We start from the raw sequence: 72,089 nt of genomic DNA, 5'->3' as shown, positions 1-72,089 counted from the left end.
AGATAGCTGAGTAGCCCTGTGTGGAAGAAAATAGGTGGAAGGAGGCTCTTTTATTGTGCCAATGAGTCAGTGGACAAGAAATCAACCCTGCCTCCCCACTCAGAGTGTCATGGTCTCCATGACGGAGCCCACTGCAGCTCCTGTACTGTTTTGGGCTTGTGCTGAATCTGAGCAGTGTCTTTGGAGAGGCAACACAAAGCAGAGCTGTACTGGCAGAGTGAGTCCTGAAAAGAAAGCAGTAGGAAGGGCCCTCAGCTCAGACCACCAAAGACAAGAGTTGCTCTGGGGCCTTCCTTACTTGCAAGACTGTCTCAGTCTTTGCTTTGAAGCTTTTCCTATAATGCCACCTACTCTGTTGTTTGTATCCCCTGCCCTTCCACTGAGCTCTTTTATTTCAGAACAGTCCTCTGACAATGGTGATGAGGGCAGATCTGGTTTCTTTTTTTTTGTTTTGTTTTATTAACCAGGATGGGTAAATGTGCAGACTCAGCTTTCAAAGGATCTATTGGCAAATCTGTTAAGAACTAATTTAGGATGCTTATTGCTAGCTTTGTAAATCCCCTAATCTCTTTGGGTGCACAAAGGAGTAAATATAAGTGTTGTTCCAGTGCAGAGGCAGGATAGAGACAGACTCAAGGATTACAGCTGGTCAACAGTGAGCAGCTAAGTCAACACTTTTTTTTTTTTTCCACAGAAGACTGAGTTATATGAACATTTTTCTCTGAAAATATCTAACTTCCATGGAGAATTTCAGGTTTTCCATAGTAAGACAATAATCTTTTTTGAGCAAAAAAAGTCTGGTTTGGGTTATTCCTCTTCTGGGTATGTGAAAAGTACAAATATTCTGCAGTTAAAAGGGAAAATAATAGATTTTCCATTCAGCACTAGAAAAGATGACTGGTTCAGGAGAGATCCTTACATCTGAGCATAAAACACACCAGGTCAGTGGTGCCTCTTCGGAGCAGGAGGAGTACCCTGTGCAGTTGGCCCTGCTACTTAAGGTGGTTTAAGCATTATTTTAAAGACTTGACAGCCACAAACTGCTGGAAGATCTGTGGTACTTAAAAAAGGCACAGATTTGCCCTTTGATGGGATCTGGGTTTGTTATTAAAGGTTGAATATCAGCTGTTCCTTTCCATTTGTACACTGTGAGCTGCAAGGCTGTGACCTGCTTTCATCCCATGTATGGGCCACAGAGAGCCACGGTTACTGTGGTTGTTCAGAAATCATGTATAGGTTACACAACCTCTCTGCATCTAGGCTCTCAAAATGACTGGAGAGGTTTCTACCCCTCCTCCATATCACTCCTTTGCGCAGCAAGAGATTTCCTGGCTGAGGAACTATAACCATTTTGATTTATTAATTCAAACTACAGCAAATCTTGTCCATAATTTGGAAGGTCCAGATATTGAAATAGACTATTTTTAATGGAATCCCTAAAGTTCCTCCAGTTCCTCCTAGCTGCACAAAAATATTTGACAAACCCCTCATGGATCAGAAATAGAATAATCTGCCAGATTGTACACTACACCAGGAAGAACAGTCAAAATAGCTGACAACCCAGTTTGCAGTGTGAATATCCATGAGCAAAAACACTCACACAATACAGACATTGAAGAAGTTTGCATATAACCAGGCTTACAGGTAGAATATTTCCAAGCCAAAAAAAGTAAAAGTTGATGCGTCCAAACACTAGCCAGTCAGCTCCAGCCATCATAGGGGCTCTTTTTGTTCATTGTCTTGGTCTCATTTTGACAGAAGATTGATATGCATTACGGGAGGTATTGCAGTGATTTCCCTATCAAATAACATGTGTGGAGAAAAATGCCTGTAGAATGTGGTGGTAAAGGCTCAGTCTGACAAGGACCTCTAAGGCAGTAAGCGTATTATCTTTGTCGTCTGGCCAAGTTTTCATGGAACAGCAATTCACTTCTCCCAGTAGTTTTTGTCTAAAGCCATGTGTGAGCACCAGTTGTGAGCTGGCTTTAGAGAAAATGAGATATGCATGAAAAGGGCTGTCTGCTATATTTAGCAGTATGTTTCAATAACAGCTTAAGTTTTCAGCATCTTAACACCTACTCCTTTTAAGCCTCAGGAAATAAAATTATGGAGGTATACATACACCAAAATCTTAGGTGGCAGCACTGCCATCTTTGGAAAACTCTGAAAACAGAATTAAAATTTCTTAGCTTCTCCTTGAATCAGTGTCAAGGAGTATCAGGAACATTCCTGTGTAGAGCAAATATTTCAGGTCCATCTCAGCCACATAACATATCTCGTGACTTAGCACTGAAATAAAGGTTATGTTGTCCTATGAATACTTGGAGTAACATCCATCACTGAGTTAAATATACTTGCAGGATATGTGCAAATATTTAATTCTCTTTCTAGACATCACCTTAAAACACATAACTATAAAATCCTGATTGCTATTTTCACCCAGTAGGATTAAGCTACAAACATCCACTACCACAGAGATACTGCATGTTGGTGTGGGTGTGTATGCCGGGTCGCGAACCGTCTGCATCACTGACAATGTAAAAGTGTCATCAGCATTCAAGTTAGAAGATTAACGATGTCTAAATTAATGATGCACTTGTGTTAGAAGATTAACGGCGTCTGGATTAATGTCGGCTAAAAAGTATTTTTGCTCATTAGGGAAGAAACAAATAAGAAAGGAATCTTTAGAATAACAAAGCAAAAATTTATCTACCGGTTGTGCACGCTTAGTAGTGCTTGTTGAAAGTGCTGAGAGGAACGAGTTTTTGAAATGAGCATGCGCCAGAGCAACACATGGATTTGCTGTCACAAGAATATATAAGGACTTGTTTTTCTAATAAACGGGGGAGCTTGACTGTTAACCATATTGGTGTGTGTCTTGTCTCACAGCCTCATCCTGCAACTAAGGGGGTTCCTGCTACATGTCGGTACTATTACTATAACCACACCACGAACAATGTCGCTTAATAAATTGCATCCAATAAAACCCATTGCTAAATAAGTGTGTTATTACAATAATATCAGGGTCAGAGCAAGAACTGGCACATATGCCTAGCTGTCTTTTATCCCACATGAAACAGAGGTTCAGAGTGACACAGCATGTAGCTCTTCTGACACAGTTCAGCACATAATTAGTAGGGATTCACTGGATCCCCAATTCTTACCATTACAACTGTATTATCCTGGTATACAGCAGAGCTCACAGGTGATAGTATTCATTGTTGTCATCCCTGAGGCTTTGCCAGAATACAGAGAAGAAGATATAAGGAAGAGATGACGTGGCTCTCTTAGGTTGCTATTTCTTCATGCACAATTCTTTCAAATAGGAGTTTAGCCAGCAGAAGTTCTTTGCCTTTCTGACTACTTCTGCCCATTTGACCATTCTCATTAACAGACCTGATCTTTGTTAGACTACCTGTATATCAGCAAAAACAATACACTAAGTGAACACTGCTGGGTGTATGGCAGTGGTAATTCTGATATATTTGATATATCCAAGAACAGAGTAAGTACGTAAAACAAATTAGGAGGGTATAAACTATGTTTGGCCTCTCTTCCCCTCCTTCCTGCTGCTTCTCGGGTTCTTTTTGTTGAGCATCTCATTCTCTTCATCCCAGAAATTATCTCCATGAATCACTGTAATGCAATGCGACACAACAGCTTTAGTCCCTATCTTTCCCTTCCATGCAACGGAGATGTGTCAGTGCTCCTCACACCTTCTCCAGACTGCATCCATCCCTATAGACCCAGTCCTGAATTTCTTGTTGGAGGAATTATTCCCGGGACACTCAAGTTTTCTGTTGTTTGTTAAATTAAATGCATCAAGTATATTTTTAAAAGAACAAATATAAACAAACAATACATATGTACATCTGTGTTTAGGACACATACCGAGGTTAAAGATGGTTTATGTTAATGCTCAGAAATCAAAGCACTCTAGAGCAGATACACTAGAGTTGGGTAAGGACTTATGGGTGTATTAGTGTATCATTTTAACCCTCTTCTATGCTGGGGAAGTCACTGCACTAGCAGCAGTCGTTCTTCAGTTGGAAAAAGACTCCGTTTCTAAACAAGATCCCCTAGCTAAAAATCTATGGTGGGAGCAAGAAGTTGAATAAATCCCTAGTATAAGCTGTTTTACTTCAAATATGGTTTCTTGAAACAATCATTTTATAACCAAATAATTTGTCCAAAAAACATTACTTGTGGGGTTTTTTTGTTTTACTGTGTAATATGCCAGCAATCAGTTCCATATGGTCTCTATATACTCTATGATTTAAGGTTTCTGGAGTTTACTCTTCCATTTTACTTCCCTGCACACATATAAAAATATATTATAATATACATATTTTTCTATCCCCTAAAATGATGTGTGTGATTACTTTCTACTACTAAGTACCATTGCAAAAAATAGATACTGAACAATTTTTCCACAATTCATTTAAATGTATAATAGAGTAAAAGTAAAAGCTAAATTAAGCTATCTCATGTGCTATAGTACAGATAAAGAAGAGAAAGGAAAAACAGTTCTAATCTGCAATCATGCCTCTTTGTATAACACGGGGAGGTATTTTTAAAGACACCACCCAGAAAGAGAGTCTTTGTGAGAATCTTTCATAGAGCAAAGTCAGTGGGTCTGTTGCTATCTGGGTGCACTGAGTAAATTTTCAAATGAAGAAAGTGGACTATAGTGAGTAGAGAGGTAAGAGAGGAACCTGAGACTTTGCACTACCATTGCCATTAGTTTAGAAAAAAACAAGCACTCCCAGTAGGGAGATTTTGACACTTTCAGAGGGATGTTCATTTCACCCTAAAACTGACCTAAGTGAAGCTTACTGCTGGAAAAGGGGTCATTCCCACCCCACAAGCCCAGAGGAACCCATTTGGGGGTTTACCTATAGAATAATTTGGTGTAAACTAGATGCTTAACTTTTCAGCTGCTGCTGTTTAAAGCAGATTTTAGGGAGCCCATCTTCTGCCTCAGTACCAAATAAAGAACAAAGCAGAGTGCTGGGGCTGGCTGGGATGCCAAGGCAACATCAGCAGGGTGACCCATGATGGTGTCAAACCAGGGTACGACTGCTGCTGCAGCGGTTTCCTCTCTGGGGTGTTCCCCCACATCACAAATGTTTATTCTTTAATTCTTTTCAAGTTGACTCCTTCTTTATTTAAAAAAAGTCTTTGTAATTGCCCAGCTACTGTTTAATCTAGCTGAGATTCATCTTCTTTAGTGTTAGTATATTTGGGCAACCACCCTCTCGGATTTGTGTACTTTATCTACACACACACTGTGTACACTCCCAGACTTAACAAGCACTGTTAATCAGGACATTTGCCAAGGCTAGGCCATGTGAGCCTCCCCTCAGTCACACTCTCCAGCGATCTTCCCAACCTTCCCAATCTTCTCTAGAAAGCTTCTTTAATTAAGAATGTAAGACATGTCCCATTGAGTCAGAACAACAGGCCATCTAGACCAGTGGCAATAGGAGATACTGTTTCAAAGTGAACTATTAATGAGATTTTCCCCATCTTGGATGCTTATGCAATGTTCTCTGAACCTTTTCTGATTTCTTTAAGAAGTTTTAGGCTGCATGTAAGAGACTTGAACATGACTTTCAAGCAATGTTGCATAGCGCCTATGCAAGCTGCTCAGACACACCATTCTCCAAATGTAAGAATCAAGTAATTGTCCTTTAAATCATACTTGTAACAGGTGAATAAGCACATTAAAATACAAAGTTAGGCAGTAGACGTGTCCCAGTGCATTAACTCATAATATGACTGAGGTATTTATGTCTCAATGACACAAAACTGCACTGTCCATGAACATGCTGAGGAAGTGAAGAACTGGTGCTGAATCAATGTAAGTAGTGCTGAATCAGCCTTAGAGGAGTTCAGCACATTGCATCATCCTTTATGATCAAAGAAAGTGAGGGAAGCTAATGAGCAGCCAGGACTGCCATCATCCCACACACATAAACCATGCTGCCACACACCACAGAGCACTACAGAGCTGAGACAGATACTAATCCGTGGGAAACAAGACGATTCTGCTCACCACAAGCAACACTGTGATTAGTGGTAGCATCAGAAGAATCTGTGTCAGTGGATGAACCCTAGTCTATACTCTTTACTAAGTAGATTTCTTAAGTGCCACTTAAATAAAAAACTGCTGTTCTGGGTTAGCCATAAGAGTAAGGGAAAATACTTAAAATACTATGCACACCAGCTCCATTCCAGGGATTGCATTCAAATGCATCCTAACTTTGCTGACCACTATTCTGTTCACCCACATTTAGCCCACTGCCAACCAGAGGTTTTCTGCCCTACAAACTTGACTTCCCAGGTTCTGAGCAAATACCAGCAGCTTGGTGCCATCGTTTTAACTCTGCCACTTTTGTCTAAAATATCTGTTGTGGCAGCAATGCAATAGCAAAATTGGGAAAAGGATTTTCCTTCCAAAGCAAGGCATCATTTTAGGCATCATCATGCCCTGCTAGCTCCTGCTGCCATGGGTAGTGCTTCTGTCCATAGAAAAGGCTGTGGGGCCATAGCAATGGACTGGTAGGAGCTTGAGGAGGCTGGGAAAAGGTAAGAACTTTTCTGGGTGTTGGAAAGAGTAAAATAAGAGAAAGGAGAAGCCAGTGGCTGAAGGGAGAAACAGAGAGTGTGGGTTGTAGTGAACAAGCCAGGAGGGAATTAGAAGAACTGGAAGCAACATTCAAGCTAAACAAGCTCCTCAATTGCTGAATGCAGAAGCTGGTAGGAACTGGTTAATGGAGGTGTGGAAACACAGGAAGCAGAGATATAGATAAAAAATAGCAATCTAGGACATAGTTTTACAAAAGTAATGGCCAAAGACCTCCATTTTCAGAGGACTAAGAAATATTTTTGGTTGTATTGTTCTTTATTCTCTTAGCTGGTTCCCAGAAAAATCTATTTTTCTCATCTCCAGCATGTTCATTGGCACTTGTGTTCCAGTCATTAAGGGAAACTGGGAGTTGCATGTGGTTGCATTATTCTTATCTGATGCCAATGATGCCAAAAGACTAATGCAAGGACAGTCTCCTTTTCCCACAGACTGGACCTAAAGCCTGTGCTGAATAGCATGGGCTTCATATTAAATTCTGTCAATAATCTGAGTGCAGACTTCAATGTCATGCCTCTCTGCTTGAATCCCCCCACAACTACACAATTAACTCAAAGCTCAGTGGTGTTTGAAAACTGGGAATTCATGTGGAAGAAAAGTGAAAACATTGTTTTCTAGGTAACTTACTCTTGGCTCCACCATGATCACTGTCATTCTGAGTTCCAAACACTGAAAACAAGCAAAAACCTTTTCCCTGATGATATATACAAGGTAAATTTTAACTCATGACTGGACACAGACTCCAAGTGCCAAAATTTGAAGCCAGTGCCATAGAACAAAAATGCTGTTCCAAATAGACCTACAATTACCAGATTCTTTGAATAAAAAATAATGTAAGAATAAACTGTCAGATACCAGTTAACAAGCACCTGAACAAACCTTCACTCCCAGACATGTCAGACAGGTGGCTACAGCTATAGCTATGGAAATAGCAAGCAATGCAATAGCAAACCCAGCAAACCTCTAGACATGCAAACACACAGTGAAGATGCTCCCATGAACAAGACAGGCACAAAAAAAAAGCGAGAAAGGGAAATGAAGTTAAGGGTTGAAGCAACTTGCCCAAGAGCCAAGAATAAAATACAGGTGTCTCAAGCCCCAACACAAAGCCTTTTCTGATTTCCACCAGGACCTTGCTGTTTGCTGCTTTTTACAATTCAAAAGACGAGCCTGAAGGTGAATTTCTGAGAAAGGGCTGATTTTTTTTTGCCTGTTACTAGATAGCACCCAAAACAATAGGCAATTCCACTTGAAGTGCAGTATGTCCTATTATCACTCCCTGACCTGAGAATGAGCATTTTTGTTAATGAAAACTGAGACTCCTCAGCCTGGAATAAGAAAATTAATCCACTTAAATATTTTTAAATTCGATACTTGGCAATTCCCTCTTGACAGGGAGGAGTAAAAATAGGAAATATTTCACTTCCCATAACGCATAAATCCTTAAGCATTACTGGATTGTCTCTAATCTCCAGCCATAACGAACATGATTAATTGCAGTGGTAGGAACAGCAGGTCTTCCTCACCAAATCTCCTGCATGCCAACATTTTGTTAGTGTGTGAGAATGCAGTGAAGTACCAGCTGTTGATAAAAGTGACTGTTCTCGTGCACATGTTCCAGCTGTGACCACGCTATAAAACTAAAACATGTAAGAACCCACATTCTTGTCTATTCCCACATATGCTTTGTGTGTAACTTCACTCATTGTCTCTACATATGTATATATAATACCTTTTATCCTTTTTCTCTTCTGCACACAGCTGTATGATTTTAACTAACACCACAAACTGGAGATTACTGTTGGAAGTATTTTTATATACTTACCTTACCTATGACTAGGAATGGAAAAGAGAAAATATTAAAAGGCCTTGTTTAACCGAATGTTTGATTTCAATTGTTCTGGTCATTGAGTTGCCAATGGACAATTTGAGACCAGAGTTCAACTCTCAGCATGGACTTTGTGCACTTCCTGAGAAATCTTCTTATAATCTGTCCTGTTTCAGAACTCTCCCTTCTTCTGTGTCTTAACCCTGCCAAGGAAAGTAGAAATCTGTGACAGATAGCCACCATTGCAGTGAAACATCTGTCTGCTCATGCTAAATGTTCAAAGGACATTTAGAAGCCAGCTACTACTGCCATCATCAAAAATGAGGAGAAGCTGGAAGGCCAAATAGGATCTCAGTTTCTGACAGGCCCAGGCTCCTCCACACCACCTGGGCACCATGAGGTGCAACTCTCTGACTACATCCCACAGGCTCCTGTGGTCCATGAAGCCTCACCACTGTGTCTTCAAATGGAAAGTGTCTGCTCCATGTTATTCTGCTGGCAGCACAATCTCCTCTCAGTGTGGTACATGGTGGTGCTCTCAGAGTGGACAGATGTCATCACCAGAGAGTCCTAATTGTCAAGAGCAGCATTTGCTGTGTCAGTAATGGTGCAGAGAGCCAGGAAAGGCCAAGAATAAGTAAGGAGAGGAGAGGATGTCATCAGTACAATAAAATTCCTTCAACACTTGTGTGTGAAACCCATCCTGGCCTTCTGGCTACATCTACATTGGTAAACTTAGCCAAGATAGGGCACAGTTTTGAGTGCTATGTCATGGCCAACCTTACCATCAACTTCAAATAACGGTTCTGGCCAGAGTGGAGGATTCATCCCAGTAGGAAGCCTTGATCCACCTCATTTCAAGCGAAGAGTTTAGCTGTATGTTTAAGATTCATGCTGTGACAATGGGCCCAGGTCAGAGAACATGGCTGACTCATTGTCTTAGTAGCATAGGTGTAGCCAAGGGGTAAGAACACTGCATTCCTATCCATGTTTCACTCGTAGTATGCATTTAAAATGGAGCAGAAAAATTAGATCACATGCTCTTTCACAGAGCACACCACAAAAACACACTAAGCTCACACAACAAAAATCTGCAAATCTATTCTGGAAGTGTATTTGGGATAAATAACTTGTTTGCAGAAGCACTAGACGGTCAGCTTCAGTTGCTGCACTGGCATCATTCTGCCCTGGAGAGATCCTACACTCCTCACCACATTGCATGTACATCACACACCACATGTATGTCACACAGCATTTCACTACCAGCAACAGCTGGGACAGTCAGATGTTGCAGTCAGAGGTGAACTGAGAAGTTGATAAGGAGATTTTGCCCATTTAAAGAGCCTATTAAATCAGTGCTGAACCCATGAATGCCCTTCTGTATCTCATATGCCTGCATGTGGCTTTCAAAGAGCAGATTTTCTTTTCTGTTTCAGAAATGAAAGCTTCAGTAATCAGCGAGCCATTATTTGAATAAGCACTTGATGAATTCCTGCAGCTGACTTTACGAATCTGTAATTTCCTCCTTGGTGGCTTTCATAAATGATAGTGAGACTGAAAATGGATAGGTACTTTTCCTTGGAGTTATTAAAGTAAATATAGCATTAACTGGATTTGGTCCCAGTGGAAGTGTACTTTGATCTCCAGTCTAGGTAATACTTCTCTTCCTCTCTTCAGATGTACTATATCTGCTCTCCTTAGAAGTGACAATTGCAAGGCTATCACTTATTTGAAAGGTCTGCCATGGCAAGATTTGAAAAGCAGACTCCAATGCAAAAGCTGCTCTTTCTGTGGCTGAAATTACACCACCCCCACAGCCTTTTATTACACTAAGCACTGGAGATTTTCAAGAAAAAATAAGCTAGTCACCTTCAGTCCAAACACCCTTTATCTACTCTTTCCTGGAAAACAAGATTCATGACTCAAAACTAAGCACCAAGAAGAATGAAGCACTGACATGGGATTCAAGGGTCTCAGTTTCAAAGAGAGATCTTGTAATATTGTGTCCTCAAAAATATTTGGTATATGTGAGCTAACCTTCATTAAAGATTGTGTAATTCTCATTAAAGATAAGTAGTGTTCAGTGTTGGGCATGAGGTTGATTGGAAGGTTAGGATTCAGCACCTCCCTACCTCTATTCACAGACCATTCCTTCATGGGCATCATGTTTCCTTCAGGCAGTTTGTCTCATTGAACTTGCTCTCACTACTATCATACCACTTATGAGATAACAGCTTTCAGATCTTTCATAAGTCCGGATGATCTTAAAACCCAGGTTTTCATAATGAATGGAACACAAAATCTCTCAGAAACCCATCATTGTATGCTATGTAAGTCCCCCCCCAAGGCGGCAGTTCTGCCCCACTCCCTAAACATGATGGAAGATCAAATTCACCCCGTTGCATTCATGAAAACCAGCAGGCCAGTGGAAATGGGACAACAACTCAGAGAAAGTCTTCTGCATCTGATGCTAGGCATCTCACATAGGCCAGCTAGAATCAGTGGAGACGTCTTCACAAACGCTGAGTTCAGCAGCTTTCAGAAAATATGTTCCATTCACTGACCCAGCCATTTTTTAACAGTAGCCCTATCTCTGAGTAAACAGGATTACTGCAATCTTTAACTTCTCTCACTGGGTGAAAAATGGTTTCAAGCCACAATTCAGATGCCTATCAGGGAATATGATATGGTGTTCAGCCAAATCACATGACATTGACACTCAGTTCAAGACAGAAGGATGATGCTTTACATGTGCACAGCAAGTAAAGCAACTTTCCCAAAACCTTCAGAGTGAAATTTTGTGAGCAGAGTTTAGAATAATTACATTTTACAATGCTGCATCTCTGGGTGTCTCTGGCTGGCAACAGATGATGTGAATTAAACAGTAGATTATGTCAACACTGACAGATGTTTAACTAGCCACAGTCCCCTCCCTTCGCAGAAAATTTTTTTAATGAAACTGTTGACTTGCTCATTCAGTGATGAATACATAGCCATACTACATATCTTGAGTTAGAAGTCTGAGTTTTCTATTCATCCAGAAGGACTGCAGATGTAAATCAAGAAGAATGTCTGGGGTTTTCCACACTAATAGAAGAATGGTGACTTCCCACAAAGTATCTTGACAACAGCCAGGTTGGGTGATGTGGCAAGGACATTGCAAGTCAAGATGACCAGTTCTGTCTCTGAATTTCCATTTAGTCTCTCCATTTGTTTAGCTGAATCTATTAATTGCCTTAGAATTTAAGTTATTTGATACCTTCTCTGTTTTATTCTCTTTCTGTAGAGCACCTCAGACATGGCTTGGAGGTAGGGGATCTATGTGCTCCTAGGTTCAAATTATTACAGCATTATAGTAGCTAGACATACTTTCTTCAATGTCAGTGGAGTACCAGGAAGAGAGGAGACTTCCTCTCCACACAGATCATGCAGATGATCTGTCTAGTAGGGAAAAAATAGAAACTCAGTCCTCATCAGGTGTAGACCTTCACGACAACACTTACTCCAGTGGCGCTACATGAATTTACCTCATCTGGCCCAGTCTGTGAAGCATAACATATTCTGCAAAGGAGACAGAAAGCTAAATCTGGAAGGCATTTAGACAGCATTACAGAAAGGAGTTCAGCATAACTGAAATGTAACGAGTACTCCAGAAAACCAGCCCAACAGCATTGATTAATTGCACTGAGCCTTTGTTAAATGAGATCTTCAGAAAATCAGATCATCTCCAAATGGAGAGAAAACAACCAGCAAGGAAAAAATCAGCCAAGACAGTAGTAAGCTAACTTCTAAAAACTGTTGGGATTTGAAAGAATTATACATTAACTCTGGTTATTTAAGTGATTATTTTAACTGTGGCTCACCATGGGCCTGATCCAAATCGGATGAAGTCATCATCCAGAAACAAAGGTCTGTGGCTGAATCTGGTGGGCCTTTGTGTAGTGTGCTCTGTTGTGTATGTGCCCCATAAATTACATCTGCATAGTTTTCTTATTAATAATGATGTGAAACATTACCAAGGCTGAAGCTTGGAGGAAGAAAAAAACCTGTTGCTCAAGGCTATTCAAGTGATATAGCAAGGCACAACAGGGTAAAACCTAAGCCAACAAAAATTTAGGCTGCATGTCAGTTAAAAAAATCATACACTAATGTGTATTGGATTGTTAAACATCCTCTGCAGACCAATTAGAAAAATTTCCCTAACTGGAAAATCAGGTACCTCTTCAGGACCAGATTGGACAGAATACTTGCCAATAGGCTGCAGAGAATGCTTCACCTTGTTGAAGTATATGGCTTGAAGAGGCTCTTTACATTGAACTTTGGTGAGCGATAGGGTTCCAGATGGGTTTGAGAGAAACACACACCCTCTCCAAGGACTTATGTCACCTCTAATTTTGGAGGCCAGTTCCAAGAACTTGCCTGCCCTGCACACCAATGTACAGCACAGAGATGGATGACACTCTGCTGCTGCCTCAAGCTACTGCCCCTTTCATGTCACGTAGTGTTGTGAGGTCTGACAAGCTCTGCACTTGCCTTATTACGATGTCCACACATCATTAGCTCATTGGCTTATCTGTCATCACAACGTTTTCCAGTACTACTGGCACGATGCAAGCCAACTTTGGTACCCAAGCAGCAAGCTCCACTTTGCTAGTGTACCGGTTGTGGCTGGAATTTACTTCATAATAGCTGATATGGTACCATGTCTTGGATTTGTGACCAAAACAGAGCTGATGACACACAGGAGATTTAGTTATTGCTGAGCAGTGCTTACACAACATCAATGCCTTTTCCGCTTCTCATATTACCCTGCCAGCGAGTAGGCTGAGGGTGCACAAGAAGTAGGGGTGGGACACAGCTGGGACAGCTGACCCCAACTGACTAAAGGCATATCCCATACCATATGATATTGTGCTCAGCAATAAAAGCTGAGGACGAGGGGATATTTAGAAGGATGGTATTTGTCTTCCAAGTAACTATTACATATGAAGTCCTGTTTTCCTGGAAATGGCTAAACAACTGCCTGGTGATGGAAAGCAGTGAACAAATTCCTTAATTTGCTATGCTTGCATCTGCAGATTTTGCTTACCTGTTAAACTTCTTTACCTCAACCCACAAGTTTTTCTCAATTTTACCCTTCTGATTCTGCCCCATACCCCACTGGGGGAAGAGCTAGTGAGCAGCTGTGTGGGTCTTAGGTGCCTACCAGGATTAAAACTCAACAGCTGATTACTCTGGCCTGACCCAGAAAGGGTATAGTTCCACCCAAAGATCAGAGTCCCCAACAATGTCCCTAAAGAATTTTGTTGGAAGTGAAGGAATATGGAGAAATCTCTTCTCTGAGAGAAAACCAGTTTTAAAATAAAAAGAAGATTGTAAACTTCAAACACGTCAGAAGCTTTGTGAGAACAGGAAAGTTTGGTAATGACCATCAATACTGTGTGTATGAAACTTGTATGTCACGCAGATTACAAAAGAGGCAACGCAACACAATAACACAAAGGGAGCCTTTTGAGGCTACTTCCATGCTTATTAATGTATCATTGAGGCCACATTTCTTGCAATGAACATTAGGTACAGAACTGTTGTGCTTATGTCTATTCTTCTGTAGTTACAGGAAAGAGGCACCTTCAGAAGGAAAGCCATGCAATATGAATCACTGAAGACTACTGTCACTCTCCCTTAACTTATAGGTTGATTTACATTGCTAGACGATATTACAATAGATGTTTCAAGTCAAAAGCAGGCCAGCAGGCCTGGAGGGCTATTGTATACATCTGGGCTAATGAGTTCAAGAGAACGAACTGTCCTCAGACCACTGTCAGGTCCTAGATATCCGTTTCATCAAAGTGAAGAAGCACTCATGACAATTATATTGGGAACCTGTCACCCTGGACTCTCCAAAAATGACCATTTACAGGGGACACAGTGTAGGAACCTCAGCTACAGGATGTGCAAGTGTTTTGGGCTTTGGGCCCATCAAGAAGATATGTATGTTGACAGAGGCCACAAATTCTGCTGCCTTCAGAGCAATGGAGGCTAATCTGGTCTTTCATGTCTTGCCTTCAAACCACGGCAGTGATTACTTCCTCCCATTCCCCATTGGCAGCTCACACAGACCCCTACTTGCTCTGGTTTGGGCAGGTTTGTTAAAACATTGCTCTGTGATTTCCAGCTCATGCTCTGCATTGCATGAGCAGAGTCTACTCTAAAAAAACAGCTATTCTGCTTTTCCTCCTGGGAATCACTCTGTGGGTATATGAGGGTCTTACACAATTTATCATTAAAATGCAGTATCCCATAATCATGCCAGCATTAAGTGAAACTATGATACATAACTGTTGAAAAGACTCAGAGCTCCATCTCACTACATTGTGTGGGAATTAATTCAAAGAATGTAAGCAATCAACATGTGGTATTGTTCTAATAAATACTCAAAATGACAACCATAAGGCCTGGCCAATGCAAGAAAAGCAAAAGTCCATACAAATTTTCTGTGGTAAGCACTCTCAGTGCTTAATATATCCCTAGAGGCTACTGTTGTCATTACTTCGTGTTCCAGTTATTTTGAGTTTTTCCACTTCTATACATTTCTTCACTAAATCCCCGTGAACCCATCTACCCACTGCACAACTTAAAAGGATGTCTAAGGGATAGTTACACTCCACACTATAATATGGGAGCAGCATTGTAGTTTACTCCCATTAGAGAACAGGTATTTTGCAGATGACTCTTCCTGATGTGTAGGATTTGCACCAAGCATTTTTCAGTCTGATTTTTTTTTTTTCTGGCTAATTAATTTATCTGGCTTTGAAAAAGAACTTATCGACCATCTTAAATTTTTACCATCTGTGACAGCAACACTAAGATTTGTAGAAAACTCATAACAAAAGGCCATAGGGATAACTTCTAAACTATTCCCCAAGCTTGGGAACAGCAGCATGTAATACAGTCACACAAAGAAATAAAGGGATATCAGTCATTTAAATATTGAAAATATGAAGCTGTTTTTCAAAGTCACATTCATTAATACTAATCGAAGAGAAAGAATGATAGTCCAGAAGTTTAAACGTTAGTGTGAAACTTGGGAGACTTGGAGGAATATCTGCAAATAGCAAATCTAAGCAGAAGACAGCTCACCTGTAATCAAAGGAGCAAAAATAAAACCTCAGATGGGCCTCTCTCCCAGCTTTCTACAGATATCATATGGGAAGTGAGAATTTCACCAGAAGTCACAAAAAGAGTTATCAAAAAGACAGATACTATGGATCCAACATTCTATCTAATTATACAGGTGTGATTCAAGACACCTCTCCTGAAGTCTCTGCAAGTGCAGTGGTGTTGCAGCAGCAGGAATGAGAACAGATCAAAGGATTGGTTTTTATTCTAAACATGCACGGTTTCAGTTTACCATGATACAGAGCACAAGGGCATATGCAAACTTGTTCCAAGCTTTTTTCACAGAGTGTCTTCTAGAAGATTAGCTATTATCTTTATTTTACAAATCACAAATTAAAGTCTAGATATATGTATTATCAAAGATATATTTGTGCTTAAAGTATCTGATACAGATGCCAGATATAGGATGAGATCCCATGCATAATCAATCTAGCGAGCCCTCATGTTCAGAATAAACTATCCTGTAATCAGACAAAACTTACTATTAGCACAGAGAAAACAGGGCACAGAAATGATACTAAGAACAGCAGTAATAGGAGCAATAACAATTATAGATGTACCTTTCTGTGCCTAGAAATAACTGTAACTTTGCCATAATATTCAAATTTAGAAAAATCAAGGGGAGTCTCAGCAGCCCAGCTCTGAAAGCAGGGTTCTCCTTGGTATCACATATGCCAAATATTTTAGAAAAGCAAAATTATTGTCTTTAGGTGTCTGAACCAAAAACTGTCCTCAATATTTTTCTTTTTGTTTGGATGATCTCCTGGTTCTACCCACACATTGCACTCTTAATCCTGCTGCCCAGTTTAGCTAAGAAGGCCACAGAGTTTGCATTACACAGGGGGAAATGCTGAATATGAAATTCTTTTCCAGTTGTGGGGAAAAGATGGGGACTTTGTCCTACTGGTGTTGTGGCCTTGGACTGTAGAATGAAGTTAGTTATTCTTGGTATGGCACGTTTCCTTTTGTTTATCCCTCACAAGCATTTAAAAATAACTTTCTAAGACTTGCAGAATCTCTCGCTGTTTGCTATTTTAAAACAAATGCTTCTTCACACAGACTTAAGCAAGAGCTGTTTTTTGAGGACACATCATTGTCCTGGACTCTCTCTGTAAATGCATCTGTCTGCCCAAAGGCAGCAATTCGGCCCTCAACACTGTTGATGACTGGGTGTTCGTGGTTAAGCCAGGACAAAGAATTATCCTCCAGATCAGTTGTAAGAGCTTTTCTTTGTCACCATGAACACAACAGCCTGCTTGTGTCTAAGGATTTGCATCACAGATATTTGTAACAAGAAAATATGTTCCAAAAAATGGCTTTCATCTTTTGTCTGTCATGAAGCATACCATATATATCATATATATATTGTTCTGTGCAGTCCTGTGTAAGTGAAACCCTGAAGCAAAGTGTTGATCTGTCATCTCTGGACAGAAGCTGGTCAGGACCTTCCACTTTCTCTTGGCCTGGGCCAATGCAACACCACCATTAGGCACACATGGATCAGCAGATGCTCTGAAAGCCCACTTCACATCATAAAAAGATGGTGTGAGTTTTAGAAATGCTAAACACACCGTAAACAGCCCAGTAGATTAAGTCCAGTAGATAATTAAGAATCTGGTTTAACTACTTCAGCCTCTGAATGTGTGCATACTTGCTAATCTAAGCAAGAACCTAACTGACTTTGATGTTTTCAAATAAACCTTGAGCTTGATGAAGTTCATGCTGGACGACTCAGAGATCAAACTTAGACCATGACTAGCTTAGACCAGACCATGAATGATCGTGTCCATCTTAGACCAGAAAATACCATGACCATGACCAGCTTAGACTTAGACCAGCTCTAAAAAGTAAACAATGAAAGTGTTTCTTTTCTGTGTCCACTGTAGCTAAGGGAAGGAGCAATGGACTTCAAATACACAAGGATATACAACTTATATGTCACAAAATACCTTCTGACTTTAGGGCTCTGGAATAAACTAGGGAGTTAATTATACTCTCCAACAATGCAAGGAAAGTCATGATATTACTGAATCTCCGTAGAAATAAAAACAACAAAAAAAGATTAAACTCCAGTAGCAATTAATCACACTCTGGAATGGTATCTGTCAATATTTCATTTAAATCCAACCCCTGGGCTACCTGAAACCACAGCACCCCACATCTGGTCCTTAATGGAAACACTGAGGCTCTGAATGGTGCAACTGCACCACGATGATAAACACCTGAACGTTTGCAGTAGGCACCCATGCCTTCCCACACTGAGGTTACTGCTGAACAGGTCACTGGAGAAATGGGAAGCAAATAATCTAAACAAACTCAATTTAATTTTATGACTCCCAGTTGATGTGTATATTTGGGGTCCAAGCACATTCTCCTTCCAGGTTTATTCTGTCTCCAGGATCCAATCGAGTCTTTGAAGCAAGTGGAGACCTTACCTTTTCCATGTTTTTCCTTTCCCCTATCCCTGTCTGTTAAGTATTACCCCATGACCTTTCACTGATTGGCTCCAATTAAGGCCGTGGATTTCCTCTTCCTGAACCAAAGTCAGGTTACAGTGCAAGAATAATAAAGGCAAAACGAATCTATTGCAGTCATCCATGTACAGTCCCCAGACATCAACATTTGGAGTAAAAATTTACTTGGGACTCCTACATCTCAAGAGCCTGAAGACACAAATTTGCTGGTAGCTTTTTGAAAACTCCAGTACTTCCCTGCAGAAACATTTCTTGGGTCTGTGTTTCTCCTTTTCTTTTCTTTTCTTTTCTTTTCTTTTCTTTTCTTTTCTTTTCTTTTCTTTTCTTTTCTTTTCTTTTCTTTTCTTTTCTTTTCTTTTCTTTTCTTTTCTTTTCTTTTCTTTTCTTTTCTTTTCTTTTCTTTTCTTTTCTTTCTCTTCTCGCTTCTCTTCTCATGCAGTTTTGGTGGGGGGACTACACAGAAAGACTTATTCTTGTTGGGTTTGCTTAAGCTTGATCAAGACTGGCCACATTTTAGACTTTTTGGTTAATCAGTTTTGCATCATATGCCCTGCACATTGTTAGCATCACAAGAGATTAGCTGGATTTCAGTAGTGCCAAGAAGACCCAGGTGGGATCAGAGGCCTGGATCAGCTGTGAGTTGCTGGAAAAAATAAATCATAATGATTTTCCATTAAAAAATGTTCCTTCAGTGAAAATTATTCTTCACCAAGTCTCATAGTTTTCATGCATTTACTACAGAAATACCTTTCCTTGAAGCAAAAGGTTCCTTATTTGGAAGACGGTGTTTGCTTTGTTCTGGGTTCTGTTCTAATGTGGGGGATGTGTTTTGTTGTTGCTGTTGAGATACCAACTTTTCATTTCAAAATACTTTATTTGTCTTTCTTTTCTATTGTTATTGTAGTTGCATTCTTCCTGGCAGCATGTACTTCATCCTTAATAAGACAAATCTTTGGACCACCAGAAAAAATGCTCATCCACTGAAATGTATGTCAAGACTAAAATTTGATGAGTACATTTAGCTTGTAAAGCTAAAGTTCTCAAAACTAAACCCTGCTCTCTTTTTAGCACCAAAAATCAACTTTTGATCTTCCAAGTACCATGAGATGCACATATATGAACCTGAGTGTCTTTTACAAAGGTTTCCTTCAACAACTCAGAAAACAGCTGCACATAAAGGCTCTCAGTCATTCTTTATTTAAGTGCCACTCTCAGTATGCCTTTAATATGAAGAAGGTAGGTTTACAGCATAAAACATCACCATACAGACTTCCTGCAACACTGAAGGCTGACCCAAGCATCACATTTCAGGGCTGAGGGCTAAAGGGTTTCATTCATTCTCAAAAGACCATTGCTCCTTCTAACTGGAGGGCAGCAAAGTTTATACAACTTTCTCAAGTTGAAAGGCACGAGACATCACAAGCATCAGTCTGCATCTGACAACTACTGACATAACCAAAAGCCCTCGTGAAAGCAAATCAAACAAATGATGGTTATTTGGGAAAGTGATTTAACTTAATCTTGCTCCACTGTAAAAATTGGATTATGTCCAAATTGCTGGGGCTATGGTGGGTTCCACAATCCCTCTTTTATGGGGCACAATCAACTTATCAAAAATGATCCTGACTAATTATTTATAATACTGACTTTCAGATGGTGTTGGTTTCCCCTGTGTTTGAAACCCAGCCAACACCTATATTGCTTCCGTCTACCACCAGGTTTCCTCTGCAGAGGGGATTTCATACACTTTTGAATGGAGAAGATGAAGCAGCTTCTCATGAACTCAGGAAGGCCAGTGTGTTTTTAGATCAGTCTGCTCCACTTTAAACATTTCATCCAAGAAAATTTAAAGTCTGTCATGAAATTTATGATGTCCTGCTAGACAAATATTTTCCTTTACTTCATAAGGCACCAGCTACTGTAATATAACAAAGTGGAAATTGCTTTCCAGGGAAACGTGTAGAGATTTATCAGAGATACCTCATTTAATCACATTCCAGCAAGCCAGGGTTGGTCACTCATCTTTGGCGGGGGGGAGGGTGGGGGTTAAATTATAACTTAATCCATTATGGGCTGTTGTCAAAGACATTTTGACAATGAAGTATCCACATCATACTCCTAACAGAAAATTATGAAAATATTTATATCAGCTCTGTGTGCACCTTATAAGGATCAGAGCAATTGAAACATTCAGTGACAACAAACTGCTGAATAGGTACAAATCTTTCTGGTTCCCAAGGAGCATGCATAACTGGGAACTGCTAAACTTCAGCTGTAAAAATCTTTTTTTCTGTTACACAGTCAGTCCAATGACCCAGCAAATAATCATACAGATTAAGAGATTCGGGGACCCTGTGCACCCTCAAGCGTCAAAGCTTTCTGCACAGTGGAGGAGGTCCTTGCACTGACTCACCAGACGGACAGCTGAAGGACACTTTACACTAACTGGCCAGTCTTTCCACATGCTGGCAGGTTGCAGGATGATCAAATACTGAGATGGCCGTGTTAGCTGAGAGTACACTTCCTACCCCAGGAAGGGCATGGGAAGGAAAGATAGGGGCCATTGCCCTTTAGTGTAAAGGTAGCAGCACTAATTGGGCATGAGGATGGGGAAAGCAGAGAGGGGAATAGTGTTTTGGTAGGGAAGTAGTCAAGCTTGTTATTAAGTTCAAATCTTTAATAGCCCACTAATTCTTTTGAGTCTGCAGCCTGCTTTGTAATTGCTTTCAAAATCTCTATGTTCCTCTGCCTGTTAGAGCAAGACCGACCTGCCAGAGCCTCTTCCTAGCACACAAGCAAGATCAGCGGTTTTATCAGTTCGCTCTGTAACACCAAATTAAAAAAGAGTAAGGCTGGTTCACTGACTCTGAGGACAAGTAGCACAGCACGAGTTGCTTCTACAGTGGGAAACTCTATCCCTTCCTAAGGCAAACCAGCCTCATCCCTAAGGCCTGTTGAGGAGAGCGTCTGGCCCGGGTGCTGCCTGCACCCCTGCCCAGGCACTGCTTGGACAACAATGGCAGGCACAGGCCAAAGCTCTTCTAGGGAGCATGCAAGCAAACAGAAAGGACAGTCTCATACAGAGCCCAAGCCCCGGTTTAGGAGCGGCACACAGACGTACCCCCGGGGCCCGGGATGTACCTGTGCTGCCCGGCGTAGGGAATACGCCGGGGCAGAGCTCCATGCGTCTGCGGCTGAACACTCAGCTCCCGGCCAACCCACTGTGTCTGTGCCAACACAGCGATCGACGCCAGCACCCTTTGGGGTGTGCTGAGGGGGTTCGGCACAGCCCGGGACGTGTGTTCGAGAGTCTGGAGTGCCACCTTCTGGTACGGTGCCCCTGCACGTACCCAGCAGGAGTGTGACTGCAGCCAGACGTGGGGGACAGCTGGGGAACCCCCACCCCCAGCAACATCCCCACCAGGCTCCTGCTTCTGTGCTGGCCCTGTCTGGGTGCAAAGTCATTTTACAGCCCAAGGACCCCCCGCTGCCTGCATGCAGAAATTAAATGGAGAATAAGCCTCAGGCACTCCAGAACACAAAGAAAGTGCTTGCCTTGTCTGCTCAGGTTCACACCCTTGACATAGGTGTCAAAGCAAGCAGCTTTGCACTAAACTGCGGAAATTTTCCCATAAAAGAAAGCCAAACAGGACCCAGACCTCAAAGTTATGTAAAGGAGAGAACAACCATTCAAAATATTCCGGCCTTTCCCTGGATTTCATAGGAAAGTGGCAGAATTCCATCTCTTCTCTGCTTACCTTAAGTGCAAGGCAATAGAAGCTATAGAAGCTCTGTGTGAATAATCCATTTGTGGAAACAAGCCCACAGCTTTGTGCTCTGTGTGAACTCCTCAGCAACATATTATCAGGAACATTGACAGCTACCCACAGTATGTAATCATCTCCCTAATAATACTTCATCAAAGCTACAATCCAGCCAATCTACAGTTAATGTAATGTGAATGGTATGTACCGCACACATTTGTTCCTAAAAGAGGGGGGAAAAAATGTACCACAGAGAAAGCTGAGCAATGATAAACAAAAAGGCAAATCCTCATGGACATTTCCTGGAACACTCCCTTCATCTTCCCACCACTGATCTGAAGAGCAAGCCAGATGCAAAGTTGCACATACAATTTTGGTTGTTTGATCTAAAAAAAAATTATGCCAACACCAAGATCTCTAACATGATAAATTTTGACCTAGTGTAACGATTGGTTTTCTGTGTAGTGATTGGACCCCAAGGCCCTGGACTTCGCTTCCTGACACATTCTGGGAGTTCAGATCTGTGGCAGAACTTGCTAAGGTCCACAGGAACCTGTTATTGGTGCTTCCTACTGCAAGCGATGTACAGAAAGGATGACTAAAACAACAGAGTATGGATGCTGGAGGCTCTAGCTTTGCTCCCAGAAACATTCAGCTCAGCTCTCAACTCTCCCACAACTGCGTTAAAATGGGCAAGTCACCGAGAGTGGCGTTTGTCTCATCTCATGTAGGAGAGTCACGTTCCTTCCTGGTAGGCTCAGTGCTGAAATGGTGACACTCATGGTGAGGTACAAGGTGGACCTGACTCTTCTCACCGACTGGTGGCAGGACCCACACAACCAGGTCATGGTAGGCTACCCCACTTGTGGGTATCTACAAAACAGTGAGGTGAATATCACCTTATGTATCCATTCCCCATCTAGCCTGGTGGAAGAATCATCTCTTCTTTTATCTTTTCTAGTTGATTATAAACTCAGAGGCAGAAGGAGGGTCTACAATCACACACACAGATATAAAGTCATGCACAGAGGTAGAGTGGACACTTCCTACTGTCAGAAAACAAATAACCAAGGCCTTCCTCTTAACTTGCAGACTTTACTCACAGTCATTCATTGCAATTAGTAAGTGTGTAAACTTGCAAGTGCCACATAAGATTTTGGATTTGACAAAGCCTGAGATTTGTATTTGGGGATGTTAACTTGTGGAAACTAAATATGCTCCATTAATTCACAGGAACTGATAAGAACAGCCAGGGACATCTGATAAAACCTGTAAAATATTGTACATCTCAGCTCTCCTTTTCAGAAAACAGGAACGCTGCTACCTCTATCCTGGCAGACTGTCCTCCTTCCAGACCTCCTCTAAAGACATGCTTATAAAAATATTCCAACTTCAGGTCCTCATCTTATCGTGCCTGTGTGAAAACACAGAAACTTTCACTAAAGGCCCAAACCTGTCAAACGCTGAAGGCCCTCACATCTCACTGACAGCAGGTCATACTCTGGGAAATGGCTAAAACTTCCAGTGTTACCATGAATTACTCCCCACTGCCTCTTTTCAACACCTGTATCTTTATGCAGCCTTTGACAACCTTCCACTGCTCCCCGCTCCAGTAGCAATCTCATCTCTCTATCTCTCTCTCAGGTAACCAATTTTCTATGGGCTGTGTCAACCTTTAGGAAACAGCCCTTAAAAATTTCACAGCCAGCTACTGACATGCTTTGGATGGTCCTGTCTGCAAAATGAAGTGTTCCCTCTTTCTTTTGAGCAATTGCATCAGCTTGTCTAATGTCAGATATTGCCTGTCCTTGCTGATGGAGAAGAGAGCTATTCGTCATAAAATAGTATTAATTTTAATAATTGTCTCCACAGTGCTACCTCAGATTTCTTACCTAGTGATAAAAGCTCACAAGATTTTGGCAGCACCTCTATTTACCAGCAATGTAAAGAACAGCTTTCTCTTAGTGGTTCAAGCTATTGCCTCTATGTTTTTATACTGCCAGCAACTATGCAAACACCAGCCCACCCTAGAGAAATTTGGGGAATATGTGAAACCTCATAGCCTTTCACAGCAGTTCAGCACAATACTATTTCACTCAGCCCTTCCTGTAATTTGATACAGGGTAAATATTCAGTGTTCAGTGTCCTCCACACACACATTTCCACCTGTGTGGCAGGCCAATGCTCGCCTGCTGGTTTATAACGTAAAACATGTGGGAATACTGAAAGTCTCAAGAGGTCTGTCTTACACTTCCTGTTCTTTATTTACCTTGCTGTGTTCAGTTTGTTTTTCCATTTATATTTAGCACAGATAAAAGTGGGGCAACCAAGCTCATATGTCTTAGTGAAATAATGGGAAGAGCTGGATGGAAAGCCATCAAAAAGCAGGATGAGGCACCTCCACCCCCTGAACAAAGGACAAAACTTTAAGCCAGCTTTGAACTGTAAGGCGCGTACAATTAAGTGCTTTTTTTCCAAGCCTCCATAAGCAGGTGAAAACCTCTCATGCATTCACTGCTCACAGGTTGAATAGGTTTGTTATTTTCAGTCAAAGTGTTGAGGAATGGCATGATTAGGAAATCGCTTTGATCACACCATGCAAAATCCTGCTCTCGGGGCTGGGCAATTACAGGGTGCCCCTTGCAGAGGAGACAAGGCAAAGCTACCTGCAAGCCCATCATGGGTTCATTCAGAGGCAGGATCAGGACGAGCTCCACTTCGATGTGTCCAAATGAAGTATGACAGGACTATTAAAAGGCCTTTGTTTGTGTTTGCATAATCTGGGTGCTCATTATTTCACAACTCTAACCACATATAAAGCCATGTTGCCTTCCACCATGCTCTGTCTCCTCTGCCCTACAAACACTGTCCCCAGATGGTGAACAGACTTGGGATTAAGATGCCAGAGTTTTTGAAAAGAAGCACAACAGAAGGCTGGACCTGTACGTTCAAAAAGCATGTCAATGAGTTAGCATAGCACCAGGAAAAGTCAGCTCAACACATGCACCAGACTCACTGAATCATTTGTAAATATTGGAAGTATCTAAAACTCAAAAATATGGAGGATAAAATTTAAAAAAAAAAAAAACAAAAAAGAACCCCAAACAAACAAAACAAAACACAACTCCACTAACTCTTTAGAAAAGCTTTAAAAATACTGTAATAACAGTAGAAAATAGAGCAAGGGAGTAAAAGGCAAGACAGTTGCCAATTCAAAAATGCAGTGGTTAGAGATACCACCTTAATGCTCCCAGCCACTGTCCAACAAAAAAACAAGAAGACAATGTTTGATTTATGTCCACTGTTGCAACAATTAAGCTTTGGAACCATATGTTCATCATCCCAAAATAAGCTCAGTGGTCTGGCAGCGCTTCAAGACTGCAACCATAAATGTCAATGTAAACACGTATTTGTGTAAGGATGATAGATAAGAGGCACTTATTTTGGGGACCTAACGTGTGAGTATCCATCAGGAGTTGATACCATCTTGTGACACTGCAGGTCTCTTCCGTGATTGTAAATCACTCTGCAACAGCTCAGCCAACCCATCCAGGGAAAAAGCAAAGCTAGGCTGTCAGTGAGACTCTGCAGATTGGATCAAAGTCTGGGACTGCCACAAGCCCCTGGTTTATGGTACTCTAGCCTAACCATCTCCTGGGCACATGCAGGAGTGGGGTAACCACAAAGGGGATGAATCCAAGATGTCATCATACAGCACAGAAACCACAACAGGGGCTGCTGATCGGAAGCAGGGACAACAGCCCCCACAGCTATGTTTGGTGTACACCATCTTGTGATGTACTTCTACTATGACAAAAATCAACTGTGTTTTTAGAGTGCAGTTTTGTGCATTGGCTGCAGGCCATAATCACCTCATGAACAACTTTTTTGTCTTGTTACTATCTCTTTATATAAGAGCAGGAGTAAGAGACAATAATCAAGAGAGGGACTTTGTTAGACAGGAACAGGGTGAACACACAGTGAAGGACTACTGTAAGAAATATAGCCAAACATGGGACAGTATAGGATGTGACAAACTGAGGAAGCAGTGATGAGGACAGTGAACTAGAATGATAACACACCATGCTCAGAATTAACTATGCACATAGCACAGTGACTTTCCTTCACCTCTCTATCCCTTTCAAAGGAAATTAATACCTTTCAAGAGGATGTTTATTTCTGACAAGAAACTGTGATTTGTCCACAGGCCAGAATTGTCCCCTCAAGAACAAACCATTAACCCCTTCCTGAGACTGTCCAGAATTATTGACCAAAAAATAAAATGTACAAGAATAGGCCCCAAGGAAAATGTTGGCTGAGCTCTGCTAAAACTCGAAATGTCCCCAGGATACAGAGTTGTGCAGATGCAGAGCTTCATGAGAAAACCCTGAGAACCTAAAGAAAACCCTACCACATAGAGAAAGAGGGACTTGGTAACAACAGTTTCACTTTGCCCCACAAGCCCCTGTGGCAGTTGTGGGGGCCTGTACATCCATGTGCAGATTTGTCTGCTAACTTCAGTTTTACTTTGAGCTTTTTTTGTCAAGATATTCGGCACTTCTGCTTTTGGTTGCTGTCATACCCAAAGACACAACCTACCTGCAGTGAATTGGAAGGGTTTTTGGTAAGGTATTTACTCTGAGGTCATTCCTGCTCCAGCTGTTACCAGAGGTAGTTTTATGGTGTTTCACAAATAGTGCAGAACGGGGCTTTTTATAAGGTGTGTGTAGGCTTTCTGCTGAACCCTGATAGTGACATTCTTTTATCAAGGACAGGGGAGAAACATGCTAAACTTTATAAGACTATGGTAAATTATGGATCTGACTATGCCTTCCCTGGAAGGTAAAGTGCAGCTTTTCATGGGGGACAGAGGTCCCACAGCTCTCAGCTCTCCCAGTACTTTTGTCCTCTCCCCCAAGGTGCAGCACATCAGACACGTGCACTGGTGTAGGAAAGCAGGCATTTGGGAGGTTTGATCCCTGATCCTCTCATCTTCTGAGAAAAGGGCCAACTTAGCATCACCCTTTCAGGTCAGCCACATTAGTTCTTGCTGTGCCAAATGAATGTGCAGCAGGTCACATCAAGGAACACGGCCATGCAGAAGGAGTCAATAGAAAATGTGGTGAGGATCGATAGTGCCTACTGCCAATGCACGTGGCAAGACCCATATACACAGGCTCTGATATCTAGGTACTCCAGGAAATCCCGGTCAAGGGACAATCCCATGTTCACAGATTCATTTGGCAGCAACCACTGGTTCCTAAGTGTTTGCTATGAGATGCATTCATGATTGCAGAGGTCACCAGAGAAAAGGTTTTGTATGTCACCAACAGAAATGATTTTCAGGAATGTTGTGTTGTTTCCTACCCATCCTGCCCCAGCATGAACACACAGCAATGAGCAATTCTGCTCATGCTGCAGGTCCCTGCTTGTGAACCGGGGCTGGCACGGAGACTGCTCAGGGGACCTTCATAAAGTGGAGTGGAGGACAGGGTTGTGGGGATTTGCTTTGAACCCATGAGTCACGCTACACTTGGCTCAAGTCAATGACTCACTCCAGTGAATGTTAAAGTCATTCATGATTTCTTTTTCTTAAACAATAAAACTAACATTTTATATGTCCAGAAAGGGTAATAAAAATGTAATGGACACTCTGTGAGCTTAAATCAAAACACAATGAAGGCAATGGAAGCAGCTCTGTGGCTTCCACACACTTTCAATCATGCCTTCTTTACTTCAGTTTTTCTTCAAGAGACCTTTCTATTTAGCAAGGAGGAAAGATCTTTCTTTTTTAGCACTAATCTCCACCTCTGCCATGGTGCTTTTTAGAATGAGAAAAAATAAAAAAAGATTAATTCCTTCTTTTCCTCTTAATGTAAAATGCAGTAATATCTTAAGTCTGGGCATCAAAATACTGGACAAACATCACTAAGAGATTTCAGGAAAAAAAATCAGATCCAAACCTGTGGGAGGTAAGGATTACCCCAGGCCTGGAGGGAAGAGGAAAATTCTTTATCTTAATGACAAAAGGCTCTTCTAATCAGTAATGTTTACATGATATTAAACTTGGGATATTTTTACCTTCTTTTGGAATGTCACATACAAAAAAATCCCACAGAATTAAGAAAAACAGAACATTAAAGGCTCATGACTACAGTCAGGTCTGACTGAGTCATCCAGGTAATTGATATTTATACCATTTGTTAAGGCTGTTGGTAAGTGCTTCAGGCCAAGGCCTCCTTTACTGCAAAGAGGAAAGTATTGCAGTGGTCTGAGATGCCCCTGACTAATACATACGTGCCAGATATGCCTCAGCCAAGCTCCTTGCATACATAACTGTAACTTTACAGCCAACCTATCCATTAAAAAAAAAAAAAAAAGAAGCAAATCTCTTTTGGTGAACACCACTGAATATTTTACTGTTTATTTCTAGAAGGAATAAGGTACATAAATGTCTGAGAAAAAATACAGCTCTGAGGCTTATGCCCTTCAATTTGGAGTGGAGCTGCTAAACTCATAATTGAGCAGTAATGGATGTTACCAACACACTTCTCTATTCAAACTCATCTTGCTATGACCCAGGTATTTTCAAGCAGGTCTGGAATTTCACAGAGATTTCTGCAAGGGTGTGAAGCAGTCATTAATATTTAACAAATAGTAATGAGGGGGAGGTGCCTGCAGTCTGCTTCAGAAGAGCTTCTTGACCAACAGGACAGAGTAAGGGATCCACTTCCAAAATGTGGCTTTGTCAGAACAATGGTTGTTTACACACCTACTGCAGAATTTCTCTTATGCACAAGTTGTGCACAGGTTACACCTTTCCCCTTTGGCTCTGAAAGAACATAGTGTTGGTTAGTTATTCTTAACTTCTCATTAACTATTCTTTGTACTATATTCCTTATTCATCTAGGTCAAGGCAATCTTGGGTTAACAAGTTTATAATTAAAATGTAACATTAATATACATAATTAACATCAAACCAAGCATCTGACCCGACCTTGAATACATGACTCTGGTTGACAGCCTTCAAAAGGATTATTCCCTTTTCTTCAGGAGATGTCTCTCTTTTTTTGTTGTTCTTTAAAGCTGGGTTTTAGCAGGGCAGTTTTCCAGTCTGTGTGGCTTCCCTTCCAGACTTTTTTCAAAACAGCCCTTTAGTCCCTTGCTCTGTGGTTTCTTTCACATTCGAGACAAGTGCTGTTCTAAAACCCGCATGTTAGAATTTGGGATTAAAAATAGCCACTGCAGACTGGTTAGCATGAAGCAGCCATTCATAGTGCACAATAGCCACTGCCACAGCCCGCGCCAAGTTCTCATCCTGAGCAGAGCAGCACAGCCCCACCGATGGGCACGGTGATGTGCCAGTGCCTTTCCCAGACAGTCTCAGTCCTTTTGTCTCTTCCCATCCGACAGCCCTGCGAAGCTTGCGGAGTATGTCTGCTCTTCCAGAGGAATGCCACAGAACTCTCAGAAACCTCACCAAGGCTTGTGTTCAATAACCACTAGCAAATTTCTAGGTTAAGCTCCCCAAGCCAGCATTAAACACTGACTTACAACAGGCATAATCCGATACCACAGCGTATTTCATAAGATCCCTGTGAAGCTCTGCAACATACCATTACATATGAATGGTTCCAGCAAATTTAGAGAAACATCTATAATTACTAAGAGCTAATATGTAAAAGAACAAAAGTTCTTCTTCCAGATTGGCCATAAATATTAGTTTGAGGCTGCAAAGCCTTTAACATACTTTAAACCCTTCCATTTTTCTCACAGGATTGTTTCAGAGTAACAGTTTTTCTATTTATGCCCCATGCACATCCCACCTCTTTATAGCTATGCCTCATCTGTATACTTCTTACCCCTTCCCCTGGCCAAGGGTCACTCCCTTCACCTCATTACCTCTCCTACCTTACCCTGCCTCTTCTCCCAAATTCAAAAATCATTAACTCTTCAGTACATCCCAGTCCTCCAATCTGACGTTCTGTTGCTACGATTTGCAGAGTTTAAAACAGGAATATCACTCTGCCCAACTACAATAAAATTATTTTAGAGTCATTTTACACATGAGCCAAATCAATAGCAAAAAAGTCCAGCTGGGCTAAAAATTGAAGCTGGAAAACCACCAGTCCTTCAACTGGTAGGGCCTTGCTACTGGCTTCAGTAACTGCAAAATCAAATCCCAGGTCCTAAACAGGTCCCTAATCCAGCTTTCCCTTCAAAGCACAGCTATCGCTAAGGCTAGGTCAGGTGTGCTACAACTTCAAAATCTCCAAAGATGATGGTTCCCTGGGTCTGAGCTCCACTGTTGCAGTGCCTTCCTGATGAAGTTTTTGCTCATACCCAATCTGAACTTCCCCGAAGGCAGTTTTGGGCACTGCCCACCGTTATTCCTTCTGCTGTATCAGGGAGCAGTTTGGCTCTGTCAGTACTGTAACTCCTCGTTGAGCAGCTGTGAGCTGCTAGCTGATCACCCTGAAGCTACCTCTTCACCACAGCAAAAAAGCTTCTCTCTCACAGGTCACAGCCTCTCCTCAAAGCCTCTGACCACCTTGAGAGCTCTGCTCTAGAGCCTTTCCAGTTCATCCACATCCACATCCCTCTTGAACTGGGGAGCCTGCAGCTGGGTGTCCAGTGCTAAGCAAAGGGGAGCATAGATTCCACTTGATCTGCTGGCCACGTTATAACTGATGGAGGTCAGTGGGCAGTTTGCTTTGTTTCCTGTATAAGTGCGTTTTTGGCTAATGTATTCAGCCTACTGTCCATCACAGCCCTGGATCCTTTTTTGCAGGGTGGCTTTTCAGCCAGTCACCTGGTGCCAGCTGGTGCAGGGGATTATCCTGCTCCATATGCAGAGCCTTGAATCCCTCTGGTGACCTTTGTGAGGTTTCTGTCAAGTCAAACCTGAAATCCTTCACATGCCTTTAGAATAAAATCTTTTCCATTTAGCATATCAATCCCTCCCTCTAGTTTAATGTTAACTCCATAATTTCTAAGAGTGCACTCCATCTCCTCATGCAGAGCTGAAAACATGACCAGTGTCAGGGTCCTTATGAATCTGCAAGCTACCTGTGTCAGCCCCTTCTTATTCACCAAATGGAGTTCAAGCCTGGTGGCCCACGTTATTTTTGATCCACCTACCAGTTCTTTTTTCCGGCTGGAAACAGGTAGACTCTGTTTTCCCTTAGCCTCATTCTCTCTGCAGATCTTCTTCCAGGCAGAGCAAAAGATGGTTTTTTCAGTAATATGATGTTATGCATTTTAAACAAAATTACTAGTTTCCATAATCCTGGAATTGAAGAATTTTAAAGATAAGAGCATGGTGAAAATTGATGCCTTTGTCACTACATTAAGTTGCATCCACTGAGGTCATCTTGGAAGCTTTTACTAAAGCTAGAAAACATCTTTTACATTTTACATAGAGGAGAGAGTTGGCAATGCAGAGACTAAGAAGAGCCAACCTCCCAGCCCCTCAAGCTACACAGCAACAGTTTCATATGGCTAGAAGCCATCAGGCACAAATCACCATACACAACCTCGCAGAAGCCAGACCTCTGGGAGGAGGTCATAGGCAGGAGGCACCAGGACCCTGTTGGAGACCCACCACTCTGTTACAGAGCAGGACTGGCTTCCAGCTGGCTTCCAGGGGGAGCTGGCAGTGTCTCCCCTCAGTTATGCAATTTTCTGATTTCGTTGTTGAAATCTTTGTCCCTCATTTTTAACTAATAGCTCTGTTCACTCAACTTCACTTTTACAATGGGGTAATAAACTTCTGGGGGGAAAGCCATGCATTTCAGTCTCTACTACACTAAACATAAAAATAAAATAACAGTGCGTGACTATTCTTTAGTGACTTTTAAATTCTCAGGAAATGAGCTCTCCATGAGCAGGTAAGGTGGGGGGTTTTGATGACAATTTGTGAATCAGAACACACAAGGGAAGAAAAGGGAAAGAGAGAAAAATATCCTTGTAATCCATTCTCAAACAGATTGTCACAATGTGCTCCTACTGAAGCCAAGTATTTTAAAATTTAAATGACTGGGCACAAATCTGGTTCCAGTGTGAAATGGCAGCGTGCGAATCTCTGCGAGTTGAAACACTGCAGACAGTACAAGGAACCAGCACTGTATCTCTCCCACAGCCACCAACCAGGTGAGAACAAGACTCATCAGGAGGATGAGTCTTTGTACCTTCTTCTGCTCACACAAACAACCTTCCAAAAAACAAAGTCCAAAAAGGAAGTTAGTCATAGAAAACATCGGTTGCCAAAGCAAAAAGATCAAATTCAGGATATTTGTCTTTCCCTGCAGTGCCAAGAGACATTGATCCTATGCTATGACAGTAAGGTGGCCTTGACAGATCATAGATGCTAAAAAGAATATATCAATATCCAGGTATTGTACACAAATTGACCAAGAAAAACAAACAACTCGTTTAAGGGTCTGGCTGCTAACCTTCCACATGAAAAAGAGAAATTTCCCACGGGCAACACTGCTTCTCACAGGACTTGTGGACCCGGCAAGTGACTGCACTGACCTGGAGGACTGAGTGAGGAACCCTCACCCTTCTGCGGCCAGTGGCTGAGCCTCCCCTGAGCTCATGCAGACCAGGACTCCCAAAGGCAGTAGCTGTAGAGGGGCACAGGACCTTCACAGAGTGCCTCAAAACATCTCTGAGCCCAATCCTGTGGCTTCCCAAGCAACCTCCACCCTGTGCTGGACACTCACAAGATCCACAGGCTTCACCGCATTGTAAAATAATACCTGAACCAGCAAATGGCAACACATTAGCTCATGACCTACAGGTTGCAGCTCAATTGAAGCTGTCCTTACTGGTCAGCACTGCAATGCACACGACTGTATACAGACGTAAGCTCACTGCTAAGAAATATTAAAACTGAGAAAGCATTCTCTGTATGATTTCTCCTCAGAAATTTACCTATGTATAACTGAAATGCATTCAGGGCTTGGTCACACACTGGTTTCTCAGGCCACCCGAAGTTACTGAGAGTTTTCTCTGAATAAAGCCTACTGGACAGTGTTTTAATTTGCCCCCCCTCCTCCTCTGGTATGTTACTACTGTCTGTTTTTCTGCAAGCACTCATTCATTTCATTTTCATTCATGCCCATCTGTGAGCACAAAGATGCAGAGAACAGTTCATGAGAAGACATGAATACTAAAGTCAGACTCAATCCCTTCAGTAGGCTTCAGAAGTGAAAAAGTAAAGGCTCCCTTTGGGAAATTGTCATGGTGATTATTGTTATAATAAACTATCAAGTGATGGAGTAGTTACTTGATATGTTTGGAGACAGAATCCATCTGTCAGATTGCCTGCTAAAATAGTGGACTTTTTTCAAATATTAATGTGTCTTCAAGGGCACTGAGTTTCTAACATCCCTGAGGTACAATAACCACGTGATTTATGGCAGTACAGAGCTGCTAGCAGGGTAGACATTGTTGACATTTGAGATCAACTGTACAAAGAAAGGTTCTTCTAACATAGACTGAAATTAGTGTTAAAAAGAGATGCCAAAACTGACAGAATGTACAGTTTTTACAATCCTACCTGGTCTTCCACTGTGTAAAAGGGACATTAATGATTATGACAAAAATTCCCATGAAAGAAACAATTTGATTTGTTCTGTAAATCAACTCACTTGATTCATAATCCCTCAGACATCTCTCAGATGAGGGACCTCCCAGAGGCAGTGCTGTGCTTTTGTTTGCCCTGCCATTTGAACTGACAGCCTGGCTGAGAGTTAGTGTTAAATGGTAACAAGAATATCTTATTTCCACTCTAATGGAAAAGTATTTCACCATGTGATAAGAATAAAATAATAGAAATATTATAGGCTTGCTAAACCTTCTGTAGAAAGGCCTACTTTTAAAAATTATTCTGTAATTCCCTTAAACCCTTCTGCAGTCCTGTAGTAGAAATACAATTATCTTTTAATATTTCCAGGGATTGAAACTCTCCAGAAAAAAAACACAGGCTGTTACATTCAAATCAGCTTTCCTTTTTCCACACACCATTGACTTGTGTTTGGACATCTCTTTTCTGTTTGCTGAAAAGAAGGGCTGCATAAGGACAACATAAAGCTGATGCATTTATTGGCACACTCAGCACAAAATGAAGAGCAGAGTTTACCCTCTCGATGTTGAGACTGGTATGAAAAATTACTTTTTTCTTTTTCAAATAAAATAATTTGACGTCAGTCATCCAGTGCCAAGTCTGATAACACAGTGCAGGAAATAGCCTTCTCCAGCTGCCGCTGGCATGCCACAGCTCTGCCTAAGAGGTGCCCCAGTCACTCCTGGTTGTTTCTCATAGGAAAGTATCAGTCAGGACAAATGTCTGTAGGACTATACATGAAATTACTCAAGATAAAAAAAAAAAAAAAAGTTTGCATATAATAAAATCATAGAATTGTTTGGGTTGGAAGTGACCTTAAATATCATCTAGTTCCAGCCCCTCTACCATGGGCAGATCCACTATATCTTGACGCTCAAAGCCCCGTCCAACCTGGCCTTGAACACTTCTAGGGAGGGGGCATCCACAACCTCTCTGGGCAACCTCTCCCAGTGTCTCAACACTCCCACAGTATGGAATTTCTTCCTTATATCTAATCTAATCTTCCCTCTTTTAGGTTAAAACATTTATGCCTCATCTTATCCCTACACTCCCTGATATGGAGTCCCTCCCCACCTTTCCTGTAGGCCCCCCTGAAGTACTGGAAGGCTGCTGTAAGGTCTCCCCAGAGCCTTCTCTTCTCCAGGCTGAACAATCCCAACTCTCTCAGCCTGTCCTCACAGGGGAGGTGCTCCAGCCCCTGATCATCTTGTGGGCTCTCCTCTGGACCCACTTGAACAGGTCCATGTACTTCATACCACATCATCACAGCTGAAGTAGATCTGCAAAAGCTGTCAAAAAGCAATCATTTCTTCTTTCTGTTTTTATCAGTATTGAAGATAGACAGGTAATTGGCTTAAACTGCACAGAAAACATAGTGAGATCCACCAGAAAGAGAAGCAGCATGATTTCCCTTTAAGTGACAATTAGAAATGCATTAGATTCAGAACACTTCATCCAGTTACTGCTGCCTCTGGGCTATCTGCAGTCAGCTTTCAACATGTATTACCCATATTTTAGTGCATGACCTCCCACCAGCTGCCTTTCCAGACCCTTTGGTTATCTCACACAAGAGGCACTTGAGGCCACCACCTGTGGTGAGATAAAGTAAAGGTTATACTGATTTCAGACTTACACTGCTGCCTGGAAATGTTGTAATCAGTGGAGTGGATTAAATCTACTCCAGGGAGTACAGAAGATGCTCCGGGGTTGCTTGTTCACCCTTCTCCTCTAAGTAGTTTGGCCAAATTCTTTATACAATGACCTTATGTTTGCCTCTGATGGACACCTGGTTCTTGCCTCTGATGGACACCTGGCTCTTGCCAGCACCAAGTGAGCTCACCCATTCTGGGTGAAGGAGAACAAGCAGGAGCACTCGTATTTCTGGAGAGCTGAATATCAGCCAGGTCTCATTTTAACTTGTAAGCATGAAAAACCACATGCCTGAGTCTCACCTAAATTTTCCTTCCAACTATTTGTAAGGATTATTAATTATCTGGAGAGGTCAGTGTTGAAACAAGACTTTTTGAAATTACACTTTTTTTAAAAGTCAGGGTTTTGCTGTGTATTCATCAATAATACCTTCCTTACCTGGGTTTTTTACAGGGAGGATAATCACCCCATATTGTGTGAAGCTTTTCCTGGCTTTATGCTGCCGGGTGCTGCATCTTTCACAAGCGAGCAGAGAGATCTATTGTTGTGAGCTGTGTCAACAGTTTGCAGAAACACTCACTGCGTGGGCTGTTCACTATTATCTGGTTGCCACAGCAAAACCATGCAAAGGTCTTCCCAGAGGGAGCTCCAAAAATCATACTGTGTGCAGCATGATTTGGGGCTGTTGTTGTGGGTTTCTTAAAATTTTATAAGGGAACAAAACCACATTGTGAAACACAGAGCCTTTCTTACTGAACCCCAACAAAACCTTGGTTTTGGAATTGCTCCCAAAACTATCTCATCAGGTCTAGAAAGCAAAAGAAACAACTGTTAAACATAACAACTCAGAACTGCATAGCACTGATCTCTTTTCTACAAGCTGTATTTTCCAAGCACGTCATGAAACTGCAGGTGGATGTGATGGGGTCTCAATAAACTGCTAATCTGGATGCCATTAGTACACTCCATTCTGGGAGCCCCTCTGTTGTGGGCTCCACAAGGTGCCAGCACACCCAGGCATTCTGTATTCATACCGTTCTTAGCCTTTCTATTACAATTGTCTGAAAAAAAATTGGGGCAGAAGTAAAATAATCTTTCCTGACATAGAAAAATTACTGCAAATTCACCTGGGAGATAAAAATAAGCAAAAATTTTTCTGAGAGACTCAGCAAAGCCTAACTTGCAGCAAAGGGGAAGAGAATGAATTTTCTGAATTTCAAATAATTTTGAGTGGAAACTCCTATTCCAACAGGAGTTTTTAAAGAATTGTAGGCAGATTAATAGAACAAAAAGATCAGGAAGAAAGCTTATACCACAGAGATAAAGCTGAAAAATCTGAACTGCAAACAACAAATATTTTGGCTTTTTTTTAATGAGGGAACAATACACTAGTGCTTTCCCCAATTTCAAAAAATTTTGGTATTTCAGACAAATTTTTATTCTCTACTGTTACTGAGGACAGAATCCTACAGCTAATCTACCATTCAGATAGACTGACTAGGATTGAGTTATGTGATAGGACAAAATTGAGTACTGAATCTGAACCTCATCTGATTTAAAAATGCACATCTACTCACACTTTTAGGTGAAAAACAAAATTAATTAAGAAAGTACTGACATGTCTCCAGAAGCAGAAGTTCTTCAGGCAACTGAAATGTTGCTCTGCAGATTTGCTACCTACTTAAACAAGATTTCCCATAATTTGTATTTTTCAGGAAGTGCTAATCTGTTTGTTACCTGTAGGAACATAACATATCACATCGTCTAAACACTTTGTATAGCCTTAACAAGTGGGACATTCCCTACTTATATTTGTTCTACCCTTTCTGACTACGCTTACTGCAAATTTTGTGTTCATAATATCTAGGTCCCTTTCAAGAAGAGAAAAAAAAAAAATCCCTTCTTTGACTCCCATTAAGTGATTTGCTCATAGCCTTTCCTTCTCCAAAAGGTTTAGTATGGATTCCTCCCTTCTGAATTGATAAAACACAGCTGGTCATGCTGTCAAACTGCAAATATCAATGCATGCCAGCTAACAGGTGAACTTTAAACTGAAAAAGGAAGACGTTCAGAGAAATGTATTTCAAAATGTGGATTATACCTGGACATTCTCTTCATATTCTTGGTTCAGAACCTCAACTTGCAAGCTTTTGTTCATTCCTATTTCCAGTGATCATAAACACACACAAATTCTGCCTTCATGCTGCATATAGAAATACATATGCTTACTATTTCCATTAATTCTTTATCTCCTTTTGGGACTATTCTCTTGTGTCTGCTGTTCTTTTCCCCTTGTCATATGCTTTCTACTATGCATTTTCTCCCACATCTAAGGGAATTGTGTAACCTTTCCTATTGCTGCCCTGAATCTCTTCCACTCCCTCTTCTGTCCAGCCATTCTGGCTCTGCTTTTTCTTCAAGGCAGAATTTCTTTTCCCTCAAGAAAAATCACACTGTACCTGGCTCTTCTTTTGGAAATTTGTGTTTTTTCATCATGTGCTGTTGGCCAACATTACCTTCAGGAAACCAGTCTTCCTAATGGCTGTCTTCTGCTCCCTCTTCAAACATGCTATCTCACAAGCAATCTGGACCCAGCAGCTACTCTTCTTTCCACTTACATTTTGTACCATTTCTTCCTTCCTTTTTCTATGTGCTCCTGTTTTTATTTCCTAACTCTCCCCTTAGATGTTCCCTGCATTCTCTTCTGTGGTTTCACTAGGACAAAAAAATTAGTTACATGCATTCAGAGTACATGTTACTGACTGCAAAGATGACATTATTGACAAAATTAATTGCACTTTCAATGTCTCACTTAGCTTCAGAGGCCTAAAAGGTAGCTGTCTCTTCTAAGGTGAGATGAATCCCACCCTGGTTGTGACAAAACTATACCAGCAAGAGGAAAATTGTTCACAGCATTATGTTCCTTCCTCTGTTGTACAGAATAGGTATAACTTGGGTCACAAGGGTTATGTCATTTGAAGGTATATTAATGAACCTCTTCCAGAAACTCTTGAAAAAAGTTCTATGATCCATAGCAGCTCTTGGTACAACTCAGGAGGTGTAATTGTTTAATGGGCTGTCCATAATGTGAAATAAGCTCCGCAAACACAGAGGACTCTCACATCCCTCACCAGGCTATAGGCCATGCACAAGATTCCCTGACTTTCTTGTATATAAAAGGAAAACATACATCTGAAAAACCAACAAAACATAAAAACCTACCAAATGAATTATAAAATTACAAAATTAAGTTACTCCCTTTCACATTCTTTTTCCACAAGGAGGAGAAGCTAGTAAAACACTGCCATGGAAATTTAGCACCCATATTCACTCATGGTGAGGGCACTCTGTAAGAGGCAGAAGCAAAATTAAGGGTAATCCTATGTTGGCGGAGTGTGTACAAGATGACATTTAATGTCAATGTATTATTAATTGTGAGTAGAGACTTGCTGTTAATGATGACCAGAGGCATTGCACCATATTGTATCTTTTATTTTTGGAAAAAGGAAACATTATCCATCATTCTTTCCTGCATCACACAGTTTCAGTTATTAAATACACAGTTTTCAACTAAATTAGGCATAACTGTTGACATTGGCTTCAGAAATATCTCAAACTTATGAGACAAAAACAGGAATTAATTGTATTCATTATCATTCTGATTGACTCGGCAGCTTTCAGAGATACAAAAAATAGTGTGTAAAAGATGCTCTCATCTTTCCTTATGTTTGGATTTTCAACAGACAAATAGTCCTTAAGCCAATCATTTGCTATTGCAGGTAGCAGTATCATATAAACCATTTCAGAAACTTTCAGCTACATCCTAAAATCATTCAGGTTGTTTATGTTTTTAAAATGTTCAGCACCTCTTGGGCTTAGGAATTCATTCCTTTTTTCCAGGAAAAAAGTATTCATATCCACCTGACCCCCGTTTACATGCCTCTAACTTTAAGAGATGCTTTTTTTTCCCTCTCTTTTACATATTTATAGATTGTCCTCTCCCAAGCTTTCTGTGTTTTGGACTAAGTAGAACAATTTCTTTTAGCCTTTTTGCATAATATGTCCCTTTTCTTAATTATCTTTAGCAGTCCTCCTCTTACAGCTCATCTCTGAATGTCCATGGCCAGAAGTGAACATAGCATGACACCTAAAGGTCTCTCCAGCATCTTTTGCTGTGATTCTAATAAGTCCGTTGGAAATATCTCCTCTAGATAGAGGAATTTTTAGAACAGATTTTCCTTTTTTTTTTTTTTTAATCTAGCAGATTAGCTGTACTTGAGCATCCCATGATTAATATATGAATCCACACAAGCAACGAATTCCCATCTTATAGGAGAAGTTTGAAGTAGTCTGCAAGTGCAGAGGTTTGCATTTTGTCCAGTTGGGTGTCAGCTCTTTTGTAACTCTAGTCTGCCAGGGCACCCAGATCTTACTGGAAGATAATGTCACATCCTACAACACTGACCATACCTCTCAGCTTCAAGTGACTACAAAATGTCATATTTTCCATCCTGTGGTCATTAATATAAATACATTGCATAGTGTCACTGCCTAGACATTGCCCTTTCCGTAAGTGCTCCCTCCTGCCTTGCCTGAGCAGGTACTCACCCACCCTGGAAACCTTCTGTTCATCACTAAATCCTGCAGCATGACTAAGTTTCCCATATAGTTCTGCAAGAAACCTGAAGTCCAGGACATACTACATTTCTTCTTTTTAAGATAGGGGCTTATTCATTTACACAGCCACTACACACATTTGCCAAACCAGTGCTGCATTTTCTCTCATCCTCAGTTTATTAGAACTGTAGCACATTAGTAGTAAATAAAATAAAATAAAACTTTTTCTTTGCCATTGGCTGTTATGACTTTACCTCATAGTCAGTACCATAGCTGTTATTGAAAAATGAATTTAAGTATTAATTTAATTTTGGTGTCACATTTGATTATCCTTAACCCTTATAAAATTCTCACTGCATAGAAGAGTCATTTCTCTTCCTATATGACTCAATAACTTTCTGTTATTTAATATTCTTTGCTAGGTCTGTCTCAGTTTGACATTCGGCAATTTGCACTTCATTCCACCCATTTTGACCTCTATGACTGCTGGTGGCCCTTTTTCCACTCCTTGAAATAGCTCTCTCTTCTAATCTCCTTCTTAAAGCAGTTATTTATCTTACTGAACCTGGATAGTTTCTCTGTAGGATTTTCCTCATGGCTGGAATACAGAATTCTGTCACTTCAGCAGAGAAATTTGTGGCAACTCACACCCTAGAATACCTGGGCCCTGCTGTCATCAGTACCACTTGTCCTCTAGCCTATACCAGACAAGTTAGCGTATCTCATAATGCTTAACACAATCCCTAGTAGTCTGCATCTCCTTAACACTGTTATAGTGTCTACCCATACCTGTTGTTATCTCTGATACCCTTCTCTCACCCTTGAGATCCAACACAGCATCATTATACCAGGAAGTTATTTGACAAAATATTTGTGATCAGAAGTAATTGCATATTATTCTATCCTTACCTTTATTTCTGTTTTTGTTGAACACTTTAGTTTCTTTAATACCCAGCCAGGAATGCTCTTCCACTTTAAGTATTTTGCTAGCAGTAATTTCATCAAATACTCAAATATTCTCTCTTCAATGTTAATATCTCTTTGGAGCCATTTTCTTTATTAATTGCATAATCTTGTTCAGCTGACAACCTTCCTTCTGTTTCTATGTCCTTCTCAGGAAGAGACATTGAAATTACACGTGTTCCTTAATCTAGATTTTTAGAATCATGTCTGGCTCATTGGTAAAGAGAGGCCATGTCCCTGATACTCAGGTAGTCTCTCTCCTTTAGAAAAATCAATGGATGCATCTCAGTAGCAGAACAGTCCTGTAAGTCATCTAAAGGTCTCCTTACTTTGCTATGCATTTCCTCTTCTTCCCTGGGGCCTGGCAGAATTTTGGTGAAGAGCTGCCATTGCTTAAAGCTCTTCACCCAGCTGGGCATAGTGTCTTACTTCCTCTCCAGCACAGCCTTGTTCTCCATTCCCTCAGCAGGTTCTTTGTTTGCTTATTCATTTATTTATTTTGTTGGCTGTTTTTTCTGGTGTCCACACAGGAACCTTTTAAAACTTGCATTCACATGTCATAGATTCACTCCAGGCACATACACACCTCTGGATCTGCTAATGAGGTCATGGATTTTTTGCATTGAGACTTTCCCATTCCCAGAGCTTTCCCTCTTCCTTCTGTTAGCATAAATTTACAGGATGGTTTGTTCTCCCCTCTGTGACCACACAACCCCCTTTGTGCTAAGGGAAAGGAAGACTAGATTAGATAAAACGGTATACCTGAACCCGGAAATCTGCTGTGTAATCATAAACAGCCAAAAGAAGCATATACTAGAAAAGGGTCTTGGCTACTGATCCTCCAATATCCAGGAGATTAGACTTGATACAACATCCATTTTACCTATTAGATTCCCACTGACAAATTACCAATTACTGTTTTGAGGTAAGGTTACTAAGAGATGGTAATCATAATTGACATTTAGAAACCCTGAAGACAAGCTCCCTCCAAAGGCAGAGTTTATTCTTCATATGCCTTCACTCAAGCTTAGTATTTGCCACAGGACATCTCTCCTCTGACATTTTTTTTTCCTGTGTTGTCTATATTTTCTATACTGTCTCAGCTGTTGTTTCACTTCCTCTCCCTATAGCCTTTCATGTGCTACTATAGTCTAGGAAACTTAACAACATTTAACATTTCTATAATGCTCAACACACCTACATACTGTATTCACGTGTACATGAACAGAATTCTAACAGGAAACACAGACTTTATTTTAAATGACCATACGCCAAGCTTTGTCATCAGTTTTCCATTCCAAATCTTGTCACTTCAGACACAAGCCAAAATTTATATGAGAAATGCAACTTCTATAATATACCAACTACTCAAAACAAGAAACCCTTCTAATACATGACCTGCCACCATATTTTTACAAAACTCTCAACAAAGCAGCCTGATTCCAAAGTTACCAGAGCACTCTTGATAAAAACAATGGTTTCATCTTTCAATTTCCTTATAGCTGCAACTGAGCAAAGAAGGAATCACAAATAAATAGGAAGAGTTTTGAGAATCACATCACTGGTCATATTCCCTGGATAAATTAACATAGAATAAGAACCTGCCCTCCTTCTTTCATTTCTTTTCACTTGACATTTCTTCACAATGCTGATTTCACCATTTGACTGCGGTTTTTTAATCATCTTTTATGTTTACTAAAAAACACAAAGTAAAAATGCACAGGGAATGGGAGACACCAGTATAAAGAACTGTGATGGATTTCTCAAGAAACTACACTACTTTTTCATTACCTCCTATTTTTTTTCCCTGTAGGAAAGATCTCTTATCTATACAGTAATATTTTCTGTACCCACTCAGAAGTTAGAAGCATCATTTTGGAGTGTACCCATTTCTCCTGAATCTGCCTGTGCCTCCAGGCACTGTGCTTTCTGCTGCGGGGCTCCCTCCTACCTCTCACACAGATTTGCTCATGCAGGACCCCTACACCAACTACATGCAAGCCCTGCCCTGTACATCCCAAAGGACATGTTTCTCTGGTCAAGAAGTAACAACCTCTCAGCCTGCCTGGTTCTTCCTCCTTCTTCCTTGTGTTCCTATAGAGCAAAAGGTAAGTGCCCTTCATCTCCTCCAAGCCTAGAAGCAAATTTAAGCAAGACCAGAAGGCAAAATTGAAAGAATTGCATGGAAGCAATAAAGTACAACTACTTTGATTCCTCTGAAAAGAATGAAAATATATAGAAATGTATTATTCTTACCACTGGGATAACAACTCCCAGAATGGATCTGGAAAACTGTCTGAAGCACTGAAAAAAATAATCTTCAGACACTTCTCATGTCCTAACACAGACCTGAGTAAGAAAGAAAGATCACACAGCGCCCTGTTCCTGGCTAGCTTTGCTCTGTACGAGCGCCATGAGTTCAGTCAGAGATTCCCAAAGACTTTGGACTTCCAGATGGCTCAGAAAGACCAATGGCTGTTTTTGGAATGGTCATGAAAGCTGAGTAGAGCTCGGTCAAGACCTGGATGTTTAAGGAATTTAGCAGGACTGACTTACCCCTTTAAAGGCATCTATGACATCGGTGCAGGGGTTCACTCCTGTTAGATCCCTTGCCCCTGTATGTATGCTGCAACTCGCTCTAACTGACAATACCCGCAGAAATAAAAGCAGCTACAGAATGTTCCCATTTCTGTAAGATCCACAGTTACAAGCATCTTAAGAAATCAATGAAAAGATCTTTAAAAACATATATTGAGCATGCAAGTTTGAACAAAAAATTAAAAGGAGATGAGTAGAACAAGCCTTTGGTACAGAGTGAATATCATCTGAGTAGCACAGGAGACTTGCACTATATAACCATATATCTAATGACAAAAAATGTAGACATAGACTGAGACATCTACCCTGACAAGATGCAACTTTGAAGAGTCCCGGGATCATGTAGGACAGAGCTTCAACTGTTCAGCTCATCAAAGTGATGATTTAACTGTGTTAGTAACTACCTCCATGGGGAACAAAAGCAGCTGATGAAAACCTCTGCAGATGTTTAACAAAAATTCTAATAGCTCAAAGTCTATGAGACTAGTTAGAAAATAGACAGATTTTTTCACAGGAATGGTGAATAACTATTGAAAAACTGAACACAGAAATTACAGGGGGGGTTTTCTGGGAACATTTTCACCATGAATTTTCTTTTCCAAGTGAAAGTTTCAGATGAGAATTAATTCAGTGAGGTCCTGTAACATGTGCTACATAGGACATTGGTCTACATTAGCACTCCTGTCCCTTCCAACCTTATAAGCTATGAATCTCAAAGAAAAAAGTAAAAAGGAAAAATTAACTCTAAACAGTCATTCTGACTTTCTGATGAAAATAATTATCAACATTTCCAAGCAAATAGAGCCAGTTGCTCTTTTCTGCCCTGGAAAAGCTCATAAAGCTGTTATTTGTTTGTGCAACACATAGCCCTAGTGACCTGAAGCAGTAAGCTGTTTCGTTTTGCTGCATGGAGGTCCGGTGGAGACATCAACAGTAGGAGTGTCCCACTCTTACCAATGCCAGAGAAAATATTACAGGAAAAGCACTGAACTCATTCTCCCAAGGCCCTGGTTAGCTTACATCATGGGTGCTGTGTATCAGGGTGACTACAGTGGAGATGTGATAAGGAAAGATGAAGGAATGAACCTGATAAAAAACTCCAACAGTCTGTGCCCTTCAGTTACCTTTTCTTCTTGTCTAAAATGTCTACTTACAAAAACTTTTACAATCTTCCCTCTTTTCAATATTTCCTTTTTATCTGGGACACACTATGGAGAAATATTTGTTGATACTTTCTATAGGTGCCTTTGTGGTGGCACTTTACTAATGACCAAAGTGGCAGGGCTGCAACTTAGATGACTTAGGAAATTACACACACACACAAACAAAAGCAAAAACAAAACAAAAACAAAACAAAAACAAAAACAAAAATTGGGTTGTAAGGGACATCCAGAGATCATTTAGTCTGAACTCCTGCTCAAAACAGCTAACTTCAAATTTGGATTCAGAGCCCTCTCCAGTCAAATTCTGAATATCTCCAGAGAATGGAAAACCCACAGTCTCTCTAGGCAGCCTACCTCTTCCAAAGCCACCACATATTTGCAGTCACCTCTCCTTCAGGAGGTACACACTCCCATCTGACTTACCACTCCTTGAGAATCCCTGTGTTGGCTCAGCATCATCTTTGTGATCCTCATTAAAATAGCTCCTCAGCCCTTGACCATTTGGCCCACACTGCTGTCTGAGTTATTGGAAATCAGGAAGAAAAGCTGGACCCAGAATCAGTAGTTTCTGCCTTCAGGCAAGAGGCAATCACATGTTACTGGTTGGACCATAGGTTTTGGAAGTCTTCCATAGAAAACATGGCACAGAAGAATGTTGTGGCATCTTAAAATCTCAGCCTTCCTGAATCAATGTGCTGCTTTTCTCTATCAAATATTTTCTAAGGAAATCTTATTTTAAAAATTTTGATACGATTTCAAAAACCCATTTGCACCATGGCACAATACTTTCTAGATATACCAAAAACCCCGTTAACTCCGTTCATAAAGCAATTGCAGCAGTTCATAAATTATTGGGTAGATTTGGCTTGTCTGCTGAGTGGGACAAAACAAGTTTTTAGTTTGTACTGCAGTCAGATTGAGTTCTCTTCACCCTGATGAAAAGCTATTAATGATAGTTACAGGAAAATGTACAGCACTTGGGCTGCTAAAAGAAGGATATGGAAAACTGAGCAGAAAGCTGGAGCTCCGAAAGCAACAGAGATTTCCTGATTTCCTTGTTGGAACAGAGCTGGAATGAAGCAATTCTAGGCCAAAATTTTAGCATGAGCTTAGCATCAGACTCGTGACACTGGCATCGAACCTCCCAGCTGGAATATGCCTACCTATTAGACTGTGTAAAATGAAATAACATTATGGCCAGGATTTTAAATATAGACACTCAGCACAGAAGTCTGCCTTCAGATCTATGCATGTAGGTAAAACAGCCTCTTCTTCTTAATAAATGAGCACTCAAAACCATCAAGCCCAAACACAGCTGCTGGGAGCCATTCAGCATTTTTTCATACCTATTTATTTATTAGACTAAATAAAAATGTCAGAACCTAATAATAATCTCCTGATTATGGGAACTCTTGGCTTGTGCCTGTTTCATTTCATTTCTATCCCAACAAAGATATAAATCAGTCTGACAATTCAAGTCTTTCTGATTATTACAGAACTGGGAGACTATCCAGGGGAAAAGAGTTTGAAAGGCAACACACAGAGAGGATCACATGTAGGAAACCCTTGTTAGCTCCAGAAGAGGTGAAATCTGCGCACGTTCATGTAGGGGGAAATACAGCAGTGTTTTAATTTTCCAAGTGCAGGCAGTGAGGAATGTGAGGCCACTTCCAAACTTCCACAAAACTTTGAAAAAACATTTTGTTTGTTTGCAGGAGTCAGCTGAAGTGCAACTGATGCCAAAGGGAACCAGCTTTAAAAATCAGTAACGGCTTGATGCCTTACTCATATGCAACAGAGCTTGAGCGGAGAATCAGACAAGAGAGTGAATGCCAACTGGAAGCAGGAACTCATCCAAAACATTGCTGGAATTCATTTGCTGATCATTACAGCTCCGGCACCTCCACTAAACTGCCAAGTGTTCATTGTCTGAAATGGCCCAGACTGCACAAGTCATTAGATGATGTTGCTTTTATAATATCTTCTTGGAAAAATCCAGAGCTCTGTACCAGATGCAGGAAAATATTTATCCTATTATAGAAGAGAGGGTAACATATAACACAAGGAGAGGAGAAAATAGAGATAGCTGTTCTTCTTATTTTATCTTTCCATCACCATATCCTTTCTGGTATTTCTACACCTATTTTTCGTAATACCTACTCGTATTCACTGATGTGCTAAGGAGCTTACTGCTTGTATTTCCACCCTAAATCTCATCTTTGTGTACTTTTCTTCTGCAACAGCTCTTCAGGCAGAAGCAGTATTTGCTGTGGGTGCTCTGGAGCCCCCCAGTCCATACCTGTCACTTTGCTGCCCAGGTGCTGCCAAGTAGAAAAGACCATGACTGAGCTCTCCTTTGATCCAGATTTTATCTGGATCAAATCAGCTCATGGCTTCAGGAATTACACAGACAGACAGTGTAATTACACAGCCTTTTCCTCTTTGGAAACCAAGGTAACAACTTACATGGAAGACTTTAAAAAACAAAAATAACCTAAGATCTCAAAAAAAGCTTCTAGGATAATCAGACAGCCTGTAGCTAATTCCCAAATGGTGTGTGGAAGAAGACGATGCAAGGATCTGACATAAAGGAAACTGCACCTACAAAGACTTAGGTGATTTAGGAAATTTTCTGTAAGGTGGGACTGGTGTGAGGAGGTTTGGGATGCTATACCCAGAAGTTGTTTATGCTTCACCTGTAACTGTAATCCTCTGTGAAGAGAAATGTAGATCACACTGCTTTCAGGTGCCTACAAGGTACTGGTTAGAGGTAATCCTGCTTGAGCACTGAACTCCATATAATAAATTACTGGCAGCGCTGTCCTAGTGGATGATACATTCACCCCATAAAGCCAGATATACCTGACTGGGAGCATCTCACAGAGTTCCTCTTTCCCCATCCCTCACATGTTTACAACCGTACACCCTTCAGCAAGATTTGGCACATGAAAGGCCCAAACTAACTCAAAGCATCAAGCAGGGGCCAGAAGGAACAATTTTCTTCCCTTTACAGAGCTACCCAAACAGCAAGCAAAACCACCTGGCCACGTTCCAGTTCCTGCTCTTGGACAGGTCTCCAGGCTCTCTTTCCTACTTCTTTCATGTGCACACAGTAGCCAAAATTTGTCACCTTGCAGGCATGTAATAGTTACCCATTCCCACAACACCTTCATATGAATGTTTTCTATTTATCCTTCTGCAATCCAATAGATCTATAAAATATGGTCGAAATCAGGAGGTTCTTCAGAGGTTTGCTCAGAAAAAAAATGAAGAAAAAAAAATAATAAAGCAATGAGTTATGGTTATTAAAATAAGATGTAGTACTGCCTTGCAGACAATCTCTGGCTTTGTTATTTCAGGCACTCAGCCAACAGAGAGGCAAAGCAATGAGCAAACCTGCAGAGTGCAAAGTCTAATTTGAAGTATAATTATCATCATTATATTGCAAGACCACGTTCCCTCACTGGGACCTGCATGAGAAGTTTCAGTCTGACTAACATTTGGCAGCAGACTCAGAATGTAAGGATCTGCAAGACTCTTGCAAAAGTTACCAATTGCAAAAGAGACAGGGCAGTAGGAGGAAGATTTCTGGGTTTCAAATAGTGTGTGGAGGACACTGAGGGCCACCCTGTCTCAAAGGACTCATCAGCATGAAAAATGAGAGCTGTCATTGGAGCAAGGCAGGAGCAGAGGGTGTTTATGGAGATCACGATAGTCCATACCCCACCTCCAGGTGAGTCTGGCAAAATTCTCACTAACATCAGTGTAAACCTGCAGCCTCATCCTGCTAAACCTCCCTCTGCTTTTCTGTTTGTAAAGGGGAAGATCTTCAAAGCCAGTTAATCACCTCTGTGAGGGGTCCTGACCCCAGGTTGGACAAGCAGTCATGTGCCACCACCCTCCGTCCTGGGCAACACCACACTGTCAGAGGACAATCCCCAGAGTGATACCCAAAACCAGTACCAAGCACATAGGCAGCTCCTTTAGGGCTGGGGGATATCTAGGCACATCAGAGGGCATCCTCAAAAGCACCAACACTTAACAGTGCAGAGAGCTGCCTGAAGTTAGTTGATAGGAAGTATTAAGTGTAGGGAAATGCGTGAATCCCTCCCTCCCACCCTTGTGAGAAGCAGTTAGGGGCATGAGTCCTTTCTAAGGCCTTAAGCACTGTGGGCCTGATTTCCAAATCTGTGTTATAAGCAGAAGTCAGTTGTGGGGTACATTTGGAAATCCTGTCTGATGTAGGCACTCTCTGTGTTTAAGAACACAGCCCTAAGTGACAGAGACATGTAGGTGAGTCTGACACTTCCAGCCAGCATGTTTGCAGAGTGCACTGAGTCCTGTTGTCCACATCACAGGATTCATTTAATTTGTATTTACTACCCTCAAAATAGGAATAACAGCGCTTGTGCATAAAGGGCTCCTGACATTTAAAGTCTGACAAAAGTAATGCCCAAAGAAAACAAGAGGGCAACCACACAATTCAATGCAGTATAACTCTGTACTGAGAAACTAAGCAGCTCATCTGTATCAACAGCTGATAGGAAAAAAATATAATGTTGGCCACAGACATCTGAAGTTACCAGAACCTACAAGAAAAGAACAATAATGGTAATCATTAGCTTGTTAGTAGTAATGAAGATAATAATAATAATTTTTTAAAATATATCTTTTAAATTACAAGAACCACATCAAGAGTGCAGAAAAATTCTCATTTAAAACTGATCAGAAAATATCCAAGTTTTAAATACAAGCACTTCAGCAAGCCTCGTCAGAGGTGCCATGCTGAATCCAGCTCGGATGCACAGAAGGGAAGTGTTTGGTGAGTGGGTTGCTTTGGGAAGGCTTGAGTTTTGTAGAAGTGTCCATGAGCTTTGACATATCCTTGACACATGTCTACACATCCTCAGAGCACCTGGGCAGAGACAAACATATGGCTCTGAAATCTCCCCATGACCTCATTATCCAAGGGTCACTGGCTGGGACGGCTCTAGCAGCTCCTGTCTACCTAGGGAGGTTTTAACCCGTGACTGCTCACGTGGTCCGAAACGTTGAAGACAAAGGATTCCTCTCAGGCATTTAATTGAAAGCAGTTGAAGGCAGAAGCTTTGAGATTTTTGCTTGTTCTGAATGAAGTAGTATGAATGGGTAAGCCAAAAAATTTGTATTATAGGTGTTCCACCACGAATGGTGGGAAAGTAAAACTTGCTGCCCCACTGCCTGAGTAGTGAGCCAGCGGGACTCACGCATTTCACTCCTTATGGCCATTTAACCTTTGGCCTTAAAACTCCCAAAGCCATTCACGACCAGTGACTAAGAGAGGACGGAGCAACATGCTGATAAGAAACCACAAAATGCAGCAGCTCCTGGGAAAACAGTGTGTTTTGTGAAGCAGGCTGCCTTCCGAAGTTGAAGAGGCAATGATTCACCTTGGGGAACCAACAGCCAATAAACAGCAGACAGGGAGGGAGGAGAGCAACCCCCCCATGCCCAACACTTCTGTTGACAGCTGCTGGCAGAGTTCTTGGGACAGAAATAGCTGGGTCCAGCTGCAGCAAAAGCTGCAAGACACTGAGGTTCGTGAGAGCATACCAGCACAGCAGGCCAAACCACAGCTGTCAAGGTGACATCTGGCAGTCCCCAGCAACCTGCTTTAATAGAGAAACCTGTAGAAAGTCTGGATGAAACAAAAACCAAACCAAAGCCAGGAGTTACACTAAATCACATAGTCTTGTTTCCCTTGGGTGGTAAAGGCGAGTTCTCACCTTCCAGTGAGCAGCAGAGCAGCCTGCTGGCCAGGTCTTATTCTTCCCCATGGCAGCTACAGTATTTGATTACTTGCAAAACTAATATTACAAATATATAAAAATCCAGAGAAAAATCACTGCAATGGTCCTCTTTATGGGCTTATCTAGCCTATTAATTCCAGTAGTTTCTCTAAAACTGGGCTTTACAGAGTAAGTCTCTTTTCAAGCACTTCCACATCTGAAATTTGCATGATGTCTTGCAGTTTGACATTGTTTTCACCCCAAATTCCCCCCATATGTAAAATGAATGAAGTTGGGATTCATGGCAAAGAAATGCCTGTGGGAGAGTGATGTTGCTCCAGACCATGCAGAGAGGTGGCCCCTGGCAGGTGGGGTAGGACAGCAGTTGACAGGGAAGATCCTCCTCCAAAGCATTGTTCAGCAGTGGGTCTGAGCAGTGGGAAGGTGTAGTAAGAAGGGTTTACATGGGGTCAAAAAGAGTTTGGAAATTCATTAACTAAAAGTCCGTAAGAGCTATTAGCAACAAATATGCACTTCTGGCTCACAGGGTGATGGGGTCCAGGAGACTATTCTGGGGGGAATTTGATACATACTTTTTCTCCTCTTACAATTTTTCCTACACATTTGTCTTGGCTATTATTTCAAATCAGATACTGCACTAAGTGAATGTTTTGTCTGACCACTCAAAAGCTGTCCTTCGGCTTTTACAGGTTCCCGGAGAAACAGAGCAAACAAGGTTATGTTAACACAGTATTCAAACACTCACCTGCATAATTTCTTTTGCTGAGAAACCCTAAAGAACATTTGTACACACCAGCTAGTTTGTTTAGAAACAATGAAGATAACTCCACACAGCACTGTGCCAGGGCAGGCACAAGGAAAGAAGCAGAAATACAGGATGAGAAGGCTCTTATAGGTATTAGCTAGCAGAAGCTGTGCTCTTCCTGTGGTCATTTTTATTAGCTCTCCTGACATAAAACAACTGCTACCAAAGCCATAATATTTACAAAACAGTCTCCTTTGAACAGATCAAGCATAATACTGATACTGCATTATGGTGCGTAGATTCACCTAAAAGATATTTCCCCATCATGGCAGAGTAGCTTCACAGGACCTGAGGACAATAACCTGAGAAGTGTTTTAAATTTAAAAAAAAAAAAAAAAAAAAAAAAAAAAAGGGTCAAAGAAAGAAAAACCCTAAAGCCACCAGTGTACTTAACTATATTCAGCATATTTTTCTTCTGTGCTTCTAGAAGAAGGAAGAATATAATGCTGAAGGGAGTGGAGAATAGAACTGTTACACATCCTGGGCCGACAGTGGTGTCAGCCCAAGCAAGAAGACATAGTTAAGAACTTCCAGAAGACTGTCCATTATTTTGTGTCTGGCATACCCTACAAGAGAATTCCTCTCTAAACTTACAAAGAATTTTGCTATTAACCTCGGGCACACCAAAGTTTCACCCAATATTTTGATTATGAAGCTCTATTTCACTCTTCTGAATATAACATTACTTTATCTTGGCTTCTGGGCCCCACAAAATCCTGTTATAATTAATTTTACTTCTACGATAACTCTGGCTCAAAGGATGCTGTCATAATGACCATGAATAGAATTGCCTCACCATGCTGCAAGCTGTAGTAAATCATCAGCCACCACAGAAAAGATCAAAGTAGGCTAATTAAACTCTATCCTTAGCTGTCCGCTGCAGACATTTCAAACTGCTTTGTCTCCCAGCTGGAAATCAGTGTTTCACAAGAGCTAAAGCAACTCTGAACAAAGACCAAGAAAAATATATAATTGGACTTAAACAGCTATTTATTATGTCAAACTGTAATAAAATGCTGAAAAGACAACTGGTAGACAATGAATAATGCTGTCAAAAGTATCTATAAGAAACATCAGACTAGAGAGAAACAGGCAAGAATGTACATAAGATCTTGAACGGTCTCTTGACTTTAGTCATGTAGAAGCAGCACACCTTAATTTTCTTAATTAGAAAACTATAAAAAGTAGAAGTGCTTGGCAAGCCTCTCCGGGTTATCCACAAATACCCTGGTTTTTCAATGAAGGAATGATACTGTTCTCTAAGGGCATTTATTAACTTTAGAACAACTAGAATGGTATTAAGGAGCTGATACTTGATACCCTCCACCTGGCATTAGAAGTCAGATTAACTTGAAAGAAACCATCCCTCCCTCCCAAAGACTTCCTAAATCAACAAAAGTTTGCAGCATGATGCATGAATTGAGAACAGGTAAATTCATATTTTTAACTAATTCATGAAGAGACTTGGATTTAAAAAGTGAATTATCTGAGTCACATCATAAAATTTATTCCATGTCAATGTAAAATATCTGATGTTTCTGAGAAATTAAGATCAGGCACTAAGATACTCTTTGGGCTTTTCTGTGTTGAGCTGAAGCCTGGCTGGCCATCACAAATCACGATAGGTTGGTCCTGGCCTGCTCCCTACAAAGTATTTATGTTTCTGAGCGGTATCAGTGACTGATGCAGATAATGATGCCTTGACTGACTCGCCAGAGTTCAGCATAAATCTCATAAGGCCTGTGGGGTTTTAAGAACTGTTGTTATTCTGAGTTTTTTATAAAAAAAAAACGAAGGCAGTTCACTGTTTCAGTATTGCAGAAAGACTCATTGCTGAGGTGTGATTGAAGTAATCTTTACACCAGCTCCTGCTCAGCCTCAAATAGGGTTGGGTTGCTTTCCACATTATATGACAGTGTAAGACAAGCCCCTGTTATGAATGATGTCCTGAAAATGGTGCTAGGGAAAAAAAGGAAAAATGCATACTTCTGAGTTAGCAATTAAAAAAAATATATACTTTGGTGAAGAATAAAATATTTTGTTTACAAAATCAGCCTTGATGCAGCTGATGCTCCTTGTCCCATGAATTTCTTTTAATACCACATTTTCCTACAAGCACAACAGTCTTCACCACTCACAGTTCCTTCCTTCTGCTCTTTGGATTCAGGGAGGCAATGCCTTACAGGACTTTGACCTTGGAAGGAGTGGTGAGGAAAGAGAGAGCCCAGCAGGGGAGATCAGCTCACCAAAAAAGGAAAAACTACACATTTCAGCTACAAAATCTGACAAGGCATCAAAGCAGCATTTCTCAATCAATGTATTTCTGGGTTTGGCCATAATCCAAAAGTATTTTTTTTCCACGAGGTAGAATTTATGAAAGAAGTTGTAGTTAGAGAACACAATGTTAAAAAATTGTGTCAAAAAATATTTCCATTCCAAAGAGGCTGGCAAAATTTTTTTTCCTGAGCTGCACCTAAAAATATTTAGCTGCCAAAAATTCAACATAATCCTCATCTTCTCTTCAGGGTATGTGTTTACTCTAAAAATTCTAGAGTAAGGATTCTTCTGTTTCATTTCATAAGACATCAGCAAAACCAATTTTTGGCAAGTGGATCTATTTTTCATTTTACTTATGTCACCAAAAGATTGCTTTTTGTGTTGAAAGTCAGCAAGATGCAAAATACGCCAAGGACTTCTGTTACACTATACTTCTGTTTCCATGCCATAGACAGAATCAGAAAACCCAGGGCAAATTTACTGTCACCAGCTGATCTCAACTCTCTTAAAAAATCCTTCCAGAGCTTCACCCTCATCCCTCTGAGTCATGTGTTTGCACAGGCTCTTGTGCAACAACATCTACACACAAAGTCGGGTGAAAAGGAAGAATCAAGCACATCGCATGCAGATGGGTTTTGTAGGTGATCTCTGGTCTCCAATTTGGCAATCGATAACAGGAGAAGCAAAAGCAGAAAAAAAGTTGTTACCATTGTAACTGCAACTATTTCCCACAGCAGTAGGAAAATTAATGTCTAAAGGCAAGTAATAGGTTGGTATTCCTTTTTTTCTTTTCGGTTGTGTGATTAAGCCCACACAAATATCTCAGTGTGGCTCAGCCCATTTACTATTTTATTGTTATTAGGAGAAATATAATTAGAAAAGTGAGCTTTGGATCAAACTGAAAAGTATTGCTCAGTCCAAAATATTGTTTCCCCATAAGGTTATTTCACTTTTTTTATTAACCCTTTTTTATATATGTTTATCAAAAAATTGAAATGCTGACTAAAAATTGGAAGTTTAAAAATTAGATTTTCAAAACTTGGAAAGGAACCTTGTTGCCATTTTCCATGACCGCTTCCTCTTGCCTCTCCCCACTTTTGACAGAAACTCTGCCATATTCAACCCACACTGCTGGCTTTAGTCCCTGGGGTAGGGATTTCTCTGGCCAAACCATAGCCACCCCTGAGACAGACATCTGTATCTCAGTAAGTCTCAACCCAGCAGAAAAGTGTGCAAATCACTTCCTAGAAGCACCTATTTCTCTCACTGACTAAAAAGGGCATCTAAGCGACTAGCTCAGGTGGCTTCTCCAACATGTCAATGATATAAGCTAGGTAAGTTAAATAACACCCCTTTAAACTGCTCTTTCTGCAGAATTTTCTCTTCAGCAGCAACAGGAGTTACCCAGCTGCACTGCAGCACCTTTGAGAGGTGGCTGGCATGTACAGTCTTTGTGGTCTGGGTTATTTCAGATTTATTTCCACTCCAACCAAATAGACCTCTTTAGTTCGGCTCTAGTTATTCCAGTTTTGGCCACAGAACAAGAGTGTCCCTTAAGTGGCTCTTTGCTCTTTACACAGCATTAGTAATAAGAGCTGTGTTTATTAACTATTTGAAAGAAATATTCAAGGCTAAGATACTCAAGACTGAGTATAATATACAGGACTGCTGTGTGGGAAGCACTTTCCCAGTTATCAGTTCAACAAAAAGTAATTTCTTTGTAACTGATTAAAGCAACATCTAAATGTTTGTCCGAGTATCCTCAGAGAGTATCCTAGGAGGTAAAAAAAAAAAAAAAAAAAAAAAGCAGTATCTATACTTTAGCATGGTCTGTCCATCCTTTCTTACCTTTCTGTCCTTGTGTCCCTGTCTCTAAATTTTCAGGGTGACATGTACAGTGCAGTTGGACCTGGGAGGGTGAGGAGGAGAGGAAGCAGCATCCAGAGCCAGGTGGAAATGGAGGAGTAATGTCTGGGGCTGTACAGTATCAGAGTACAAGAAATTTCCTTCTGGGTCCAGCGCTTTGCTTACAACAGCAGTAATAGAGGATGCTGTTAGGAAAAGCCCTGGCCACTTTCCATAGGCGGCTGTCCTTGTACTCTACCAGTGTCCAGTGTCACTGGATTAGGGACAGTGAGATACACAACGCCGTCCATTCCTTCGAACATCCGTTTTGTCCATGAACTCACCTAAGCCTTTTCTGTGCTCACAGACACTACGTGCCCTCCAACAGCAACATGTTCCAGAGGTTCATTACCCACCATTTAAAAGTTGCTTCCTTATATTTGTTCTAAATGCTAGATCAGATTCATAAGACACCAGAAACGTTTCTTTCTCTCCACTGACTTGAAAGGGCACTTATGCACATCATTCAGACGGATACGGAAAGTGAGTCAGTATTCATTTCTTAAAGAGATTGCTTAACTAATAAATAATTAATGATTAATTGATTAACGATTGCATATGATAACATTCTTAATTGTTTCTCTTTGATTACTAGTTATAATTAAAAAGCAAAGATTCCTACACATGTATGTATAGGCCTACGTAGGGAGACAGGGTTACATAGAGCTGAGCTGATACTTCGCTGGCTCTGGCAGAGGGGTTCTGCTTTCCCACCCTGACTGCAAACTCCTGCCTGTCCTCTGCCACGGCCCTTCCCTAGGGCTGCTCCAACCACAGGGTACGTCCAGCCAGCTGGCTGATCAACCATCCAGCTGCCTGGGCCCCAGAGTGAGTTGTCTGTGCTGGGAGCAGTGGGAGCTCACCGCCAGAGCGAGGGGAACGGAGCAGAGCTGCACCTCCCAGCAGCATCTTGCCATGAGAATCAATTCATGACAACACAACACACCCTCCCAGGACACTCCTAGGAGGCACTCCTGCAACAGACCCAAAGTATCCAAAGCAACACATCTGGATTTTTAGAGAACCTGTAGTGTTCGCAAGCACATAAACTGTGAGCGCAATAGGAACTGGTATAGGAAAGGAGATAAACAGGCTGCAGAAGAGTACTCCAGAGGATAGGAAGGTTGACATAACTGGGATACAAGAGTGAAGCAATTAGACCACCACTTTTACACACAGTTTTGCTTCATTTAATTTGTTGGCTTCCTTTTAGACAAATGGATTGCAGTGAGAGAAGTTTGGAAGAGGACCAGGTGGCTCCTTTGGACTGCCAGGAAATGAGCCTGGCATCCAATGTTCACTATTACAAATATTTCTGCTTGTTGTCAGATTTACCTCCAAAGTATCCAGCTGTCAATTACAGTGAGTTTAATGAGCTACTTTCACTGCCTTGTGTTATACTTTGCTATGAACTACTGATACTTTACTATTTCATGATACATAAGGGAAGAAATAAAGTAGTATTAGATAGGAAAGAAGTGACACCCTAACTATGACTGAGTATCCTACAAGCCCTGAGTCCCTGTGGTCTGTACTTGGTGCATGCCTTTGGAGAGCTGTTGTGCCCAAAGCAAAGGAGTTTCTCTGAAGCAGTGGAGACAAGGTACAGTCACCTCCACATTAAAACATTACAGATGGCTCTTGTACAATCACTGATTTTCTCTTCAGCTGCAAGGAGGATGCATCAGCAGTCATACCTGCAGAAATCCTTCATGAGGAGACAAATGTGATCACTTCCATCTTCTCCCCCACACCTCCATTGGGGCTGATGCTGTAAGTGGATAAAGGGCCTGTCCCACATGAGGTAAAAGCACTCTTCAGAGCAGCTGTGGAGAGGGACTCACCTTCAGCCATGTCAGAGAGGAGCTTCTCTGGAGTTACCAGCTTTGATAACCTCTGATAACCAGAGGTCCAGGACACTCCCCTCTGAAGTGATGCATTCATCAGAAAAACACATGCTGCCTTTGTCTTTAACATATGAAGCATTTAGGACCCACATCTTAACTCCTAGCTGATGCTGTTCGGGTCACTCTGTCTTAAATATTTATGGACCATCTTCATTGCAGTACACAGGTTTCCCAGGGAAAATTAGAGGACAACTTCCTCTCAGTTTTATTACTCCTTTGACACAGTAAACCTTCCATCCTCTTTTTCTCTGTGACATGTTTCCTCAAAAGAAGGCTCATGGAGACTGTTCAAGTCTTTCATGCAAATTCCTGGTCCTGATCTTGCCAATTTTCTACACCTTCACTTTTAAACATGTGACTGACTTGTCCTACACTTTTTCCCCTTTGTGTTTCTACCAGAGCTTACACAAGATGTGTGTTACACGTTCCTTCTTCCTGCAACATCAGGGTCATTCATAAATATCAAATGCAGCAATAAGAATCTCTGTGTCCAGAAGATTTTTGCATATGAAGCTTCAATCCAACCTAATCATTCCCATTTCACAGTCCACAAATCTCAGTTAACTTTCCAGAACTTCTTATAGAGGTTGCTAGCACTAACCATAGAGGGTGCATGAGTGACTGTGGTGGTTTAACCTGGGCTGGCTGCCAGGTCCCCACCCAGCCACTCTCTCAGTCCCTCTCCTCAGCAGGGCAGGGGGAAATTTTAAGATTAGAAAGCTCATGGGTTGAGATAAGGACAGAGAGATCACTTACCAGTTACTGCCATAGGAAAAACAGATTCAGTTTGGGGAAAAATAGTTTAATTCATTGCCAGTTAAAAAATAGAGTAGGATAGTGATAAACAAAAGCAAAACTAAATACACCTTTTCCCTCACTCTTTCCAGGCTCAACTTCACTCCTTCATTCCCACCACTTCTGCTTTCTCCTAAAAAGGGCTCTACCAGCAGTCTTAGAAAGCACTTGACTATATTTCCGTTAATGTTTTTTGCATTTCAAATCCATAAATCTCATGTATTCCACTTCAAGACAGTTCTTGACATTTTCACTCATGCTGAATAGTACTTTCTCTCAGCTATATTAACAGGCCTGCTTGAATAAGCTTTTTATGAGTGATAAGTGAGAGGAGATGTACTGGCTTTTAAACTTAGGTTTCAAGTCAGCAAAAAGCAATAAATACAGGTTTGAACTGTCCCACTCTTCTTCCCACCTTAAATAAATAAAACTCCAGCAGAAAAAAAAACCACCAGATTCCTATTTTGAAGAGGAGATTCCCTTTAACCTCTTAATGGACTGCATCCTGAGGTCTGTCAGTAGCATCACGCACACATCCCCATTATCCACCACAAAAGATCAAGCGGAGAACAGGGGAGAGAATTGATTTCCTGTCCACAGAGTGGCAGCTTCAGCATAAGTCAACGTTATCTGTAGCACTAAAGTGGATCAGGGCACTTTAGGATAAAGGCTTAATGCTTTATCTGCTCACATAAATACTTTCAGATAAGAGAAATTGAATTTAAATAACATTCCAGCTGTGACACCAACTGACAGAAGTCAGGGAGTGCCCAAGATAAGACCACATCCTTTACACTCCACAAAAAAAGGAAAAGAGAGAAAAGGCCCTGTTCAACTTAAGACTGACACACCAGCGTCATCTGTGAGTTATTTACCACCTGTGAGCTTTGTGTCCAGATCCACATGAACATGTGAAGGCAGGAGGCAGAGTCACCGAGAGTCACATTTCAACACTGTGGTATTTTGTTGAACATCAGCTCTTCCTTCAAAGGCATTGACTTAGTTACCAGTTCAGTAAGATACCTGAGCAAGTCCTTCAGATACTCTGCTGCGTGCAGACTTTGTAAAACCATGCTCACCACCTCTAGGTTTTGATTAGGGGTCGGGGTCTTCTTCTTCAGGTTTGCCCCTTCAGGTGCCTCTGTGGCAGCATGACTGCATTTCTCTGCCCTCTGCCCGTTTCACTCAGTCATCTCTGTGTGGGTCCAGCTCCTGTTGGCAAAATTCCCAGCTGGCTTTACTTCATTTTTTTCTCTTAAAATGAAGGAACGGATCCTCAGTCCTTACCCCTGCATCATCTGGCAAATGTCAAATTGTCATTTCCTGAGAATTTGCGCAAGGAAAGATTTTATTAAGCTGAAATAAGAAAAAGGAAGAACACATCAATTTGTTCCCAAAACTTGACATGGATGTTGGCTGAGTGTTGTGAAATTCTGCCAGTCTTGACCTCATAGAACAAGAAAGGAAAACTCAAAAGATGTAGCAGGTAGGAGTAATTTTAAAAGCATGAGGGTAGAGAGGAGTCTGCTTAACTGAATGTGCTTTTATGATCAAATATCAAGGATGCAGACAGCCAGAGGTAGGCTGTATTACCTTATATAGTGCAGTACATACACACCAAAATAATTCCGTACAAGTAGGGAAATGACTTAGCTATGATCATAAGTAACTTTCAGTAGTTCCCATAGGTTGTCCCTGACAGCTCTATAGGCAAAGACTGATTCAGAAGGCATAATTCTTAGCAGGTATTTGGTCCTGTTGAAATGTATATGACTAAATTGCTTTAATGAATTGGAACTTCAGTTGCTGTGTGAAATCAATGGGCAATACTCACAACCACTGAGCGCTACAGCAAATAAACTGTGAGACTACCCAGACAGTTTGTCAGAGTTCTCTTATTCTTGAAAGGTAACATTAAAGGCATAAACTTTATCGCTGCAAGATAAATACTGCATTTCTAAGACTACATCCTGATCCTGTCAAAGTCAACATGAAAAATGAGCACAGACAAAAATTAAAACAGAAGGAGGGACTTGATATAAATTGCAATTGTATAATATCTCAACTCAGTACTTAGTGACTCAAAGTTACCACTGCTTCACAACATTAACAAAGGTTCCACTCAAACATTTTTCAATAAAATAAAGCATTCATGTTTTTTTTCCTTTTATCAGTGGGAAAAAAATAGGTCAAATCACAAAGATAACATTCCTTTTAAATGTTAATTTTTTCCTGGAACAAGAAAAACAGCAAACCCTTGCACAACAGACATATTATGGGCAGTCCAGCTTTTTACAGTGCCTAGAACTCTAAGCCCATGACCTTCTAGAGGTCAGAAGATATGCCTGAAATATAAATTTTAAATACTAATATAAATAATATCAATACATTTGACTATAAAGGTGTCAGCTGACTACAGTGTGTTGATAAATGGCTTTCAGCCTCTTTGGTATAGATCAAAATAAGGAAACTCAAGTTCAGAAAGGGATTAGCAAATTTATAGAAAACAGGTCTGTAAAGTGATACTAAAAGGTCTAACCAGGATATTAAACAGGCTGCACTTATAGACTCTCCCAATAAACCATCTTCTCTGCTGCTGCTGGAGATTAAATACTAGACTAGAATGACCATTGCTCTAAACAGTACAGTGTTTCTTATGTTATCATTTATAAATATTCAGAGTTAATTAAACCTAGCAAAACAATTCCATGTGGCCAAAACCTCTGTCTTCAAAAGTTTGCATATTCCCTGGTAGGGAAAGGCAGCAGCATGCACACCGTCACACTGGGATGTCTAAAATTTCAATCCATGTTTTGTAAACACTTAATATGTGGAGCCCTTCTGAATCTCTGGTGTTGATGCTGACCCTGTCAAAGTTTTACATACCTCTGCAGTTTTCTGGCACACAAATACCTGTTTTGCTAAGACATCTTTTGCAAACCTCTCAGGACCAGTCTACAGATTTCCAGGTGTCCATGTGCTTCAGTTTGAAAAATACCATATCTTGGCAGAATGAAGCTTGAAATCTGACCCTCTGGGCAGGTTGCACACCAGGAATCTGAGTACAGTTACTTGTGAGACAGCAATCCCATTATAGTAATCAATTCAGTTGCCTAAACACTGGGTTTTACTGCCTTCAAAGATGCCCATATCTGGGCCTGTAACGGCTTGCAGAGTCAACACAAAATTTATAGGAGACCCATAGCCACTTGGAGCAACAGATGGAGGCTAGAAAAAGGCAGAATGCCCGAGGGCATCTCAAACAATGCCTAAAACAACTGAGCAATACCTCTGGTCAATTTAGAGAACAGTTTAGTTTATCATCACAGAAACAGCTACTGGCTAGATAGCTGAATCATGCACTAAAGTTTAATGACAGAGTTGAGTCACTTGCTTATTCAGTTGCCTAAGCAATAAAATGCGGTGCCATTGCAGTTGGTGATTCAGTTGCCTAAGCAATAAAATGTGGTGCCATTGCAGCTGCCCCAGGGTGTCTTGAGACATCGACACAGGGTTGATGAGCAGATCTCTGCCTATCCATAATACCAATCATACATCAAGGGTATCATGGACATCTCAGGTACCATATAAAGAAGGAGTTGACTCCTGCCTCTAGTCTCCTCTAACAGGAGTTGGACCTGTTGTTCACTTAATACACCAAAGTCTTCACACTTTCATGTTGAGTAGAAACCTGCCCAGGAGGTCTTTCTTTGGTGGTGAATGTCCATCCAAAGAAACACTGTAACCGTGAACCACAGGTCTTTGATAATGAATTCACCTCTGATGTTCCTAAATGTAGCCTGTGCCTCCACAACGTATTTTAAACATGCTGATTACAGACAATAAAGCACTGCCTCCATCTCACAAAGGCACATTACATTGGCAGCATCAAACAGTAAATGAGATGGGGCACTGAAAGAGGACTTTGGGAAGGAGAGAACACCTACATGGGAGCAGATCTTCCATGCACATAGAAGAGCGTATGCATATTTATCAATAGTGTCTAATCAGTTTGGTTGATGGCCCTAAGTTAGCATGCTGGGTCTTTATTTTTAGTCTGTGCTGCCAATACGGCACTAAGTTGCCACTGCACAGCAGTTCCTATTTCAAGTTAAACAGAATTTAATTAAAGACAAATACTTCGGGATAATTTCAGTAGAAGATTTGTGCTGAATTCTATCATAGGAGCTCAAGCCTAAATCCACAATATATAATCCAGCCTTTACCATATGAAGTATCATCCAGAGTATGGTCAGTTTATCAAAGATTGTCACTCTTCAGGTCCTTGTTCTTATCCATTGACTCCACTGACTACAGCTGCATAGCTGAAGGCTCAGACATCCTGATTTTCTTTCGCACTTCTCTGCTTCCTGATCAGCTGCAGCAGCTGATGAGCTGCTTCTCCACAGAGAAGCAACTTAGCATACCCCAGCAATAGGTTTTGTTTTGTGTCTGTTTTCAGCTGTAGAAATATTACCTATGGAAGACAAAGGACAGATTTCTATCAAAGAGGCTGAACATTGCATACTATGTTCCAGCATCTTTCAAATAGGTCACAATTTCCAACGGTGGCCGTGTCTCCTCCTTCATGGCATTGTTCCACGGGAAGAGAAATAGAGGGAAGATTGATCTTGCTAGGCTCCAAATGCAAGAGTGTTTGCAGAAAAGGAGCAGTTGCTTATTGTGACCTTTGCGATCTGTTGGAGAAGAGCACATGGTCAGAACAAGAGAAGCCAGGCAGTAAATATGGAGTGAAAAAATACATTAACACACTCACCTACCACACGCAGTGTCACATAAATCATGTGGAATACAGTTCTCTCTGGCTGAACTGTAACTGAGTGTGGTGAGTTTAGCTTTCTAGTCATTAAGACTGTTTGCATGTCTAAGAGTCTGTTAAGAGCTGAGATGTGAAGCTGACCTCTTTTCTATACAGATCTCTGCTGAGGGCAGCAACAGCCATATTTTTACCCAGTACTGGGCAGAGAGTTGAGACAAGACACATATAAATGCTGAGCTATCATTTGCACATCATACACTTTTTTCTAGATTTGTTTCTTCCTATGTGATAATTTATGCAGGTTGAAAATAAGTATTTATTCTTTCTGTATATGGAAACTCGGCATCAAGACTCTGCAAACGCTGCTTCTTTCTGACCTTAGAAGGAAGTAAGAGCCCGTGGGCTTAAGTAAGAAAGGTTCCCTTGCTGGTGCTTGATAGTGACAGCAACCACCAAGAAACATTGTGTAGACTCAGATGTCTATTTCATGGCGTTGTCTTCTGACTCACCTTCCGATTATGGCTCCACCCAAAATCTTTATTTCATCCACAATTACAATTATTTTCTGTTTCAAATTCTCCTCCTTTTTTTTTTTTTTGTAAACAAGTCCACCCTCCTCTTCATTCTTTCTTTGAACAGAGAAAAAGGATGGTTGAAGCTCCCTTTTTCCCGACCTCTCTACTACAGCTATATACCCTCCCTGTAAAACACACCCTCATGGTGCATCAACAGACACTTCCTATCTTGTGGAGGAAAGCACCCTTAAAAAATAAAATCAGAAAACTTTTCCTACTCCTGTCAATAAGCCATGAGATCACTCTAAAAAGCATATCAGTGATACATGTGGACTTTACAAATGAAAAGTAATGCCCTGGAGCTTCTGCGTGTTCTAAGAATATTAACTTTCCCTCCACTGTGACTAAATCCTGCTAAGTCACCAACACCATCTGCCACATACGGTTTTGCTTCTGACTTCTCAAAGGGGAAATTTTTCCCCCTTTGGAAAAAGTCACCTGGAATTAAATGTTATTATATTCAGTGCAAGTATAAAAGCCAAAGAGAACAATAGAATTACAAGTAAGATAAGATTAAATTTGGTTTAGTGACCTGTTTCCCTAGGGTGAAGGGACGTTGAGAGGAAGGGAACTCTGGCAATTTATTTTGGCTTAAACCCTGCTATATACTCTGGGAGCCCATTTTTATACATAATCTGAATTTCTAGAGGGCTACAGAAGTGTGCTGTTAAGAACACAAAAGATACACTCAGAATAAAATGCATAGGCTGCCGTTTCCCACTGAGAATCATGCAGCCTCTGATTTCCACTATTCTGCATCTCGAACCTGCACGGATGCAATCCCTATATGCATTCCCAAAACATAATCCTACTCATTTTACACGTAAGTTATACAGGAGTGAGTTATTATTACACAAATGAATGAGGTTTCCAGGAATATGTCATTAAAAAATCATAGTAACTATATTATGGTACATGTATAATACCATGCTATTTACTGATAAACCATAATCCTCATTCTGAATAATTATGGTCTATCATATCAATAGAGCTTTAAAGCTCTGGCAACAGAGAGACCACAGCGGTTTCCCTGGAGCCAGTCTGTAGTACTGCAAAATACAACTGTTACATGGAGATAACTTTCAGGCCAGATATTCATAATTACTTAAATATTTTTTTTAAAGGAAATCACTGAAAAAAATATAGTAAGCACGCTTGTGAAAGAATAACTGCCATATTTTTATATAAACACATCAATGCATTAGTCTACCTCATGAAATAATGGGATTTTAGACTCATAAAATACAAGGGATATCTTACTGTAATTTTTTTCATAGATTATCCAAATTATGCTTGAATGCAGTTTCCCTTGAAGGACAAAAATTCGGGTGCCAATTTTGATGTTTGTCAAGATTTCACGGAACAGCTTTATGAAGTGTTTTAAGCACTTGCTTACTCTAAAATGTGAGGGTAGCCTTATATTTGCAAGACAAAACTGCCCCAGAATGTAATCATTATAAAAGTGACTTTGGTAATTTACATGTCACCTGTACTTTAAAAACACAAATCCACTGATTAAATCTGATGACTGATCACTCTACCCAGATGTTTGGGTCAGTAAAATCAAATTCTAAACTTCATAGATTTTTCTCATGGAAGTCATAACAGCAGTACCTCATTGCAACAATACAGGAAAGAGTAACCTACAACTTTTTACCTTGTGCACAGAGCTACATGTGTATTAATATATGCAACCCTGAAGCCTGAGGGCTTAAATTCACCTTGACCTTTGATCCATCAGTAGCAGAATACACAGAATCTAAGACTTCCTTTTCCCTAGGAAAGTCATTTTTTTTATACTTCGACTGCTTATTAACCAAAAGTTGTGTGTCACTCCATCCTAGCACTTCAAGATTGTTGTTACCTCCTAATGATTTGTCCATATTCCTGGTGACTACATCCCTTGTGATTGTGCCAGGAGCATGTTTTGTGGTGAGACACCCTGGCTAGGCTTTGTTTTGCAGAGAAATTTATTTCCTTATTTTACAGCCTTCTTCATTTTACAAGCAGGGCAGAGACCCCCGTGAAGATGAGATGGGCATCTCAGCAGGCCCTCCAAATGAACTAAGTTTGCAAATAAATAAATCACCCTGGAGCTCAGAGTTTTGCTTTACAGATACAAGCACACACACACATGCTCACAGTTCCTCCTTCCATCTTAAGGCTTTCTTTGTCCTCCATCTTTTCTCAGTGGATGCAGTATATCTATTTCGTTCCTACCCAGGCTTTCCCCCCACTTAAATCACTGGAAGCTGTTTTCTCTTGACCCTTGGGAACCTCACAAAAAGTGATTCCTTCCTTTTTTTTCTTGGTAGGTTTAGTGGGTTTTTTCACTGTTTCAAACCAAAGACAAGAGCATATGGGAACAAAACAGAAGTCAAAGAAGGGCAACATTCTTCATTAAAAAATGCAGCCTTTAGTGTCATTACAAAACAAAACCTGTCAGTATGCTCATACTCAACCTCTTAGTTTAAGCCCATTTTCCTAAACTCGGTCTTTCCATGTCTACATACTTTACCTAGAAAAATGGCAATGACCTCCCAAGTTCCCCAAAGGAAAGCCCCATGCACAGATAGTGGTTTCTTTCCACATGGTCTGCACAACCAAGGCACAGACAGGACTAAATCCATCACAGTCCCATCCCCTGACAGATATATTGAACTTGTCTCTTCCCCAGTATGACAGAGGTGCTGGAGCCCTAGCTAGAGCTTGATTGCCTCCAGTAAGGCTCTATAATATCCAAAAGAAGCAAATACTGCTTAATTCTCATAATGCAATTGGTTCAGGGTGCCTGAAGAAGACAGCAAGCACCAGGTTTAAAATAAACCTGAACACTTTTTACCTGGTGCACAAGTACAATGTGGGATTCCTTCCACTGTGGAGCTTAAAAGCATTAACTGGCTCCTCAAAAAAAACCCTTCAAACTTCATGGAGCTATCCATGACTGCTAAAAACCATCCTCTCTTGGATGTGGGAAGCCCCAAACTGCTGGCCGTGAGAACTGGGGAGGATAAACTATGGAAAGAATCACATAAAAGAGCAGTCAGGGACTTATTTTTCTCTAGTGCAGCAGCTGCTTCTGTCGTCAAAGGGTGGTGGGAGATACATGCTCCACATTATTTTAAATCCTTTCGCTGCCAGCAAAATTCTAAAACTTTACAGTCCAGTTATAGTTGGTAAGTAGAGGTAAAGTTTCAGTTACTTAGCCTTTAAGTCTTTTAACAGAATATATTCTACCTTGGTTGTGAAATCTCTAAAAAACAAATAATAATCTTCAATAGAACAATTTATTATATCAACAACATTATAAGAAGTTTTTTTAATATATGCATGTTTTTCCTCCAAAGATTTTAGAATCAAAATGTTCCTTTTCTTAGCTATTTTACTAAAAGAGTAATAGCTAATATTTCGTTAGGTTTATTAGACTAATAACTCATAAAGACCTCTGAGGGAAAAAAATAAGAGCAATAAGACAAAAAGTTTGCAGACTTTTTCATCAAGAATCTTTTTCTTCCTGACTGTGCTTCTTGGTCCAATAAAGGTTTTCACACTGGCTAACTTACCATAATTCCTGTCTTCATTTTCATGCTTTGGTTTGTTTAGTTATCATGTGCTTCCCATTTTCTGAAATATGATTAATGAGTGAAAAGTATTGCTTTCATACTACAGCATACATCATTTGAACCACAAAAATATAAAAATATCGCTGACCAAGATCTGAGACAGATTCTACAGCTAATCAGCCTCTCCCTGCCCTGGAGGTGGGCCCAAACCAAAATCACAACTTCAGACAATATAAGGCTTTTGGAAACTTGCAATGCAGAGTTAAACTCACTTCTAATTATAATAACCTGGACTTATAATGCAGATGTAGTGTCTGTCCTGCATCTGTGCTCTGTAGAGTCAATGGCAAAAATTCTCACTGACTCCAGCAGGAGCCAGGATCATCTTCAGAGTGGGATCAACAGAAATAATTAGACTTTTGTGCCTATTTTTATTTAAGTGAAAACCTGGTCTCCTTTAAAAATAAATAGATGTGAATGTTTCAACCAATCTTACCCCTCACCATGCTGGGAAAAAAAAAAAAAAGGCATTGTAAATCCTTTATTTATTTTATTGCAAGCTAAAATATTTTTAATATATAGTCAGTCCTGTAGTTCTTAATCCAGAAATAGTAGCGATGTTAATAACCTGTAGCTTCCTTTTACCTCAATACCCTTTTCCTTCTATATTTCAATATCTGCATGTGGTTTATTTCACTTCTTCTGCGCCCTTGAAGATCCCTTGGCTTTTGTTACCATTATATTTATATATAGATGCTTAAAACACCCCATAACAATCTGCATGCTTGTAGGAATACACCACAAAATCACCACATTGATTTTGTTAGTCTGCTGTAGCTACATGGCTGTAGGAAAAGCAGAAAGTCTTCTGTGCTCAGGTAAACCTTCAGATGCACTTAGTTACTTCTCAGTGCCCACATTTAGTTCAATCCATACCCCAATGTCTGCGACATGTCAGTTGATCCATTGAATTCCCATTCTCTTTTCTGACTTCTCAGTCTTTATGTTATCCCCAAAATAAATAGATTTTACCCATTCTTCTAAGAAGCCCATAGTGTATATGGAAAATATACACCATTTTCCAGTATGAAAATGTCCCGGCACACAAGCCAAGAAATGTACATCTTGAAAGCTTAAAGGATTAAATCTGTTTTGGCAGTTACTGTAAATACAAAGGAATTCCACAAAATTTATAACCACAGTGCAGTTTAACAAGCTTTCAGGTTAATATCATGTTCCCTCCTTTCAGTTCAGACTGTGTGATCCTTTCAAGAGGGTTAAATGATTTGCAAAAATTCTGTAGAAAGATTAAGATTGTTCATAAACCAAGTGATAAGCATTGCATTACTGTCTGTAATGCATCTTTAGTGTTCTTAGGTGCACACGTGCCTTGTCACACTTCCAAAGGTACAGGCTTTTTAAAGCGACTAAACTGCTCCTTTGCAGCAACAAATACACTGCATGCGAATAAAAAGTCTAAATCCATGAACACTGAGTTTGTAGCTGCCTGCTGGAAACTGGGTTGGAGGGTTTGTAGAATATTGATGGAAAGATTTTTGTACTTGAGATTTAAAAGCCTTCATGAAATTACATCAACTTTGCTAATAATTTTCACATTCTGGATGCTGAGGTCAGGGAGAATATATTTAACCTTAAATTCACGTGTATGAGTTCTGTAAGAAATTGCAGAAGGAAGAGGAGGGTTTGCCTGCAAACAACACATGGAAAGTAGGTAGAAATTAGTAGAATAGTAATGTTATACTATACCAGAGCTTTACAGTCTTGAGTAAGGAAATAACATCATACCATTAGGGAAACTGGGTTCCATGAAGGTGGAACACCTCCTGACACTGTGGTTTAAAACTCACCTCCTGTAAATCCACCATGCGTCCAGTGTTATATCAGTAACAGTGCTGCAAGAGTTCAAAATCAAAGGCACTGTGAGAGAAGAATGAGACTTAGTGATGATCAGACCAAATTAGTGGCTGATATTCCATAGGGAAAATCCATTTTGGCATGTGCTATTGGAATAGGCAGTCATGTCAACAGTGGATTTGTGGCAAATTTTAAAGATATCTAATATACTTGCCAACTATTGCAGCACAGGGTTTTCCAGCTAATTTCATCAATTTTTGGCAAAAACAAGTGTAAAAATTTCTTAATCATTATAACATTTTCTTTCAACATTTCCTAATTTTCTTCATTGTGGAATATTGGTTTAATTCCAGCAATAGCCTAAAATTTTTTCACAGTTTTTGATAAAACAAAAGAAGATAGGTAAAGCATTTGCCATACTCCATATATATTTTTTAGAAAAACTGAAAGGATGTGGGCACATCAATGAGAATAGAAAAAATAATTGCTTTTCATAATCACCAGTCAAAATTCAGTTAGTCCCACATCTCTGTCAATAGCGAGATTGTCACTCAGGGACTTAGTTCAGCCAAACTTGAAAGTTAATCCCTAACCAGAAGTAGCATTATACATACAGTCAAGAAATTTGCTTTAATAGAAAAATATTTTAAATTAAAATTAGGTTTAGGAAATAGAGTTCCTTCAATATTTGAAAATATTGATAGAATCATCTATTGATTTTAGCAAAAGTGCAGTCAAGATTAATCAATACAGGTTGGAAATATTCTGTTCCTTCCAGGTATATCACATAGGAGGGTGAAAAAAAAATTAAAAAAAACACCTCAGCCATTGCTTCAAATTAGAAGGAAAAAGGAAAACACTGCAAAGTCAGGAAATTGTAAGCTTTCAAGTTGAAAGCACAGCTTTAAATCTGCCTCCTAGTGCCTACATCTCATAAAACAGCTTTTGTTTTTAGAACAGCCTAAGTTCAACATCAACTCATCCAGGATAGAATTTCTTTAAGAACGTTGCATACTGCACTTCTGGCAGGAACAAAGATGTTGGTATTACTATAATTTATTAATTTGTTTTCAAAAACACTAACAGATAGCAATAACAACTAATTCAGCTTAAAAGGTCATACTAGTTGATTTATAATTATTTTTTTCAACTGTGTCAATCAGTAATTATCCCAGGGTGATGTAGATTGTTCTGTTGAAATCAATGGAATTACTTACCATAAGCAAAGGCTCCTGTGTGTCACTTTCATGATGAGATTTGGCCAGGTTTCGTGAATAGCTCTAATATGACATTTCTGTGGGGAACAGACAAGAAAAATGTTATTTGAGCATGAAAGGAACACTTCAAGACGGCTGAATCAATTCGTTCAAAAGCTCCAAAAAGCATACCATTTGGTGGGCCTTTGTCGTGTAACCCCACTGCGACATCACAAGAAAGGCACAAGCTACTCAGGGTAGAATATGCCCTTGCCAAGATCCCTGGAAGGGGATGAAATGGCATCTTACTTTCCTTGGTTGTTTTTCTGGGTGCCTGATCTTGTGGTGAAGAAGAACAGAAAGGGCAAGGAGTTAGGGGCACAACTATCAGCCCTCTATCTTTTCCCGCTTGGGACCTCAAAGCTGCACAGATATCCCTGGGTCTTAACTCTCTTTTCAGGCAATGTGTTTTTTAACTAACTCTTTTGCACCCACTAGTCTAATGTCTGTAATAAAACCTGCTTTTCTGCACCATGCAGCTTATACCCATCTGGAGGCAATGAGAGAGGAAATTTACTCCTCAGCCATGTCTTCCCTCTTTTCTCTCTTTTTCCCAGGTCCTGTTTGTTGGCCCCATTGAGTCCCCTGGCCCTGAGATGCCTCATTGCTCCCATTTATGATTTTGTGCAGCAGCTCTGGAAGCATGGAGGTTATCCAAAGGTTATCTGTGGGCGCAGGTTACTTGATTAGTTCTTTTCAGTTGTAGTCCCTTTAGAAGAGGGTGGATTATCTGAGGGCTGGGTCATCTGCAGTGTCTGATCCACACCCTGCTGAAATTAAGGAGCTGTGGTTTCCTATCTGACAGTAGCAGCTCTCCAAAATACTTTTATCTGCCACCCTGTTAGTTCAGTTTTTAGTCCACACCAATGCTGCATCTTTGCTGCTTGTATAGTGACTGTCTCCAGGTCGGAAAACAGAGGAGGGGGAAATTAAAGCCATGAGTGTACAAGAGAGATGAGCATAGGAAAAATATGGTCCCTGCTCCACCTGCTTCCTCTCTTTCTTTTCAGAGCTAATGAAACCACACCACCAGATAGTCGGAGCGATGGTGGAGGAGGCAGCATCCCCTTGGTAAAGCCATGCACCCCCAATGCAATGAGCTGTGATTAAATGGAGGCTTAAAAAAACTATACTGAGCTATTTGACATCTGCCAAGAACTATGTGAGCAACCCAGGTCACAGTTTGAGAAACAGCAGCCTCCCTCTACCAGTGGCCTAATATAGCCTCTGGCTATTTTTAAAGTCACAAGAGGAGAAGGAGGAGTCTCCTTCTTGGAGGGAAGTGCTACAGATATTGTAACTAAACAGCCTCTAAAATAATGTTGTTTCTTCTTTCTTGTGATGTCCGGCTCGGATGCCTGGTCGAGTTCTCTTCCCTTCAGCTTAGATTTCTAAGGAAAACAGGACAGTTCTCTTTGAACCAAGGGGGTAAGAACTGTTGCAGTTGTCATTTAATCAGTACCGCTGGAGACAGGCATTTCAACCATAGTTTAGATGCATCAATAAATACAAAGAGAGGGTCAAAGAGAAAAAATAACTAGGTTGGTTGGTTCTGCCCGTAACTAGTCTCATCCTTGACGACTGCCTCCACCAGCCTGAAGACAGGGGTGCTTCATGCAGGGCTGCTGTATGCTCTCGCAGTGAGTTTTCTCATGAGCACGTACACAGCACTTGTCAGCTGTCTGGCAAACCATTTGCAAAGGAGAGCTCTCCCTCCCTCCACGTGTGCGCTCCAGGGACCTCCTGCTGTGTTGGAGCAACCCATCACTGGTCACCTCTATGCATTGTCTGAAGGCCTCTCGCCATCTGGACCACCTAGGAGAAAATGTTTTCTTAAAGAGGGGAAGATTAAGGAACAGGGATTTACACCTCAGTCCCCAAGGTAATTACCAGATGGCAAATGGCTTGTTTTCACTTGATGAATCAGAGCAACTGCATCAGGCCTACCAAAGCAGCTTGGATTTTGTTTCCAACCAACCTTTTTGCTTTACAAGCTGGAGTTAGTTTCCCACCCTTTAGATAAAGATTTTAAGGTAAATCTAACA

This window comes from Athene noctua, chromosome 2 (genome assembly GCF_965140245.1).
Source record: "Athene noctua chromosome 2, bAthNoc1.hap1.1, whole genome shotgun sequence".
NCBI lineage: Eukaryota > Metazoa > Chordata > Aves > Strigiformes > Strigidae > Athene > Athene noctua.
Note: the sequence above shows the minus strand (reverse complement) of the source record.